The sequence below is a fragment of the Erinaceus europaeus genome, chromosome 9 (assembly GCF_950295315.1).
Source record: "Erinaceus europaeus chromosome 9, mEriEur2.1, whole genome shotgun sequence".
NCBI classification, from domain to species: Eukaryota; Metazoa; Chordata; class Mammalia; order Eulipotyphla; family Erinaceidae; genus Erinaceus; species Erinaceus europaeus.
Window position 1 is genome coordinate 82970769 of NC_080170.1, and position 72089 is coordinate 83042857.

The following is a 72089-nucleotide window of genomic DNA, read 5'->3' on the forward strand; positions in this document are numbered from 1 at the left end:
TCCTATTCTTTAACCCTCCGGGAGTATGGACCCAAGGTCAATGTGGGGTGCAGAAGGTGGAAGGTCTGGCTTCTGTAATTGCTTCTCTGCTGAACATGGGCATTGATAGGTTGATCCATACTCCCAGCCTGACTCTCTCTTTCCCTAGTGGGGTGGGGTTCTGGGGAATTGGAGCTCCAGGACACATTGGTGGGGTCATCGATCCAGGGAAGTCTGGTTGGCATCATGCTAGCATCTGGAACCTGGTGGTTGACAAGAGAGTTAATATATAGAGCCAAACAAGTTGTTGAGTAATCATGAACCTAAAGCCTGGAATAGTGCAGATGAAGAGTTGGGGGGGGGTCTCCATTTTGTACATAGCTAGTAGTCATATTTTAGTTATATTCCAAAGGGCCTGTGGCTGTACTAGTGTTTTTGTTTGTTTGTTTTTCCCCTGAACCTGAAATCAGATATGCAGGTGGATCCAAATTATTGTCTGGGGAGATGATGTCACGGCTGCAAAAAGGACCAGAAAGCTGGATCAGGGAAGAGAGTAGATCCCTAATATTGTTGACTGTAAACCCCATCAATTTAATGTGATCTGGGGCCCATATTCAGCTTAGAAGCCTATGTGAACTCTGCATCCCTGTAGAAATGAGCTCACATTCTGTGGTCATGAGTAGGAACATTCCAAGCTGCCCCAATATCAGGACCCATCTTCCTTAGGTATAGCATAGAGTATGTTGTCCATCTTCCTAAGGGAGGATGGACCATTCTCTACTGTTGTTGATCCAAGTTGAGGGCAGGTCCTATGGGGGCCTACAAAGGGGTCTCTTTTGTTGTTCCTGATAGAGATGACCAGTAACAATGGAGAGAGGGATTTATTTGAGGTCTAGGCCCATCATGTCTGTTTGGGAATCTCAGGACTCCCTGACTAGGGCCCCAGCTGATGGGGTGGCCTGATAATGACTAAAGAGTCATCATTAAAGTATGCCAGTCTCTTACACTTATTCAGCTTTTGTAGTCCTTGCTTTGATAAAGATAGCTTGGGAGTGAGTGAGGGAAGTATAATAGGAAAAATGTGAGGAATATCTAAGTCTAAGTAGACACTATTTAATTATGAACTTTATACTGACTCACTGCAGACTATTGTGTACTTTTGCTTTCAGGTATATATTTTGTCCTAATTTATGGATACATGTGAACATATGCTCTATCTCACAGGACTTGGTCTGTATCTAGGTTTTGGGACTTTGTTAGGAACTGAACCACCTAGAATGGAACTAGAGAAAGCTTATATTTCTTACCAAGTGGCCTGAACTTCTCTGAGTGACAACTACTGGATGGCTTCATTTTTATGTGGAATATAAAGAATTTAAACACATGAACTTGTAAAAAAAAAAAAAAAACGTAGCCAAACTGTAAGACTCTGTTAAAACTATGGTTATCCTGGGGGAGAGGGTAGGAACCAGGGCACAGAACTATAGTGGTAGGTGCAATGTGGCATTATACCCTGTAATCTTACAAACTATTATGAAATTACTAATGAGTTAAAAATTCAAAAAAAAAGTTATTTATAAAAATACTGGAAACATATTTTTTTCTAGACAATCTTCCAAGTCAAGTAATTTCTGTGTGATTTCTTTTTGTAGAGATTTAATTTTATGAAGTTAGAGTAATACGACTTGGCTTTTACCAAAGATGAACATAAATGCCTGTCTTTACTAAGTGAAGGAAATCTGAAAATAATTTTTGCTATTATGACACACTGCATAAAGCAAAAATAACATTCAGTGTTTGCTTTGCAGTAATCATTTTAAAAGTAGAGTGTACCCTTAGCAGAAAATGGCACTGCCAGACTCCTTCCTGAGATTGCTTTTTTCAGGCTGAGTATTTATCTTTTCATTCCAGTTTTTATTGTATGTTACTGTTATTTTAGGCTTGGTATTTTATTTACATGATTTGGCAGATGACTTTTGGGTCTGGAAATGCTTAAACATGTTAACATATGAATCAATTGGTAACTGGTTTTCACTTCCACCATTTTTTAAAAAGGTTTTTTTTTTTCATGAGAGAGATAGGAGGAGAGACATGGGTGGGGGGGAGAACCAGAATATTACTCTGGTACATGTGCTGTGGGGGTTGAACTTGGGACATCATGCTTGAGAATCCAATGCTTTATCTACTGTGCCACCTCCCAGACCACACTTTCAGCCATTTCATTTGGGAAAAGTTCATAGGAATTGTTTAGTGATTTCATTGAATGATTTGGTAATTACTAATGCGGTTTCTTGTGTAAATGACTAAAATGGTTTGTAAACATTAGCCACCAGGTTCCAGATGCTAGTATGATGCCAACCAGACGTCCCTGGACAGACAACCCCAGCAATGTGTCCTGGAGCTCTGATTCCCCAGAACCCTGCCCCACTAGGGAAAGAGAGAGTCAGGCTGGAAGTATGGATCAACCTGTCAATGCCCAAGTTCAGCGGAGAAGCAATTACTGAAGCCAGACCTTCCACATTTTGCAACCCATAATGTCCTTCGGTCCATACTCCCAGAGGGCTAAAGAATAGGAAAGCTATCAAGGGAGGGGTGGAATACAGAGTTCTGGTGGTGGTAACTGTGTGGAGTTGTACCACTCTTATCCTATGGTTTTATCAGTGTTTCCTTTTTTTTTTTTTTTGCCTCCAGCGTTATTGCCAGGGCTCAGGCACCACAATTCCACTGCTCCTGGAGACCATTTTCCCCCTTTTTTGTTGTTTTATCATTGTTGTGATTATTATTATTGTTGTTGTTGTTGCTGTCTTTGGATAGGACAGAGAGAATTCGAGAGAGGAGGGGAGACAGAGGGGGAGGAGAGAAAGACAGACACCTGCAGACCTGCTTCACTGCCTGTGAAGCGACTCCCCTGCAGGTGGGGAGCCAGGGGTTCAAACCGGGATCCCCACGACGGTCCTTGCGCTTCGCTCCACGTTTGCTTAACCCGCTGCTCTACCGCCCAACTCCCAAGTGTTTCCTTTTTATAAATAAAAAATAAAAATAAAGGAAGAGTCCTTTGCTACCTATCACCCATTCTTTTCCCCTGTATATTCCCACCTGAGACTGGGACACTCTGAGGCTCTTCTCAGAAAATGGCATTCGGTTTTCTTCCTTTTGTAGATCTTTATCATAGTTTAATAGAGCTTGAGGACTGTTATTATTTTTTATTTATTTATTTTTTGGATTGTTTTTATTTTAAAAATAAAAGTGTCACCAAAAATATGCATTCCATTCATAATCTGACATTTACTTTGTTTCCACTTTTCACTTGTATCCCTGCTGGTATGAGCACTTGTGTACAAGTTCTTATTTGGTCATATATTTTCGTATACCTTTGTGTGAAATTGCTCTTATATGACAGCACAACATTTGACTCTTTGTATTCAAAGAGAATACAAAGAGAAAACTGCTTTTCAAAGTGGCTGCATTAGTTACATACCCACTGGTTGTGTCCATTTGCTCAAATTTCTCCACATACTTCCCAAAACTCAATAGTGACTTTCTTTTGGATTATGGTTACTCTAATTTCTATGGAGTGATATCTCACTTAATGACACTGAATTGAAAACTCTGACTTTAAGCAAATTGATGTGTCATGAAAGCAGGTCCTCAAACATATTGTTTTGTTTGATGTTGGCCAGAATTTTGTTTTTTCTCATCAATGTTTTTTTTTTTTTCTTCTCATTAATGTTATAACAGAATAACATTAAATGAAACAATGTTGAGTATTGTATCTCATTGTGGTTTTGATTTAGGTTACACTAGTAACCAATGTCTAATGATATGGCTTTTGTTCTTTAAATGAAGCTGGAGAGGAGATATGTTCACTAGAACTACTCTAGTGGATAGGGACAGAGTGAGAGAATTAATCAGAATTATTCTGGTTGCCTTTAATGTCTATTCTGTTGGAACAACTATCACTACCAGCTAATAGTTCCTGGCATTGTTGTACCTGAGAAACATACACCCCTCATATATGTAAAATTAGCATATCTGCTGGAGACTTACACAGGAGATCATGACTTTTTGGACTTTGATTTTTTTGTGTGTGTGTGGGTGTTTTTTAAGCTTTTACTCCGCATTAAATTTTAATTTCACGAGGACATTTTTGTCCTCTTGTCAGCTTTACACTTTCAATTTTGAAACTTCTGTTTAACTGCCATTTTCATTTAGATTGACACCATTAGTGTTTACTACTGACCTAGCACTACTGTTTATCATTTAGGGACTGAGACCTGAATATACTTTACTGGCTGATCTATTACCCTAAACAGCCCTTCTAGTGAAAGATCTTCACTGAAAGTGAAGTTTGATCTCCATCTTCCCCTTTTCTTCCTTCAGTTAAACGTGTTCGAGTAGGATCCTTGGGTCATGCCAACCCCATCACCTCTGGTCCACTATCTTATGAAAATTATAGGTAACAGTAATGAAATATATCATGGAGTTCAAATGTATCATGGAAAAAAAATGAAGTGGTTGTGTGATTTTTCTTTTTGATGTTTTCTTTAAGAAATGTATTACAATTCTTCAGTTTAGGGTTGAAAAACCAGTTAACTTGCAAAACTTCATTTCAGATGTAAAATGCACATTTTAAAATACTACTACTAATATCACTGGCCCTACAATCTTTGGGTTATTTTGATCAAACAGTGGATTAATTATAACCTTAGTCACATCACACAAACTTTTCCCCATAGGTTTACTGCAAGTTTTCAGCTTTCACCTGATTTTGGTAACCCACAACAAACAGAAAACTGCTTATCTGAGTAGATGGATGTTTGTTGAAATTGACTGAATATGTTTTGTGAATCACTGAAAGAAAAATTAAACATGCTTTTTATATTACAGATTTTTTATATAACTATTAGAAGTGAGATTCAGCTATAGGAAAGCAGATTTATGCATGATGATTCAAACAGAAGTTAAATTCTTGGTGAAACAATTACAGTGTCACCTACAAAGCCACCAATCAAACAGTATAAGGAATCCATCCTGAGTTAATATTCAGTTAGCAATTAAATGAAAGGTTCAGTTCACAAAAGTAGCATCAGATGATCATCTCAGTTTTGATTTCTGGGCAGATACTCTCATACCAGACAGACTTTGTTATGGCTTTTTGCTTTTATTTAAATACCAGCTTGACTGGTTACATATTCCAGATGATGATAATCTTAGGTGGTGTTAAAGGTCATGAGGAAGTGACATTCTGTCTCTCCTACAGGTGTGTATGGAGTGACAGACCACATTTGAATTTTACTATAAGTCAATCAGAAGATAGCTATTCCTAGGACTAGCTTTAAGTCATTCCCGTTAGTAACAGAACATTAAAGGGAAGGGGGAAGGATAAAACAAAAGTAGGGATATACTGAAGAAATTAGGAAAAAAAGAAGAGATAACAATAATCTTTCATGAAGACAAGAAATATTGCAAGTGATATGCCATAATTTTTTAACTGAAGATTTTAGAAACAGCTTGAATACATTCCCTATTCGTATGCTTTATGAGGAGTTCATATGTTGCTAATATTCTTAATCCTCTTTGAGATTTATAAACTTCCCTTGTGAGCTTGTTTAATGCTTTGAAGGGAAGAGTATTGAAATATGAATACATGGATAAGAATAGCATGAGTACATTTCTATATAGTTAGCTAGAGGTATCTGTAACTGTTACATGGATTTTATAAAGATACCCTATAGATTTTTGTTTAAAATTTAGGGCATATTTAGGTGGAGTCACTGCCAACAACCATTCAAAAATTATTTTTTCAGAGTGGAAAACAGAACATTGTGTTGACACCGATGGTCGTAAGCAATGTTGAGTTGAGATTCATTCTTTGTAGTTTTCATGAGTCTCTTTTTCTTATCATTTGCTGTATCTGAGGAGAGTGAAAAAAGATTTTTTTCCACTTGCAGTTTTGTTCTACTTGGAATTACTATCTTTTGGGGTTAAATTGTGTAGGAATTTAAAGCACAGAAGTTCTTGTACTGACATAATACAAATAACTTAGACTTTGATAAATCAAGAACACGTTATAACCTTGGGAGGAACCATCATTATCATACTAAAGGTTTATTAGTGCAGTGGTTCTATTCCGTGTGATACTGTAATTTGAGATATACACCACATATATTGTTAAACCAATAAAATGTACAAAATAAAAAGAACCATAACATAAGCCACAGACTTTAGTTAATATTAATGTATTAATGTTGACTAATCAAAACAAACACATGTAGTACATTACTGTTAGCAAGATGTTAACAACAGGAAAAAAATCAGGGGCAAGAAGTTAGAGCAAAAGGAAGGACATAAATTGAAACTCATTATCTTCTTTGCTCAATTTTTCTAAACTACATTCAGTTTAATCTAAAACTATATTAAGCAGTAATATCTGTTAACTGTTAAAAAGATACCCCAGTCTGAAACAAGTAAAAATTGAGTATATACCTTCTAAGTTAAGAGAAAAAATAGATAAAAAGAGGTAAAAAGTAGAGGAAATGGAAAAGAACTGGTAAAGCAAATAGCAAATGGTAGGGGAATAGATTTAAACCAAAGTATAACTTTTGTTTTTGTTATTCCAAGAGAGAAAGAGATTAGAACACTTTTCTGTTGCTTCACATGGTGATGTGATCAAACCCAGGGCTTCATGCATTCAAGGCCCGTGTTCTATTACTGAGTCACCCAGCCCCCAAAGATGTCTCTAATTACATCAAACATAAAAGCCTGCTAGATTTGATAATAATGATAACAATTATAACATATGCTTAAAAAGATATAATAAGGGGGCCGGGAGGTAGCGCAGCAAGTCAAGCGCACATGGTGCAAAGCACAAGGACCCGTAAGGATCCCAGTTTGAGCCCCTGGCTCCCCACCTGCATGGGGGTTGCTTCACAGGCAGTGAAGCAGGTCTGCAGGTGTCAATCTTTCTCTCCCTCTCTCTGTCTTTCTGTCCTCTCTCTATTTCTCTCTGTCTTATCCAACAAAAATGACAATAACAATAAAAATAACAACAATAAACAACTAGGGCAACAAAAAGGGAAAAATATAGCCTACAGGAGCAATGGATTTGTAGTGCAAGCAAAGAGCTCCAGCAATAACCCTGGAGGCAATAAATAAATAAAAAGATATAATGAAACTGAAGGATAGTATAATAAATGTAATACAGGTGGAAATACTGCTTAGAGACTGACAAAATAAAGTTGCTATAGTCACAGCAATATTAAACAGAGTAGTTAGAGTTTATTATAGCGGTTAATGACAAAATGTCATTTTCTAGGGGCTTTGAGATAGTTCACCTGGTAGAGTGCACACTTTACCATGCTCAAGGCCTAGGTTTGAATCCTTGCCATCATATGGAAGCGCCACGCAAAGGAGTAGCTTCACAAGTTGGGGAGCGGTGGTGTGTTGTCTTCTTTTTTCCCTGTCTCTCTCTCTTCCTCTCTGTCTCACTTTCCATCTAGTGAAAAAGTCTACTAAGAGTTGTAGAATTTTATAGTCCATTTTCTAAGACAATATAAAAATTCTAAATCCATGTAAACTTGGCTATATAGTCTTTCTCTATACATGTACATTACATATACACAACATAGATTGACAGAATTATAAGATAGATAAGTTCACAATTATATTGAAAGACTTGAACTTTATGTTACACAAACTTGAAATAATGGATATATTTAGAATACTTAGAGTAATTACAGAATAGATTTTTTTCAGGCCCCACTAGGTTCCTCACAACTAACCATATGCTGTGTGTCATAAAACAAGTCAACAAATACCAAAAAATTGAAACCTTGTTTTACCAATTTAGAAACCATTACCCAGAAAGAAAAAAAAGAAATCATTACCCAAAAGTCAATTTGAAAATCCAATATAATTAGTAGAATAATGACCAAAACCCTTAAACTGAAGAACTGCTAAGAAAAGTGATAAACTATTTTGATAAAAACATTAATCCCCCAATAAAGATATTAAAAAATAATTATGAATACTATGCAGCATCTGTAATTCTCCTTTTAGAAAGAGGAGAAGGAGGAGGGAAGGAGAGGGAAGGGAAGGAGGAGAGAGAGAGGGAGGGAAAGGAGGAGGGAAAATGGGAGGAGGAAGGAGAGGGGAGGGGAGGAGGAGGAAGAAGGGAAGGGGAAGGAGGAGGAACAGAAGAAACTGAACTGAAACAAAAAACTCCACAAGTACCTCAAGATTCTGAAACTATGGAGTAGCCAAGTTTTGAAGGGGAATGTAAACATGGAATAAATACCCAGCATGGAAAGATTTCTTAGCTTTTTATAACTTTGTCTTAATAGCAGCTACAGTTATACCTATACCCATGTCCATACCTGTGAATGCACAGGATTGTCTAAAACTCTGAAGAAAGTCTGCTGCCTTTCACAGTAATACGAATCTGTGGAAGTAGTCTGGTCAAGTATGGTCTGATGCTACATACAGTGTGATCAAAAACCCTGGAAGAGGGAAGGACGTTCTCCAACCCTATATATGAACCTGAGGCAAGGTTTATGCATAGCCTCAGGCTAACCATTGAATTAAACCTCACAACAAAGATTCAAAGTATTGCATCAAAGCTCAAGAATTGATCTGGAGGCTAGGGAGGTGGCTCAGTGATACAGTGTTTGCCTTACATATGTGAGGCTCTGGATTCAATTTCTATTACCATACAAAATGCAGAGTGGTGTTCTCACCGCCAACCCCCACTCCTACCCCTTTCCTACCTTTAAACACAAGTGAAATTGACTTGAGCTGTGGTCCATTCACCACTGAAGGCAAGAGAGAATTTACAGTTTGAATCTCAGCATTAAAACCATCAATGGACATCAGAGGAGTGTAATATAATTCAGTCTATGGAACATAATTTCCAGGATACAATCTAAAATTATCTTACAGAAAATCTAGAAATTCAAGCCATTTTAAATAGACACCTAAAGAGATTTAATAGGGGCAGTTGAGTGCACACATTACCATAGGAATCTGGTTTGAGCTCCTACTTCCCTCCTGCAGGGGGATGCTTCAGGAGCAGTGAAGCAGATCTGCATGTATCTCTCCTCCTTTCTCTCTATGTCCTCCTCCCCTCTAAGGAACAAAGAAATAAAGAGAAGAAGAAAGAAAGGAAGAAAGAGAGAAAGAAAGAAAGAAAGGAAGAAAGGAATTGACCCTGGAAGTGGTGAATTTGCAGTGCTGGCATTGGCTCCAGCAATAACCCTGGTGGGAAAAAAGAGAAAAAAATGACCTCACCCTTATGAGAATGTCGTAAATCAAAAATGACAGCAGCATCAAATACTGGAGAGGTTGTGGGGACAAAGGAATCTTTTTTGCTTTGTGGGAATGTAAATTGGTCCAATCTCTGTGGAGAACTGTTAGTATGCTTCTAATTCTGCTTCTAAAACCCCTTGTTTCATTGGTTTAATCCCCCCTGCTTAACACTGTATTCTATTTACATAACGACTGTTAACTAAGCACCGCCCTGCCTACAGGGCATTGGTTTAATCCCCACTGGTTCATGATGTCTTTTTGCTCTGCCCCCTCTCCTAGTACACCCTGATTTCCACCAGTCTTTTTTTGCTCCACCCTCTCTATGTCACATCCTGTTTCCACCCTACTTGGCGAGTATATATAAGGACAGGATTGTGATTAGAGATAGCTTAGATTGCGCTGCGTTCCACATGAATAAAGAGATCCTGCTTCCCAGCTCAGCCATGAGTCCCTGGTCGTCTGTCTCCCACCTGCGAAGCCAGCCCAGCATAATGGTGCCCGAACAGGGACTGGCATATGGCGCCATGAGTCCCTGGTCATCTGTTTCTCGCCCGTGAAGCTAGCCTGGCAGAGAAGAGTCTGGAGAACCCTCACAAGGCTAGAAATAGACCTTCCATATGACCCAGTAATTTCTCTCTTAGGGATATATCCTAAGGACTGCAACCAAAAAGATATATGTAAAATTATATTCTTAGTAGCAGCACACTTCGTAATAGCTAAAACCTGAAATCAAACCAAGTACCCAACAACAGCTGAATGGCTGAGAAAGCTGTGGTATATACACACAATGGAATACTATGCAGCTATTAAAAACAATGAACCCACCTTCTCTGATCCATCTTGGATGGAGCTAGAAGGAATTATGTTAAGTGAGCTAAGTCAGAAAGACAAAGATGAGTATGGGATGATCCCATTCATAAACAGAAGTTGAGAAAGAAGAACAGAAAGGGAAACACAAAGCAGAATCTAAGATTGGAGTATGGCACCAAAGTAAAAGTCTCTGGATGGAGGGTGAGAGTAGATGCTCAGCTCCACTGGGAGAGGTGGGTGGGGGGAGGGACACAACTCCTTTGGTGGTGGGAATAATATTAATATACACTCCTATTAACTTACAGTCTGATAAATCACTATTTAATTAATATAAGAGGGGAAAATGTAGCAAATGTCTCAAACTTTTTGATGCATAGACCATAGCTCTGAGTATATGTTTCTTCAATCTAAGCACTTAAAACTTCAAATTGGTAATGAGATTGAATTTTAACAGTGGGCTCAAATTGCTAATACATTTCTAATAATGACATGTTCTTTGAAATATTAAATCTTCTAAAAGCTTAGACTAGGGAGAACATGTTTATGTTAACTGGTTGTGTTCCTTTATAAGATACAGCTATATGTAAATAGCATTAAAGGACATAAATTATGGTGAAGTCTTGTATGATACAGCAAATGCTAACAAAGAGTGCACAATAGTTTACAGTGAGGCAATAAATGAAGCAAGTAGAAAGACCTAAAAAGACCTTAAAGTACCTAACGAAATAGTTTCTACTTAGACCTAGATGCCCTCCTTACCTACCTCCTATTACACATTTCTTAATCACTCCAAAGCTAACTCTGTCAGACAAAGTAAGGACTACAAAAGCTGAATAGGGGCAAGAGGCTGGCAGGCATATATATATATATATATATATATATATATATATATATATATATATTTTTTTTTTAAAATTTTATTTATTTATTTATTCCTTTTGTTGCCCTTGTTGTTTTGTTGTTGTAGTTATTATTGATGTCATTGTTGTTGGATAGGACAGAGAGAAATGGAGAGAGGAGGGGAAGACAGAGAGGGGGAGAGAAAGACAGACACCTGCAGACCTGCTTCACCGCCTATGAAGTGACTCCCCGCAGGTAGGGAGCCGGGGGCTCGAACCGGGATCCTTCCGCTGGTCCTTGTGCTTAGCGCCACCTGTGCTTAACCCGCTGCGCTACCGCCCGACTCCCGAGGCTGGCATATTTTAATGATGACTCTTTAGGCTCTATCAGGCTACCCCATCACCTGCGGCCCTACTCAGGGAGTCCTGGGATTCCCACACAGACATGATGGGTCTAGATCTCCAATAGATCCCTCTCTCCATTATCACTGGTTATCAGCATCAGGAACAACATAATGTACCCCTTTGGGGGTCCCCATAGGACCTTGCCTGCCCTCAATGTGGATCAAAAATGGTAGGGATTGTCCCATTCTCTGAAGGGAGGTTGGACAACATACTCTGCCTACCATCCAAGGAAGATGGGCCCTGAAATTAGTGCAGCCTGGAATGTTCTTAGCTGTGACCACAGAATGCGAGCTCAGACCTACAGGGATGCAGAGATTACACAAGCTCCTGTGCTTAATATGGGCCCCAGATCAAATCAATGGGGTTTACAGTTTACAATATTTATATACTTTTCCCATATTTGGGAGCTACTTTCTTTCCTGATCCAGTTTTTTTTTTTTTTTTTTTTAGCGCTTTTTGTAACTATGACATCATCTCCTCAGACAATACTTCTTGGGTCCACCTACATGTTAGCTGTCCGACTCAGGCAAAAACTAGTAAAGTCATGGGCCCTTTGCTGTGTACCTAAAATAGACCTACTAGCTTTTTCCAAAATGTGGGTCTGATGTGTGCTTGAGCATGGATGGCTGACCCCTCAGGAAGCTTGGCAAGTAGCCTTGTGGTGCAGCGAGATGTGGCAAGAATACAGGGGGAATTCCTATCAGCCTTGCACATCTTCCCCCCCCCCCTTTCTGGTGGGCTTCGCCTTCCTTATATTTCTATTTCCTTGTTCCTGCATCACCATCCATACCCTCTCATTGTCTTGCTCTCTTTTCCCTTATAAGGAGATATTGACCTCATTGGCCAGCTGGCTACTTCCCCTGCACAGCTAACCCTTAACAAACCTGTAACTGTGTCAATAAAGTTGTTCCATTCCCAGCAACGGGACCCTAAGGAAATCTGTGTATTGTCTGCTGCCACGGTATGCTGGAAGATCTCTTTAGCGAACTCGCTCCTGCCTTGTTCCCCCTGAGGAACCATGACACCAAAATGGAGACCCCAATCATCATCTGCAATATTATTGACTTAGGTTCATGATTAGTCAACAATTTGTTCTGCTCTATATCTTTTTTTTAATTTTTAAAATTTATTTCTTTATTGGGGAATTAATGTTTTACATTCAACAGTAAATTCAATAGTTTGTACATGCATAACATCTGCTTTATATGTTGAGAGCTTGTTTGGAGGTTCTAGCAGGGGAGTGCAGCTACTCGTAGACCCTCAACCGAAGACTGGTCTGTCTCTATTTGGGAAAGGCCATCCTCTTTTACCGAGCACACAGCTTTGGGAGGGATGTACATGGAGGGCTGAGGGAGGAAGGGGACACCTGCCTAGCCAGCCAGATCAGCTGAATCAACCCTGGTGATCAATGGGTGACAGATGTCGCAGCCAGATCACCCTCACATCCTGTTCTGCTTTATATCTTAACTCTTTTTCAGCCATCAGGTTCCAGATGCTACCATGATGCCAACCTGACTTCCCTGGGCAGATGACCACCATATGTCCTGGAGCCCTTCTTCCCCAGAGCCCTGCCTGACTAGGGAAAGAGAGAGACAAGCTGGGAATATGAATTAACCTGCCAGTGCCCATGTTCAGTGGAGAAGCAATTACAGAAGCCAGACCTTTCACCTTCTACATCCCATAATGACCCTGGATCCATACTCCCAGAGAGATAAAGAATAGGGAAGCTATAAAGGGAGGGCATTGGATGTGGGGTTCTGGTGTGGTATAGGTTTCAGATTGTTCTCCTGGTAAATTAGGAAAAATAATGAAAAGTAACCTGAAAACTCAATAAAATACAACCAGGATTTCTTCAGAAATTCACTAAGCCACAGGTGAGTACAGATACGTGTGGTCAGTGGGTGGGAAAGGGATATGGAAGAGATTTTTGGAACTCAAGAAGTCATACTTGGTTACAACTGGCTCCCAGCTGGAAGTGAAGCAGCTGAATACTTTAGGGGTGTGAGAAAAATTAGGATAGCATTCTGGTTCCTCATTGGAGATCATCTCTCTAAGACCACTGGCTACTAATCTTCTCCAAAGGAGAGATCCAAAGGGCCAACAGACATATGAAAAAAATTCTCAAAGTCATTGATCATTAAGGATATGTGAATAAAAATAACTATGAGGTACCACCTTATGTTTGTGAGAATGTCACATATTAGAAAAGACCGAAACATCAACTGTTGGAGAGCCTATAGGGGGAAAGAGACTCTCCTACATTGCTGGTAAGAATGCATATTGCTTTCCCACCTACACCTCAAGGACATCTTTGATGAATCAAACCCAATTGCAAGGAAGACTAAAGCAGAAACAAACCAATGGGATTACATCAAATTGAAAAGCTTCTGCACAGCCAAAGAAACTACTAAACAAAGAGACCCCTCACAGAATGGGAGAAGATCTTCACATGCCATACATCAGACAAGAAACTAATCACCAAAATATATAAAGAGCTCAGCAAACTTAGCACCAAAAAAGCAAATGACCCCATCCAAAAATGGGCAGAGGATATAAACAAAACATTCACCTCAGAGGAGATCCAAAAGGCTAACAAATATATGAAAAACTGCTCTAGGTCACTGATTGTCAGAGAAATGCAAATTAAGACAACACTGAGATACCACCTCACTCCTGTAAGGATGGCATACATCAAAAAGGACAGCAGCAACAAATGCTGGAGAGGATGTGGGGACAGAGGAATCCTTTTACATTGCTGGTGGGAATGTAAATTGGTCCAGCCTCTGTGGAGAATAGTCTGGAAAACTCTCACAAGGCTAGACATGGACCTTCCATATGATCCAGTAATTCCTCTCCTGGGGTTATACCCCAAGGACTCCATAACACCCAACCAAAAAGAGGTGTGTACTCCTATGTTCATAGCAGCACAATTCATAATAGCTAAAACCTGGAAGCAACCCAGGTGTCCAACAACAGATGAGTGGCTGAGAAAGCTGTGCTATATATACACAATGGAATACTATGCAGCTATCAAGAACAATGAACCCACCTTCTCTGACCCATCTTGGACACAGCTAGAAGGAATTATGTTAAGTGAGCTAAGTCATAAAGATAAAGATGAGTATGGGATGATCCCACTCATCAACAGAAGTTGAGAAAGGAGATCTGAAAGGGATACTAAAAGCAGGACCTGATCAAATTGTAAGTAGGGCATCAAAATAAAAACCCTGTGGTGAGGGGTAGACATGCAGCTTCCTGGGACAGTGGGGGGTGGGAGTGGGTGGGAGGGATGGGTCACAGTCTTTTGGTGGTGGGAATGGTGTTTATGTACACTCCTAGCAAAATGTAGACATATAAATCACTAGTTAATTAATACGAGAGGGGGAAAATTAATTGTATGTCTCGAAGTTTTTCAAAATACAAACTGAATCTTTTCAATATATAGGCTGTGTAATTGATATGCAGGCTCTCTCAAAAGCCTAGACCAAGTAGATCAGAAGCAACCAATAGCACAGCTATATACAAAATACTGGGTACTGCACAGCAGACCCTAACAAAAGGACATTTCAAAGTTAACCCAATTAACAAATAATGTGATGATAACAGTAACTATCCATTGTCTTTTTGAACTCTAAGACAGCAGGAACCTCACATCTCCACTATAGAGCTTCTACTTCCCCCAGTCCTGGAACCCTTGGATAGGGCCCACTTTCCCGTATGCCTCTCCCAATCCATATCAAATAATATTGCATCTGCCGATCACAACCTAACCAACGCAACGATTGCCACCTCAACATGCTTCACTTCAGACTGTGTCCAGAGACTTCACGTGTGGAATGACAACCCTTCAGCTTCATTATTTGGGTGAGACCTTTCCTTTCATAGTATACTCTAATTCCATCTCAGGTGGTTCATTTTCTAACAAAGTCCCAAAACGTAGATATACACCAGGTTCTGTGAGAGAGAGCATATGTTCACACGTATCCGTAAACTACTGCAAAATATATACCTGAAAGCAGAAGTACACTAGAGTTTGCAGTGAGTACCCCCCTAACACTTCCTCTCCACTATTCCAACCTTTGGGTCCATGATTGCTCAACAATTTGTTTGGCTTCGTATGTTAACTCTCTTTTCAGTCACCAGGTTCCAGATGTCATGAGGATGCCGGCCAGGCTTCCCTAGACTGAAGACCCCACCAATGTGTCCTGGAGCTCCGCTTCCCCAGAGACCCACCCTACTAGGGAAAGAGAGAGGCAGACTGGGAGTATGGACCGACCAGTCAACGCCCATGTTCAGCGGGGAAGCAATTACAGAAGCCAGACCTTCTACCTTCTGCAACCCACAATGACCCTGGGTCCATGCTCCCAGAGGGATAGAGAATGGGAAAGCTATCAGGGGAGGGGATGGGATATGGAGATTGGGTGGTGGGAATTGTGTAGAATTGTACCCCTCCTACCCTATGGTTTTGTTAATTAATCCTTTCTTAAATAAAAAATAAAAAAATAATGCATATTGCTCCAACTCCTATGGAAAATAGTTTGGAGATACATCAAAACTCTAGAAACAGATTTACCTTATGTCCAGAATCCCTCTCTTAGAGATGGGGAAAAGAAAACCATCTATCTGAAAAGACCTACACACACAAATGTTCATAGTAGCACAATTTGTAATAGCCCACACTTGGAAGCCACCCATATATCCAATGACAGATGAATGGCTAAGGTAGTTGTGTTACATATACATAGTAGAGTACTACACAGTTGTCAAAATAATAGCATGGTCAGAATTCAAAGGAATCACATTGAGTGAGACAAGCCAAAAAGAGAAAGACAACTATTAAATAATCTCATTTATAAGTGAAATTTAAGAAAAAGGAACAGTAAGGGAAAACATGAGATGAAACTTGGACTGGGACTGGCATATTGTACCAATACAAAGGACTCTAGGGAAGGAGGGAAAGGGGCAGGATGAAGGGACATTGGGATCTTGGCATGTCTTCTAGAGGAGAAGCTGTGCCTATGTGTTACAGACTATATGACTATACTGTAAACCACTACCCCCTACTCTCCCCAATAAAATAATTTTTAAAAGGGAGCATTTCCCCTTTTTATATTTTGGAAACATTTCAGAAGAGTTGCTATTAGGCAAGGTCTTCTTTAAAGATATAGTAGAACTTAATTATAAAGCTGTTTGATCCTGAGATTTTGTTTTTTGGGAAAACTTTTGTTTACTATTTTAATTTCATAACTTGCTGATCTGGTCAACTTTTATAGAGAGGAAGAAAAAAAGATACTTGCAACACTGCTTCACCACTTATGAAGCTTTCCCACGGAAGATGGGAACAGGGGCTTGAACTTCTATCCTTTCACACTGTAATGTGTGTGATAACCAGGTGCACCAACACTCAGGCCCTCAAATTTCCTATTTCCTCTTCATTCAGTGTAGGGAGGATGTATGAATTTGTCCATTTCTTCTAGATTCTCCGACTTAGCGATGTAAAGTTGTTCATGGTAACCTTATACTTTGCATAGTTTGTATCAATTAAATTTCTCCTCTTTCATTTCTGATCCTATTTACTAGTTTTTTCTTTTTGTATTAGTGAGTCTCATTAAGGTGTTTGCAAATTTTGTTTACCTTTCTAAATAACCAGTTATTGTTTGTACTGATATATTGTACCATATTTTCCTTTTTATTTCAGTTCTGCTTTTTTATTATTTTCCTCCTGCTGATTTTAGATTTTAGATTTCATTTGTCCTTTTTCTAGCTCCTTGAGTTGTGAAGTTAAGATAGTTTATTCCATTTGTCTTGCCTCCTGACATGAACTTGGATTGCTATGAACTTCTGTCTTTGTTCTACTTTTTAAGTTGTCTCATAGGTTCTGATAACTCATCTCATTTTAATTTATTACAGGAACCTTTCTATTTCCTCTTTTATTCAAGTTATTTAATAATGTGTTGTTTAGTTTCCACATTTGAATTTTTTCCAGATTTGTCTTTTTTGGTTGTTTTCTAATTTTATCTCACTATAATCTATAAAATATGCTAATGATTTCACTCTTCCTGGATTGACAGTTGTTTTAAGATCAATATGTGGTCTACCTATGAGAACGTTTTGTGAGCACTTGAGAAGAATGGCTATTCAAATTTTATTGGAGGTGGGGTGTGCTTGGCAGTGTCCTATAAATGTCAAGTAGCTCCAAACTAGTGAAAATCTTCATTTAAGGCTGTTGTTGCCTTTTTAAAAATTCTCTGGTTAAGATTACCTACTGTTATTGCATTGTTATCACTCTCTCTCTGCATTTCAGTTAAAGGTTATTTTATATATTTTGATGCTCCTTCATTTGGTGCATATATGTTATGAGATATATTAATAAGTTATGTTAACTATTAATACATCTCTTGATGTATTAATCCCTTCATCATTTCTGTCATAACCTTTTTTATTATTTATTTATTTATTTATTTTATTTTTATTTATTCCCTTTTGTTGCCCTTGTTGTTTTATTGTTGTAGTTATTATTATTGTTGTTGTCGTCGCTGTTGGATAGGACAGAGAGAAATGGAGAGAGGAGGGGAAGACAGAGAGGAGGAGAGAAAGACAGACACCTGCAGATCTGCTTCACTGCCTGTGAAGTGACTCCCCTGCAGGTGGGGAGCCGGGGCTCGAACCGGGATCCTTATGCTGGTCCTTGTGCTTTGTGCCACCTGCACTTAACCCGCTGCGCTACAGCCTGACTCCCGTCTTATAACCTTTTTAGCTTGAAATTTATTTACTCTGATATAAGAATGGCTGTTCTTGAAAGGGAAACTCAAAGCAGGATCTGACTGAGTTGGAGTAGGGCACCAAAGTAAAAATCTCTGGGTGGAGGGTGAGGGTGGATGCTTAGCTTCCCTGGGGTGGTGGTGGGAGGATGGGATAGGACATAGTCTTTTGGTGGTGGAAATGGTGTTTATGTACATTCCCATTAACTTGTAATAATATAAATCACTATTTAATTAATATGAGAGGGGAAAATTGATTTAATTTCTCAAACTTTTTAATGCATGGAAAATAGGCTGTCTTTGAAATGATGACTCCCTTAAAAGATTAGACCAAGAGAGCAGAAGCAACTGGTGGCATTACTTTATAAGATACAGATATATATATAAATAACATCTAAGGACAAATCATGGTGAGGTCATGTATGATACAGCAAATACCTACAATGGAAATTTCAAAGTCAACCCAATTTACAAATAATTTGATTAAAGCAATAACTATCCATTGCCTTCTTAAACCTTAAGACAACAGGAAACTTCCCCTTTCAGAAATGCCCATATTTCTCCCAGTCCTGGAACCTCTAGGGTGGGGCTCATTTGCCTGCATGCTTCTCTCAATTCATACCAACTGATGGTGCATCTGCTGATCCCAGCCTAGTCAATGCTATGAATACCACCTTGGCATGCTTCACTTCGGAATGTGTCCAAAGACGTCAGGTGTGGCACATCAACCTTTCAGCATCATTACTTGGGTGAGACCTTTCCTAGCTCATAGGACTCCTTAATTCCATATTGGGTGGTCCACTTCCTAGCAAAGTCTCAAAACCCAGATATAGACCAGGTCCCATGAGATAGGGCATATCATATTATGTACCCATAAATTAGGGCAACATATATACCTGAAATCAAGAGTGTACAATAGTTTGCAGCGATTCAGTAAATGAAGCAAGCAAGTAGAAAGACCTAAAAAGACACCTTAAAGTACCTAATGAAATAGTTTCTACTTAGACCTAGATACCCTCCTCACATTCCTATTACACTTCCCTCAGTCACTCTAAAGCTAACCTCATCAAAATAAGGACTACATCCCTCACAGAATGGGAGAAGATCTTTACATGCCATACATCAGACAAGAGGTTAATAACCAACATATATAAAAAGCCTGCCAAACTCAACAACAAGACAACAAATAACCCCATCCAAAAATGGGGGGAGGACATGGACAGAATATTCACCACAGAAGAGATCCAATAGGCTGAGAAACACATAAAAAATGTTCCAAGTCTCTGACTGTCAGAGAAATGCAAATAAAGACAACAACAAGATACCACTTCACTCCTGTGAGAATGTCATATATCAGAAAAGGTAACAGCAGCAAATGCTGGAGAGGGTGTGGGGTCAAAGGAACCCTCCTGCACTGCTGGTGGGAATGTAAATTGGTCCAACCTCTGTGGAGAACAGTCTGGAGAACTTCCATACCTACCCTATGATCCTGCAATTCCTCTCCTGGGGATATATCCTAAGGAACACAACACATCCATACAAAAAGATCTGTGTACACATATGTTCTTGGCAGCACAATTTGTAATAGCCAAAACCTGGAAGCAACCCAGGTGTCCAACAACAGATGAGTGGCTGAGCAAGTTGTGGTATATATACACAATGGAATACTACTCAGCTGTAAAAAATGGTGACTTTACCGTTTTCAGCCAGTCTTGGATGGACCTTGAAAAAATCATGTTGAGTGAAATAAGTCAGAAACAGAAGGATGAATATGGGATGATCTTACTCTCAGGCAGAAGTTGAAAAACAAGAGCAGAAAAGAAAACACAAGTAGAACCTGAAATGGAATTGACATATTGCACCAAAGTAAAAGACTCTGGGGTGGGTGGGTGGGGAGAATACAAGTCCAGGAAGGATTCAGAGGAACTAGTGGGGGTTGTATCGTTATATGGGAAACTGGGGAATGTTATGCATGTACAAACTATTGTACTTACTGTTGAATGTAAAACATTAATTCCCCAATTAAAAAAAATAAAACAATTAAAAAAAGAAAAGAAAAAAAGAAAAAAAATAAGGACTACAAAAGCTGAATAGGGGCAAGAGACTGGCATACTTTAATGATGACTCTTTAGGCACTATCTGGTTACCTCATCAGCTGCGGCCCTAGTTAGGAAGTCCTGGGATTTCCACACAAACACAATGAGCCTAGATCTCCAGTAGATCCCTCTCTCCGTTATCACCATCAGGATCAACATAATAGACCCCTTTGGGGGCCCCCATAAGACCTTGCCCTCAATGTGGATCAATAATGGTAGAGAATGTTCCATCCTGTGATGGGGGGTTGGTCAACATACCCTATCTACCACCTGAAGAAGATGGGTCCTGAAATTAGTGCAACTCAGAATGTTTCTACTGATGACCACAGAATGCAAGTTCAGACCTACAGGGAAGTAGAGGTTACATAAGCTCCTATGCTGAATATGGGCCCCAGATCAAATGGATGGGGTTTGCGGTCAACAAAATTTATACACTTTTCCAGTATTTGGGAGCTACCCTGATCCAGTTTTCTAGCACTTTTTGCAGCCATGACATCATTTCCCCAGACAGTAACTTGGGTCCACCTACATATCAGATGTCAGGCTTAGGCAAAAACTAATAAAGTCATGGGCCCTTTGGAATATACCTAAAATAGAACTACTAGCTATTTCCAAAACGGAGACCCCAAATCTTCATCTGCAATATTCCAGTCTTTAGGTTCATGATTGGTCAACAATTTTTTTTTTATTTAAGAAAGGAGACATTAACAAAACTGTAGGATAGGAGGGGTACAACTCCACACAATTCCCACCACCAGATCTCCATGTCCCATCCCCTCCCCTGATAACTTTCACATTCTCTATCCCTCTGGGAGTATGGACCCAGGGTCATTGTGGGTTGCAGTAGGTGGAAAGTCTGGCTTCTGTAATTGCTTCCCTGCTGAAGAACAGAAAGGGAAACTAAAAGCAGGATCTGGTCAACAATTTGTATGGCTTTATATGTTAACTCTTTTTCAGCCACCAGGTTCCAGATGCTAGCAAGATGCCAACCAGACTTTCCTGGACAGACAATCCCACCAATGTGTTCTGGAGCTCTGCTTCCCGAGAGCCCCACCAGACTAGGGAAAGAGAGAGGCAGGCTGGGAGTATGGATCGACCTGTCAATGCCCATGTTCAGCAGAGGATCAACTACAGAAGCCAGACCTTCCACCTTCTGCATCCCACAATGACCTTGGGCCCATACTCTCAGAGGGTTAAAGAATAGGAAAGCTATCAGGGGATGAATGGAATACAGAATTCTGGTGGTGGGAAGTGTGTAAAGTTGTACCCTTCTTATCCTATGGTTTTGTCAATATTTCCTTTTTATAAATAAAAAAGAAAGAAATTGAGAGGGAAAGGGTTGATAGAGAGAAGACATAGAGACACCTCCAGCACCTTCACCACTTATAGAACTTCTTCCCAGCTATGAATCTGAACACAGTTACTTATACATGGTGACATGTGCACTCTACCAGGTGTGTCACCATCCAGCTCCAATACAAGATTAAAAATCATTTTTTAAATGAGAGATATGGATGTAGATAGGTATATAGGTAGGTAGGTAGATAGATATAGTGATCCCCTTTATCAGTAAATAAATAAATAAATTTAAATATCATCAGATAAAAAGAGAAAAGTAGACTAGAATGTTCCTAGCTGTCACCATGGACTTTGAGCTCAGACTGACAGGAACTTTGAGGTTACACAGCCTCTTGTGCTATGATTCCATACTGACTTCCTTGGGCAGATGACCTCACCAAATGTGTCCTGGAACCTCACATCTGCAGAACCCTACCCACTATGGAAAAATAGAAACAGGCTGGGGCTATGGATTGACTTGCCAAACACCCAAATCCATTGGACAAGCAATTACAGAAGTGCAAACTCCCACCTTCTGCAGCCTCCAAAAGAATTGTGGTCTATACTCCCAGAGGGAGGAGAAATGTTAAGGGAAGATAACTAGAGAACTTTGACTTCCAATTCCATCAGGACATATAGAGAGAAAAATAAAAAAGGAAGGACATTTGGAATTAGTAACAAGTGTAGGTGTGACTTAGAAAGGAAGAACTAATAGATAGTTATAGAAATAATATTCAACACATATTTGTGACCTTGGGAGAACTACTGCAGTTTCCAGTGGGGGAACAGGACACAGAACTATGGTGGTAGAAACAGTGTATCCCTGTTATCTAATAATTTTGCAAATCAATATTAAATTACTAATAAAAAATTTAAAAAGGTAAAAAAAGAAAAAGAAAGGTAGAGTGGGAAAGATACACAGAACAGTTACCAAAGAGTTCATAATAAAAATAAAAACTATTGTATATATTTTTTAAAAAGACAAATGATAGAAAAAAGAGATACTTGTAAATGGCCAATAAAAACATAAAAATGTATACATACCTTAATAATTGGAAAAAAGCAAACTTAAACTGTAATGACATTATCATTCACTCATTCAAAGGGTGATATTAAGAAGACTGAGAGCTTACAAACAGATGTGGTGAAGATATTACAGGAGAAGGTTAAGGAGATAGCATAACAGTTATGGAAAAAAAGACTTTCATGCCTGAGGTGCTGAGGTCCCAGTTTCAATCTCCAGTACCACCACAAATCAGAGTTATACAGTTCTCTCCCTCCTTCCCTCTCTCTATCTCTGTCTCTTTCCCTGTCTCTTTAAGAAAATAAATTAAAATACTTTTAAAAGAACTTTAAAAAGGGGAGAGCAGAAACATAAAAGAAGACTGATAATAAAGGGGTTGGATGTATGTGACAAGTATGTGAACAACTAAAACTCTAAAATACACTGCTGGTGGGAGTATAAATTGACAAGAGTCTCTTTGGAAAACTGCTTGAGATAATCTTCTAGAATCGAGGGTACTTTATGATCCAACAGCTGCTTCTCTGGGTATATAATTTAGGGAAGTATGTCTATGTGCACCAAGAGACATAAACATGACAATTAATATGGACCATTTTTGTTAGAGCTCCAAGTTGGAAACAACTTGAATGTCCATATTCATCAGAGAACAACAGATTATGGTGCTTTATACAATAAATGCTACACAGAATTGAAAAAGGATGGATTACATACAAAACATACATACAAAATGGATTACTTATACAAAACTGCATAGGTTAATCTCACAGACATAATTTTGAGTAAGGAAACCAGCTACAGTAACCCTCTACCTTTGTGGTTTTCTTTAAAGTTTAAAAGGTTGAGAAATGCAAACAAAAATGTTTCGTAATTCACATTTTGTGGTCAGTTTCTAAAGAAATGTGAGGAAGTTATTATAAAATTTAGGCTAGTTGTCCCTTTGTGGGGACTACTGGCTATGAAGGAAAGATATGTTCATGATAATTCACTCAGTTGTGCATGTTTTGTTTTCTGTAGGTGTATGTGTGTTATCATTTACACTAAACAAAATAAGAAGAGTTGTCTTTTTCTCCTGTTTCATACCTGGCTCAGCATAAATCTAAGAGGGTCCTCTGGCCTTTCATAGACTAAGTTTTCAGTGATCTGCTGAGAGAAAACACAAGGCATGCCGTTATGGTTCTGAGCTAAAGTTAAGTCAGACTGTCTCTGAGATAGCTTTTTTTAAAATTTTTTATTGAGATAGCATTTTACACTAACCTAACACTATAGCATATTAAAGAAATTAGCATAACTATACAATGTGATCAGCTACTTTCTCATTACAGATAAAGTTAAGCAAATTAAGGTGCAATTTAGAGGAACGAGAGTCTAGTAATAATAATGGATACTTTTTGAGTTTCCAGAATCAATAAGGTAGTAAGAATGCTTTAGAGGAAGTTCTTGTTCAGAAAATTGTGATTTGAGAAGTGAGTATATTGAGAAATATATGAATACATTGTTTTGATAGATCAAATAAAAATTCTAAAAACACCATGCAGTGAAGTAGCTCATTTGGGTAGCATGCTTTTTCTCCTTCTTCTTCTTTTTTTTTTTTTTTTTTGGCCTCCAGGGTTATTGCTGGGGCACCGGTCCTTGTTCTCAGCATTATGTGCGTTTAACCTGGTGTGCTACTGTCCCCCAAGCATGCTTCTTTATCATATATGAAACCAAGGTTTGAGCTAGGCTCCCACCGCACTGAAGGAAGCTTCTTGTACTATAGTGCACCTTCTCCACCTCTCGCCCCTTCTTTATTGCTATCTCAAGAAAGTTCTAAAAATGGTGTTTTTATGACTACCAAATAAAAAGCTTCTTTCAGTAAAACTTTTTTTGATATTTAGTTTCCCTTTTGTTGCCCCCCTTTTTATTGTTTTAGTTACTATTGTTGTTATCGTTGTCGTCGTTGTTAGATAGGACAGAGAGAAATGGAGAGAGGAGGGGAACACAGAGAGGGGGAGAGAGAAAGAGAGACACCTGCAGACCTGCTTCACCGCTTGTGAAGTGACGCCCCTGCAGATGGGAATCCTTATGCTGGTCCTTGTGCTTGGAGCCAAGTGCGCTTAACCCGCTGCGCTACCACCAGACACCCTCTTTCAGTAAAACTTGAACTGTTTTGGTGTATTGAACCAAAGCAAAGGATTCTGGGGAAGGAGGGTAAGGTGAGGACGAGGCAGAGGGAAGGCATTGGGGTCCTGGCAAATGATGGTGGCAAAGGACCTAAGTTGGGGGTGAGAGTGTTTTGCAGACACTTATCACGGTGAGGTGAGAAATTCTATCCACATGCCAACAACTGTACTCTAAACCATTAACCTCCCAATAGAAACAATACAAATAAAAATACTAAAAATAAAATAATAAAAAGACTTATATAGACACTTTCTTCTGAGGAATTTGGTTTTAAAAGGTGAAAATGGGGAGTTGGGCATTAGCAGCAGGTTAAATGCACATGGCACCAAGCCCAAGGACCGGCACAAGTATCCCAGTTCAAGCCATAGGCTCCCCACTTGCGGTGGGGGGGGGGTTGTCACTTCACAAGCAGTGAAGCAGGTCTACAGGTGTCTGTCTTTCTCTCCCCCTCTTTGTCTTCCCATCCTCTCTCTATTTCTCTCTGTCCTATTCATTCAACAACAACTGACAACAACAATAATAACAACAAGGGCAATAAAAATAGGAAAAATGGCCTCCAGGAGCAGTGGATTTGTAGTGCAGGCACAAAGCCTCAGCAACAACCCTGGAGGCAAAAAAAAAAAAAAAGTGAAAATGTTTAGTGTTTACTGTAATGAGAAAGTATATATAAAACTTCATAGATTAACTTTGTATGTCTTTCTTGTTAAACAACCTAAGAAATTATAATAAAGTGAGTGATTCTCATTATCAGGGAGTAATAAAAGGGAAAATTTCAGGTTAAAATATTTAGGTCTGTTTAAACTCTCTCACATTGATATGTATTCTTGTATGTATATATAGTTTTTCTATAAAACTAATATTTTTAAATTTTCTTATAACAATATTGCACATACAATCATTATTTTCATAATTATTTACATAATTATTAGAAATATTTCATATTTTATTTTGTTAATTTGTGATTCTGATTAGAGTCAGAAAACATAGTCATCAACATTCATCTGCAAAAAGGCGTCTTAGGGAGGAAAAGTCATGAAACAGGGTTAATAAAATAATTATCACTTACTCTAAGTTCTCATAAGGAAATGGAGATTCACTGAAACTAAGAAATTTTCTCAGTATCATAAAGAAGTGGCAAAATTATGATTGTAGTCATGGGCAATAGACTGTAAAATCTGCTTTCTTTATGCTATACTCTATTAAGTGTAAATTTTTCCAGTTTTTTTTTTGAGTTGGGTCATTCATGCCTCATACTTTTCATATATATATATATATATGTATATATATATATATACACACATATGCATACACATATACATTTATAAAAATAAATGTCAGGTAAGCAAACACAAAGCAGTCCTCTAAACATTTTAGTAAATGTTATGGTTTCTTTCTTGTAGTTCTATATTGACCAAAAGTGTCATATTAAAAATTTCTGGTCAGTCCTAGTGGGGGTTGTATTGCTATGTGGAAAAATGAGAAATGGTATGCATGTACAAACTATTGTATTTGTTGTCAACTGTAAAACATTAATCCCCCAATAAAGAAATAAAAAATAAAAAGGATACAATAATAAACTATTAACCATGAAAAAAAATTCTCTGGTAAGCAAGAAAGCTCACCTGAGAAATTCCTTATTTTACCATGCAGATTTCAGCCCCTAGGGTATTGGAGGAAGATTTGGTGCTGTAGTATCTCACCCTTTCTCTCAGTCTCTGTCTTTCCCTTTCTATTTGAAGAAGTTGGCCCAGAGTAATGAAACCCTAGTAATTATTTTTTTTTAAAAAAAAAGATAGGTGTTTTCATTGTGTTGTATAATTTTAAGAATTAGACTCAAATTTTGACTATTTTCCCCTTTAAAGAATGTGGCTTGTTAGATGTTTACAAGGCTGATCATTTTTTTTTTTGAACGTGCACAGTCCTTTTTTTTTTTTTTCTTTTTCAATTGCCAGAATTTTTTCCCTTCTTTTGTCATGTGGCTCAAACTTAAACACTTGATAAAGTTTTCATATATATATATATATATATGAAATATATATGAAATATATATATATTTCCTCTTTGAAGAACTTATGTCATTCAGTCACTGTTTACCATACAACTTCTCGCTGATATATCTTAATGATACATTACTTTCTGACTTTTTGATGAGATTATATTCCTTTTATGACAAAGCTCCTTTCTTAAATCTCAGGGAAAAATTATTTTCTACATTTCAATTATTGTAAAACTCACAATTAAAAGGATTCAGAGGTTTACCTGGAATACTTGCAAAATATGGTGTTTTTCCATATAGAGCAATGCAACTTGATAAGGATCTTGATGCACTATAGGAGGTAATAGCCTCCTAGAAGAATGACTGTAATTCCGAGGAGTTGGTTTTTGTTGGGATGTTATCTTATCATCCTGAAATAAAAATACCCCAAGAGTCTTTTTTTAGTAACAAAAAAGTTTTAGGTAATGAAAGAGAGACCAGAACATTGCTCAGTCGCATGAGGCTCTTGGGTTTATAAAGCATGTACTCTACTTCTAAGTCACCACGACCCCTAAAAACCACCATCCTCTTTAATAATAAATCAAAAACTCCCAGGAAATTTTGTTATTATTGTTACTGTTACTAGTGGATTTGATGATGAGATCTCAACAGGAGTTGGAGAAAAAGCATGTTAGTATTGAGATATTTGGCTGATCCTCTGGTAATATATTATGTACCCCAAGTCTGGGGAGGTACTTTGGGCATCTTCAGTCTACTTCAAATACATTTTCTTTTACAGAGATCTCCAACTGACTCCAAATTCCTCTGATAAAGCCCAGCAAGGGAAACTGACAACATTATGGTGTCAGCAGCAGAACCAGGACTTGAAACCCAGGTCTCTTGAGTGACTTCAGCAAGCTAGAGAAGGCAATACACCTTTTTATGTCCCACTCTTTCACTGCCCTTCATGAATCCTCTGGGTCAAACATAACACATAGCATGTGGGTTTAAACCTCATCCTTGGCCCAAAGTGTGTGCCCTTACCCCAAATGCCTCACCCCCTTTCCATCATCATAATAAGCCCCTGATTTGTGTCCCAGCTTCCTACGTAGTTACTGAAATGCCCCTTGAACCTACAGAATTGGCTTCATTTCTTCCTTCACTGTGTAAATAATTTGATTTGCTTGGGATGGAGGGGAATAAATTGGGTAAGTTTTGATCATTTGTTTGGAAATTACTAGAGAGTCTGGTCTCAAATGTGTTGAATCCTTCCGTATCAGATACACTTTCAGCATCACTTTCATTGAAGTCAGAAACCTTGTGACCTGGGAGGTTTGTCTTACTAGTTTCAAATGTGCAGGATTCTATAGGCAATGTAGGGGAGTCAAATATTTTGTCTAGCTCTATGTTCTGAAAGCGGTTATTTGATCTGCTTTCGAACCAGTCAGATGTTCCAGCGTCAAACTGGTATTGTAAATTTTCCCAGGCTTCCTTTTGGTAGTCCTTTGCTGCAGATGCATCATAGTTAAGCTTGTCCATTGTCATGAAATCCGCACTGCTAAAAGGCTGGTCAGCACTCTGGAATGCAGACAGCTCAGGCATTTGGGAGTTAGTCTTTCCAGAAAGTCCTTGGTTGATTTGGTCATAAAATTTCTGGCCAGGAGTTTTTGGTTCCAGTAAGCCTGACAATCCACTGCCCATCTGCTCAGAAGTCTGACCAGCCTGGTGGGTCATTTTGTCCTCCGACTGTTCAGTCTCTCTTTGGTCATTCTGGACAAATGAACTAAGCTCGTTCTGCTCATCTTCTTTCTCTGTTTGTCTGGACAGTTTCTCAGGCTGCTCAGATATTATTTCACCTTGAATAGACGTTTTTCTGTTGGTCTGTTCCATCTCCTCATAACTAACTTCGTCCCTCTGTTGAGTCTGATCAGATTTTCTTTGATTAGCAGCAGCATGACTGTATGCACCCACTTCAGTCTGATCATATGTTCTGCCCCAAGTGTCTTCAGGAACTTTGCGCTCAGTTGGAACATTTATTTTGGGCTTGGCCTGGCTACCAGTGCCATGATCAATCAAATTATCTGCCTCCGTTCCCTCCTGGTCTTGCTCCTCGTCTTCCTGGTTGTATGTGTGATTGTTAGTTGGAAGTTTGTCTGTTCTTTCTGGTCTCCAGGATTTCTTGGGAGTCTTTTCTGGAGGCTCTTCCATTCTCTTCCTGGTCCTTGACTGATCTAGGTTGCCAGGCGCTGTGGGTGGGGCAAGACTGGGTTGTCTAGGTGACATTGACGGAACTAGCACGTGGCGCCTATGAGCTAGCTTTGTTCGATCTGATCTGGGCGCACCTGACTTTTTAGAGCTATGGGCCTGGGGGGACTCTGGCGGCACCCTATTCCCCAAAGCTTTGCCTCTGGCTCTAAGCGCTTATTGGAGAGAGTAGGGTCGTGGGACTCCAGAGTAGACATCTTGTCTGTCCTCAGGAGTATGTGTTTGGGTTTGTTGAGTTGGTGCTTTCAAATAGTTCCTTCTTCTTCCCCTTGCGGAGAGTCACCGAGATATGTGTGTGCATGTGCGTGTGCGTGCGGACTTAGTTGGTTCAGGCACCACTCTCTCCATAACCACCCCCCAGATATTAGCTGCTAAAATGTCTTGCAACCACTTGAGGGCGACACTCTTGAGCAGAGGTGTGCTCCTGTTTCCTACAAATCAAATGCATACTGCCTCCACTACAACTACTGTCTATTAATAATGGTGCTGCACAGTGCTAAACATTCCTACTAGGTGGTGTTCTGCAGTAGACTCCATCAGTACTGTGGTTATTTTTGGTACTGTGATGACCTGGACAAATGTTTTGTTGTTTCACAACCAGAGTATAATCTTGTCTTTACAACCTAGTGCTGGTACTGTTTTCAGTGGTGCCAGAAAGACTGTAGTCTTCTTAAACTTCTAGTCTTGGAGAGATCCTAAGTCATCCAGATCTTTCTTCACAATGAATGTGAACAGAGAGCAGAGCTTTCATGTAAAAGCCCAACCTCCCCCACTCTCCCCCCCCCCTCCACATAGCTGTTTTCCATCCTCTTTGGAAACTAGTACTGGTTGTGGAAATTCAAACTCCATCGTGTTTTGTTTTGCTGAATTAGACATATGACTGGAGGACTAGTAGGAAGAGAGGAGATTTAGTGAAGAAGAGATTACAGCATCCACTGTATTTTGCTTTTATTTTTTATTTTTCCCTTTTGTTGCCCTTGTTTATCGTTATTATTATTGTTGTTGTTGTCATTGCTGTCTTTATTGTTGCATAGGACAGAGAGAAATCCAGAGAGAAAGGAAAGACAGAGAGGGGAAAAGAAAGATAGACATCTGCAGACCTGCTTCACCGCCTGTGAAGCAACCCCCCCCCCCACAGGTGGGGAGCCGGGGGCTCGAACCGAGATCCTTAAGCCGATCTTTGCACTTTGCCGCCATGTGAGTATAACCCGCTGCGCTACTGCCCTGCCCTCTTATTATTATATTTTTTAATGCAATGGTAGGAAATGAAGCCAGGATTTCAACATACTTGATAGTACTAAACTACTAAACCCTTTTCCATCCACCCATTTTCTTTCTTCCTTCCTTTCTTTCTTCCTTCCTTCCTTCCTTCCTTCCTTCCTTCCCTCCCTCCCTCCCTCCCTTCTTTCTTTCTTTCTTTCTTTCTTTCTTTCTTTCTTTCTTTCTTTCTTTCTTTCTTTCTTTTTTCTTTTCCTTCTTTCCTTCCTTCCTTCCTTCCTTCCTTCCTTTCCTTCTTCCCTTCCTTCTTTTTCTGTTTCTTTTTTGTCATCAAGGGGCTTCACTGGTCTGGAAAAGTGAAACTAGACTACCACTTAAAACCATGCACCAGGGGTGGTGGCGTACCTGTAGAGTGCACAAGGACCAGGTTCAAACCCCTGGTCCCCACCTGCATGGGGGATGGCCATTACACGAGGTCGAGCTCTCCATTTTTGAAATAAGCTTTTATGACTGTCTTTAGGGCCATCAGACCTCCTGCTTTCAGAAGGGCAGTACAGAAATGGTGAAGGATGAGATAGTTCATTTTCACACCCCCAAGTCTAAAATCACAGAGGTAAATCAGTAGTTCATGGTTCAACATCAGATATTCCTTTATTATTTATTTATTTATTGCCTCCAGGGTTATCGCTGGGGCTCAATGCCTGCCATACAAATCTATTGTTCCCAGGGAATATTTTCCCCATTTTTTTGTTGCCCTTGTTATTGCTGTTGTTGTTGGATAGGACAGAGAGAAATGGAGAGAGAGGGGAAGACAGAGAGGGGGAGAGAAAGATAGATACCTGAAGAACTGCTTCACTGCTTGTGAAGTGACTACTCCTACAAATAGGCAGCCAGGGCTTAGAATTTACTTATTCTGGTCTTTGCACCATGTGCACTTAACCATCAGTGCTACCGCCCAGCCCCCTTTTCTTTATTTATTGGATAGAGAAAAACAGAAATTGAGAGAGAAGGGGAGATAGAGAGGGAGAGAGATGGAGAGAGACACCTGCAGCCCTACTTCAGCATTCACAGTGCTTTCCCTCTGCAGGTGGGGGCTGGAGGCTTGAACCTGGGTCCTTGTGCATTGCAACATGTGTGCTTAACCAGGTGTGCTACCACCTAGTACATCAGATATTCCTTTAAAAGAATTTTTATTGCATCTGGAGATGTTTTAATGCCAAGATGCAAATAATTGTTATCAAGGTGATTGGGAGAGTAGGTCTGCTTGGTGCTGTACCTACGAGCAGAAAGGAAAATCTAAAAAACACTGAAGTAAAAACATTTGTGAAACTTCCTAGAATGTAATAGGTGCTCAAAATATGTTTGCTGAGCATAACTGTATGAGTAATCTGCCTTATTCATTTATTTTAATTTAATTTTTAAAAGTATTTTTATTTATTTATTATTGGATAGAGACAGAGATAAATTGAGAAAGATGGGGAAAGTAGAGAGAGAGAACAGACAGACAGACACCTGCAGCCCTGCTTTACCACTCGTGAAGCTTTTCCCCGCAGGTGGGGACTAAGGGCTTGAACTTGGGTCCTTGTGCACTGTAATGTGAGCACTTAACCAGGTGCGCCACTGCCTGACCCCTTATTCATTTATTTTAACATGTACAATGCAAGTGGATCTGTCCTTGGGTGAAATAGGTTGCAGCTTATATAGTCTGCCACTTCAAAGGGTCATTTGCTTTAATTTTCTATTTGTAAGTTAAATGAAATTCTTGTGGAAAGATCAGAAACTAAGCATTGAGAAAAAAATCCCCCAAACACTGAGTTTATAATTATTACTAACATTTTGATGTAAGCCCACTGAGAATTTTCCCATGCAAATCACTAAATCTATTGATAATATCACCAGGAATATGTGTATTTTACAAATGGAATCTAACTTTTAAAATATTCCATAAACTGCATTTTTGTTCAACACTATGGTACATTCTTTTTTGTCAATGGATATAATATAAATTAAAGAACACTGGCTTTTGGAGTAAAACAAAATTTGTTCTAATGCTGTATATGACACTTATTAGATGGTTGAGAAAATTATTTGAGCTTGGGGGAAAATCTCATTATTTCCATGAACCTTAATTTTATCAGCTGTAAATGAAAATGGAATAATATAATAGCGTCAGAGTCCTTGTGACAGCTAAATGGGATAATATGTGTAATTAGTTCATATATGAATCATAAAGTGTAGCTATTTTATTTTATTTATTTATTTATTTTTAATTTTTTATTTAACAAAGGATTAATGAACAAAAACAGGGTAAGAGGGGTACAAATCCACACAATTCCCACCACCCAATCCCCATAACCCACCACCTCCCATGATAGCTTTCCCATTCTCTAGCCCTCTGGGAGCATGGACCCAGGGTCGTTGAGGGTTGCAGAAGGTAGAAGGTCTGGCTTCTGTAATTGCTTCCGCGCTGAACATGGGCGTTGACTAGTCGGTCCATACTCCCAGTCTGCCTCTCTCTTTCCCTAGTAGGGTGTGTCTCTGGGGAAGCTGAGCTCCAGGACACATTGGTGGGGTCTTCAATCCAGGGAAGCCTGGCCAGCATCCTGGTGGCATCTGGAACCTGGTGATTGAAAAGAGAGTTAACATATGAAGCCAAACAATTTGTTGAGCCATCATGGATCCCAAGCTAGGAATAGTGGAGAGGAAGTGTTGGGGAGGTACTCACTGCAAACTCTAGTGTAATCCTGCTTTCAGGTATATATTTTGCAGTAGTTTATGGATACGTGTGCACATAAGCTCTCTCTCACAGAAACTGGTGTATATCTAGGTTATGGGACTTTGTTAGAAAGTGAACTACCTGAGATGAAATTAGAGTGTACTATTAAAGGAAAGGTCTCACCCGAGTAATGAAGCTGAAGGGTTGTCATTCCACACGTGAAGTCTCTGGATACAGTCTGAGGTGAAGCATGTTGAGGTGGCAATCGTTGCTTTGGTTAGGTTGTGATCGGCGGATGCAATATTATTTGGTTTGGATTGGGAGATGTATACGGGAAAGTGGGCCCTATCCAAGGGTTCCAGGACTGGGGGAAGTAGGGGCTCTATAGTGAAGATGTGAGGTTCCTGCTGTCTTAGGGTTCAAAAAGACAGTCAATAGTTAATATTATCATCACATTATTTGTTAATTGGGTTAACTTTGAAAAGTCCCTTTGTTATGGTTTGCTGTACAGTATCCAGTATCTTGTATATAGCTGTGCTATTGGATGCTTCTAATCTACTTGGTCTAGGCTTTTAAGAGAGTCCACATATCAAATACATAGCCTAATATATTAAAAAGATTCAGTTTGTCTTTTGAGAAACTTTGAGACATACAATTGATTTCCCCCCTCTCATATTAATTAACTACTGATTTATGTCGTATGCTTTACATTGGTTTGTTCTAGCCCTCCCCCACCAAGAGAATTAGATCAGTCCTGTTAATTTCTCGGGCCCGCTTGGCCCCGGCCCAAGGAACCCCGAGAGAGGATTTCTGAGTTCCAGAGTGACAGAGTTTCTGAGTTCCTGAGTTCGAGAGTAAGAGAGAGCGCTTGTGCCGCCGCAAAGAGACAGCAGAGTTCTGTTTGGTGATTAGTTTATCTTAGTTTATGAATCGTTGTTCCTGAATAAAGAAATACAGCTTCCCGGCCCAGCCATTGTCTCCGCGTCTCTGTTACCCGCCCAGCAAGAGCCTTCCAAATTTTAACAACAGATTTATATGTCTACATTTTGCTAGGAGTGTACATAAACACCATTCCCACCACCAAAGGACTGTAACCCATCCCTCCCGCCCACTCCCACCCCCCACTGGGCCAGGAAGCTGCATGTCTACCCCTCACCACTGGGTTTTTACTTTGGTGCCCTACATACAATTTGATCAGGTCCTGCTTTTAGTTTCCCTTTCAGATCTTCTTAGTCAGCTTCTGTTGATGATTGGGATCATCCCATACTCATCATTATCTTTCTGAATTAGCTCACTTAACATAATTCCTTCTAGCTCTGTCCAAGATGGGTCAGAGAAGGTGGGTTCATTGTTTTTGATAGCTGCATAGTATTCCATTGTGTATATATAGCACAGCTTTCTCAGCCACTCATCTGTTGTTGGGCACCTGGGTTGCTTCCAGGTTTTAGCTATTATGAATTGTGCTGCTATGAACATAGGAGTACACACCTCTTTTTGGTTGGGTGTTATGGAGTCCTTGGGGTATAACCCCAGGAGAGGAATTACTGGATCATATGGAAGGTCCATGTCTAGCCTTCTGAGAGTTTTCCAGACTGCTCTCCACAGAGGCTGTACCAATTTACATTCCCACCAGCAATGTAAAAGGGTTCCTCTGTCCCCACATCCTCTCCAGCATTTGTTGCTGCTGTCCTTTTTGATGTATGCCATTCTTACAGGAGTGAGGTGGTATCTCAGTGTTGTCTTAATTTGCATTTCTCTGACAATCAGTGACCTAGAGCAATTTTTCATATGTTTGTTAGCCTTTTGGATCTCCTCTGAGGTGAATGTTTTGTTCATTTCCTCTGCCCATATTTGGATGGGGTCATTTGTTTTTTTGCGGCTAAGTTTGCTGAGCTCTTTATATATTTTGGTGATTAGTTTCTTGTCTGATGTATGGCATGTGAAGATCTTCTCCCATTCTGTGAGGGGTCTCTCTGTTTGTTTAGTAGTTTCTTTGGATGTGCAGAAGCTTTTCAATTTGATGTAGTCCCATTGGTTTGTTTCTGCTTTAGTCTTCCTTGCAATTGGGTTTGATTCATCAAAGATGTCCTTGAGGTGTAGGTGGGAAAGTGTTTTACCAATGTTTTCCTCTAAGTATTTGATTGTTTCTGGTCTGACATCTAGGTCTTTGATCCATTTGGAGTTGATTTTTGTTTCTGGTGAGATAAAGTGGTTCAATTTCATTCTTCTGCATGTTTCAACCCAGTTTTCCCAGCACCATTTATTGAAGAGAGCCTCCTTTTTCCATTTAATCCTTTGGGCCCCCTTATCAAAGATTAGATGCCCATAGGTGTTGGGATTTACTTCTGGGCTTTCAATTCTGTTCCATTGGTCTGTGTGCCTATTTTTATTCCAGTACCATGCTGTTTTGATGATGATGGCTTTATAATATAGTTTAAGGTCTGGGAATGTGATGCCTCCATTTCTGTTTCTTTTCCTTAAGATGGTTTTGGCAATTCTAGGTGTTTTCAGGTTCAGATAAATGATTGTAGTGTTTGTTCTATTCTTTTAAAGAAGCTTGGTGGGACTTTGATGGGTATTGCATTAAATTTGTATATGGCTCTGGGGAGAATATTCATTTTGATGATATTTATTCTTCCAATCCATGAGCATGGGATATCTTTCCATTTCTTGGTATCAGTTTCTATCTCCTTGAGTAGTGACTCATAGTTTTCAGTATACAAGTCTTTCACTTCTTTGGTCAACTTTATTCCTAGGTATTTGATTGATTTTGCTGAAACAGTAAATGGGAGTGATTTCTGTATGTCTTCTTCTTCAGATTTAGTGTTTGCATAAAGAAATGCCACTGATTTTTGTACATTGATTTTGTACCCTGATACCCTGCTATATTGCCTAATAACTTCCAGTAATTTTCTACTGGATTCTTTTTTTTTTTTAATTTTTTATTTAAGAAAGGATTAGTGAACAAAAGCATAAGGTAGGAGGGGTACAACTCCACACAATTACCACCACCCAATCCCCATAACCCACTCCTTCCCATGGTAGCTTTCCCATTCTCTATCCCTCTGGGAGCATGGACCCAGGGTCATTGAGGGTTGCAGAAGGTAGAAGGTCTGGCTTCTGTAGTTGCTTCCCCGCTGAACATGGGCGTTGACTGGTCGATCCATACCCCCAGTCTGCCTCTCTCTTTCCCTAGTAGGGTGTGTCTCTGGGGAAGCTGAGCTCCAGGACACATTGGTGGGGTCTTCAATCCAGGGAAGCCTAGCCAGCATCCTGGTGGCATCTGGAACCTGGTGATTGAAAAGAGAGTTAACATATGAAGCCAAACAATTTGTTGAGCAATCATGGATCCCAAGCTTGGAATAGTGGAGAGGAAGTCTTAGGGAGGTACTCACTGCAAACTCTAGTGTAATCCTGCTTTCAGGTATATATTTTGCAGTAGTTTATGGATACGTGTGCACATAAGCTCTCTCTCACAGAAACTGGTGTATATCTAGGTTATGGGACTTTGTTAGAAAGTGAACTACCTGAGATGAAATTAGAGTGTACTATTAAAGGAAAGGTCTCACCCGAGTAATGAAGCTGAAGGGTTGTCATTCCACACGTGAAGTCTCTGGATACAGTCTGAGGTGAAGCATGTTGAGGTGGCAATCGTTGCTTTGGTTAGGTTGTGATCGGCGGATGCAATATTATTTGGTTTGGATTGGGAGATGTATACGGGAAAGTGGGCCCTATCCAAGGGTTCCAGGACTGGGGGAAGTAGGGGCTCTATAGTGAAGATGTGAGGTTCCTGCTGTCTTAGGGTTCAAAAAGACAATCAATAGTTAATATTATCATCACATTATTTGTTAATTGGGTTAACTTTGAAAAGTCCCTTTGTTATGGTTTGCTGTACAGAACCCAGTATCTTGTATATAGCTGTGCTATTGGAAGCTTCTAATCTACTTGGTCTAGGCTTTTAAGAGAGTCCGTATATCAAATACATAGCCTATATATTAAAAAGATTCAGTTTGTGTTTTGAGAAACTTTGAGACATACAATTGATTTCCCCCTCTCATATTAATTAACTACTGATTTATATGTCTACATTTTGCTAGGAGTGTACATAAACACCATTCCCACCACCAAAGGACTGTGACCCATCCCTCCTGCCCACTCCCACCCCCCACTGGCCCAGGAAGCTACATGTCTACCCCTCAACACTGGGTTTTTACTTTGTTGCCCTACTTACAATTTGATCAGGTCCTGCTTTTAGTTTCCCTTTCAGATCTTCTAAGTCAGCTTCTGTTGATGAGTGGGATCATCCCATACTCATCTTTATCTTTCTGACTTAGTTCACTTAACATAATTCCTTCTAGCTCTGTCCAAGATGGGTCAGAGAAGGTGGGTTCATTGTTCTTGATAGCTGCATAGTATTCCATTGTGTATATATACCACAGCTTTCTCAGCCACTCATCTGGTGTTGGGCACCTGGGTTGCTTCCAGGTTTTAGCTATTATGAATTGTGCTGCTATGAACATAGGAGTACACACCTCTTTTTGGTTGGGTGTTATGGAGTCCTTGGGGTATAACCCCAGGAGAGGAATTACTGGATCATATGGAAGGTCCATGTCTAGCCTTCTGAGAGTTTTCCAGACTGCTCTCCACAGAGGCTGTACCAATTTACATTCCCACCAGCAATGTAAAAGGGTTCCTCTGTCCCCACATCCTCTCCAGCATTTGTTGCTGCTGTCCTTTTTGATGTATGCCATTCTTACAGGAGTGAGGTGGTATCTCAGTGTTGTCTTAATTTGCATTTCTCTGACAATCAGTGACCTAGAGCAATTTTTCATATGTTTGTTAGCCTTTTGGATCTCCTCTGAGGTGAATGTTTTGTTCATTTCCTCTGCCCATATTTGGATGGGGTCATTTGTTTTTTTGCGGCTAAGTTTGCTGAGCTCTTTATATATTTTGGTGATTAGTTTCTTGTCTGATGTATGGCATGTGAAGATCTTCTCCCATTCTGTGAGGGGTCTCTCTGTTTGTTTAGTAGTTTCTTTGGATGTGCAGAAGCTTTTCAATTTGATGTAGTCCCATTGGTTTGTTTCTGCTTTAGTCTTCCTTGCAATTGGGTTTGATTCATCAAAGATGTCCTTGAGGTGTAGGTGGGAAAGTGTTTTACCAATGTTTTCCTCTAAGTATTTGATTGTTTCTGGTCTGACATCTAGGTCTTTGATCCATTTGGAGTTGATTTTTGTTTCTGGTGAGATAAAGTGGTTCAATTTCATTCTTCTGCATGTTTCAACCCAGTTTTCCCAGCACCATTTATTGAAGAGAGCCTCCTTTTTCCATTTAATCCTTTGGGCCCCCTTATCAAAGATTAGATGCCCATAGGTGTTGGGATTTACTTCTGGGCTTTCAATTCTGTTCCATTGGTCTGTGTGCCTATTTTTATTCCAGTACCATGCTGTTTTGATGATGATGGCTTTATAATATAGTTTAAGGTCTGGGAATGTGATGCCTCCATTTCTGTTTCTTTTCCTTAAGATGGTTTTGGCAATTCTAGGTGTTTTCAGGTTCAGATAAATGATTGTAGTGTTTGTTCTATTCTTTTAAAGAAGCTTGGTGGGACTTTGATGGGTATTGCATTAAATTTGTATATGGCTCTGGGGAGAATATTCATTTTGATGATATTTATTCTTCCAATCCATGAGCATGGGATATCTTTCCATTTCTTGGTATCAGTTTCTATCTCCTTGAGTAGTGACTCATAGTTTTCAGTATACAAGTCTTTCACTTCTTTGGTCAACTTTATTCCTAGGTATTTGATTGATTTTGCTGAAACAGTAAATGGGAGTGATTTCTGTATGTCTTCTTCTTCAGATTTAGTGTTTGCATAAAGAAATGCCACTGATTTTTGTACATTGATTTTGTACCCTGATACCCTGCTATATTGCCTAATAACTTCCAGTAATTTTCTACTGGATTCTTTTTTTTTTTTAATTTTTTATTTAAGAAAGGATTAGTGAACAAAAGCATAAGGTAGGAGGGGTACAACTCCACACAATTACCACCACCCAATCCCCATAACCCACTCCTTCCCATGGTAGCTTTCCCATTCTCTATCCCTCTGGGAGCATGGACCCAGGGTCATTGAGGGTTGCAGAAGGTAGAAGGTCTGGCTTCTGTAGTTGCTTCCCCGCTGAACATGGGCGTTGACTGGTCGATCCATACCCCCAGTCTGCCTCTCTCTTTCCCTAGTAGGGTGTGTCTCTGGGGAAGCTGAGCTCCAGGACACATTGGTGGGGTCTTCAATCCAGGGAAGCCTAGCCAGCATCCTGGTGGCATCTGGAACCTGGTGATTGAAAAGAGAGTTAACATATGAAGCCAAACAATTTGTTGAGCAATCATGGATCCCAAGCTTGGAATAGTGGAGAGGAAGTCTTAGGGAGGTACTCACTGCAAACTCTAGTGTAATCCTGCTTTCAGGTATATATTTTGCAGTAGTTTATGGATACGTGTGCACATAAGCTCTCTCTCACAGAAACTGGTGTATATCTAGGTTATGGGACTTTGTTAGAAAGTGAACTACCTGAGATGAAATTAGAGTGTACTATTAAAGGAAAGGTCTCACCCGAGTAATGAAGCTGAAGGGTTGTCATTCCACACGTGAAGTCTCTGGATACAGTCTGAGGTGAAGCATGTTGAGGTGGCAATCGTTGCTTTGGTTAGGTTGTGATCGGCGGATGCAATATTATTTGGTTTGGATTGGGAGATGTATACGGGAAAGTGGGCCCTATCCAAGGGTTCCAGGACTGGGGGAAGTAGGGGCTCTATAGTGAAGATGTGAGGTTCCTGCTGTCTTAGGGTTCAAAAAGACAATCAATAGTTAATATTATCATCACATTATTTGTTAATTGGGTTAACTTTGAAAAGTCCCTTTGTTATGGTTTGCTGTACAGAACCCAGTATCTTGTATATAGCTGTGCTATTGGAAGCTTCTAATCTACTTGGTCTAGGCTTTTAAGAGAGTCCGTATATCAAATACATAGCCTATATATTAAAAAGATTCAGTTTGTGTTTTGAGAAACTTTGAGACATACAATTGATTTCCCCCTCTCATATTAATTAACTACTGATTTATATGTCTACATTTTGCTAGGAGTGTACATAAACACCATTCCCACCACCAAAGGACTGTGACCCATCCCTCCTGCCCACTCCCACCCCCCACTGGCCCAGGAAGCTACATGTCTACCCCTCAACACTGGGTTTTTACTTTGTTGCCCTACTTACAATTTGATCAGGTCCTGCTTTTAGTTTCCCTTTCAGATCTTCTAAGTCAGCTTCTGTTGATGAGTGGGATCATCCCATACTCATCTTTATCTTTCTGACTTAGCTCACCTGACATAATTCCTTCTAGCTCTGTCCAAGATGGGTCAGAGAAGGTGGGTTCATTGTTCTTGATAGCTGCATAGTATTCCATTGTGTATATATACCACAGCTTTCTCAGCCACTCATCTGGTGTTGGGCACCTGGGTTGCTTCCAGGTTTTAGCTATTATGAATTGTGCTGCTATGAACATAGGAGTACACACCTCTTTTTGGTTGGGTGTTATGGAGTCCTTGGTGTATAACCCCAGGAGAGGAATTATTGGGTCATATGGAAGGTCCATGTCTAGCCTTCTGAGAGTTTTCCAGACTGCTCTCCACAGAGGCTGTACCAATTTACATTCCCACCAGCAATGTAAAAGGGTTCCTCTGTCCCCACATCCTCTCCAGCATTTGTTGCTGCTGTCCTTTTTGATGTATGCCATTCTTACAGGAGTGAGGTGGTATCTTAGTGTTGTCTTAATTTGCATTTCTCTGACAATCAGTGACCTAGAGCAGTTTTTCATATGTTTGTTAGCCTTTTGGATCTCCTCTGTGGTGAATGTTTTGTTCATTTCCTCTGCCCATTTTTGGATGGGGTCATTTGTTTTTTTGCGGCTAAGTTTGCTGAGCTCTTTATATATTTTGGTGATTAGTTTCTTGTCTGATGTCTGGCATGTGAAGATCTTCTCCCATTCTGTGAGGGGTCTCTCTGTTTGTTTAATAGTTTCTTTGGATGTGCAGAAGCTTTTCAATTTGATGTAGTCCCATTGGTTTGTTTCTGCTTTGGTCTTCCTTGCAATTGGGTTTGATTCATCAAAGATGTCCTTGAGGTGTAGGTGGGAAAGTGTTTTACCAATGTTTTCCTCTAGGTATTTGATTGTTTCTGGTCTGACATCTAGGTCTTTGATCCATTTGGAGTTGATTTTTGTTTCTGGTGAGATAAAGTGGTTCAATTTCATTCTTCTGCATGTTTCAACCCAGTTTTCCCAGCACCATTTATTGAAGAGAGCCTCCTTTTTCCATTTAATCCTTTGGGCCCCCTTATCAAAGATTAGATGCCCATGGGTGTTGGGATTTACTTCTGGGCTTTCAATTCTGTTCCATTGGTCTGTGTGCCTATTTTTGTTCCAGTACCATGCTGTTTTGATGATGATGGCTTTATAATATAGTTTAAGGTCTGGGAGTGTGATGCCTCCATTTCTGTTTCTTTTCCTTAAGATGGTTTTGGCAATTCTAGGTGTTTTCAGGTTCAGATAAATGATTGTAGTGTTTGTTCTATTCTCTTAAAGAAGCTTGGTGGGACTTTGATGGGTATTGCATTAAATTTGTATATGGCTCTGGGGAGAATATTCATTTTGATGATATTTATTCTTCCAATCCATGAGCATGGGATATCTTTCCATTTCTTGGTATCAGTTTCTATCTCCTTGAGTAGCGACTCATAGTTTTCAGTATACAAGTCTTTCACTTCTTTGGTCAACTTTATTCCTAGGTATTTGATTGATTTTGCTGAAACAGTAAATGGGAGTGATTTCTGTATGTCTTCTTCTTCAGATTTAGTGTTTGAATAAAGAAATGCCACTGATTTTTGTACATTGATTTTGTAGCCTGATACCTTGCTATATTGCCTAACAACTTCCAGTAATTTTCTACTGGATTCTTTAGGTCTTTCTATGTATACTATCATATCATCTGCAAATAGTGAGAGCTTGACTTCTTCCCTTCCAATCTGTATCCCTTTGATTTCTTTCTCTTGCCTGATTGCTATGGCAAGAACTTCCAATACTATGTTGAAGAGTAACGGAGACAGTGGACAGCCCTGTCTAGTCCCCGATCTGAGGGGGAATGCTTTCAGCTTCTGTCCATTGAGTATGATGTTGGCTGTAGGTTTGCTATAGATAGACTCCACTATCTTGAGGAATTTCCCATCTATTCCCATTATTTGTAGAGTTTTGAGCATGAATGGGTGTTGGATTTTGTCAAAGGCTTTCTCTGCATCTATTGAGATAATCATGTGGTTTTTGGCTTTGCTTTTATTGATGTGATGAATGACATTGATTGATTTACGGATGTTGAACCAGCCTTGCATTCCTGGGATGAATCCCACTTGGTCATGATGAACAATCTTTTTGATATGTTGCTGTATCCGGTTGGCCAAGATCTTATTTAATATTTTGACATCTATGTTCATCAGAGATATTAGTCTGTAGTTTTCCTTTTTTGTTCTGTCCCTATCAGCTTTTGGTATCATGTTGATGTTGGCTTCATAAAAGGTGGAAGGGAGTATTCCTGTTTCTTAAATCTTATGGAATAGCTTAAGAAGTATGTGTATTAACTGTTTCCTGAAAGTTTTGTAGAATTCATTTGTGAAGACATCTGGTCCAGGACTTTTGTTGTTGGGGAGATTCTTAATAACAGTTTCAATTTCTTTGTCTGTGATTGGTGCATTTAGATTTTGTAGTCTTCTTGGTTCAGTTTTGGAAGTGCATAGGTTTCTAGGAATTGTTCCATTTCTTCCAGATTCTCTAGCTGGGTGGCATATAGTTCTTTATAGAAGTTTCGCAGGATTCTCTGGATTTCTGTGGTGTCAGTTGTGATATCTCCTGCATCGTTTACAATTCTATTAATTTGAGTCTTCTCTCTTTTTTGTTTGGTGAATCTGGCTAGGGGTTTGTCAATTTTGTTTAATCTTTCAAAGAAGCAACATTTGGCCTCATTGATCTTTTGTATGGTTCTTTTATTTTCGATGTTGTTTATTTCTGCTCTAACTTTAGTGATTTCTGTCCTACTGGTTGCTTTAGGGTTCCCTTGTTTCTCTTCCTCTAAGTCCTTGAGGTGTGCAGTAAGGTTGTTCATTTGGGCTTCTTCTTGGTGTTTTATATGTGATTGTATGGCTATAAGTTTCCCTCTCAGTACTGCTTTAGCTGTGTCCCAAATATTTTGATAGGTTGTGTCTTCATTTTCATTAATTTCCAGGAACATTTGAATTTCCTGTTTGAGTGAGTCTCTGACCCAGTGGTTCTTAAGGAGCATGTTGTTTAGTTTCCAAATTCTATGTCTTTTAATAATTTTCCGTTTGTTGTTAAATGTTAGTTTTACTCCACTGTGGTCTGAGAAGATACTTGGGATTATTTCAATGCTCTTGAATTTATTGATGCTGTCTTTGTGGCCTAACATGTGGTCTATCCTTGAGTATGTGTTATGTGGATTTGAAAAGAAGGTGTATTCCAGTTTTTTGGGGTGGAGGAGTCTGAAAATGTCCAAGAGGTCTAGTCTGTCAATCTCTTCATTCAATTCTCTTGTATCTTTATTGGTTCTCTGCTTTGTTGATCTGTCTAAGTGTGAGAGTGGGGTATTGAAGTCTCCCACTATTATTGTATTACTATTGATGTATTTTTGAAATTCTTTCAGTAGATGCTTAATGTATTTAGATGGTCCCTCGTTGGGTGCATAGATGTTAATAATCGTTAAGTCTTCTTGGCTGATTGATCCTCTAATCATTATGTAATGTCCTTGCTTATATTTTATTACTTTATTTAATTTAAAATCTATCGTGTCTGAGATGAGAATGGCTGTTCCTGCCCTTTTTTGTGGACTGTTAGTCTGTATGATAGTTTTCCATCCTTTCACTTTAAGTCTGTGTTTATCTTCTTGTGACAGATGGGATTCTTGCAAGCAGCATATGGTTGGGTTATGTTTTCTGATCCATCCCCCCACCCTGTGCCTTTTGATGGGTGAGTTTAAGCCATTGACATTTATTGATATTATGGATTTAATGTATTGTAGTGCCATTGTTCTAAAAAATTTGTTTACTCTGATATATTGCAAGTATTATAGTGATGTTCTTGTTTCTAAGAGGTCTTTTAGTACCTCTTTCAGGGCCGGCTTGGTGATGGTTGCCTCCTTTAACTGTTGTTTGTCTAAGAAGGTTTTGATTCCTCCATCTAGCTTGAATGAAAGTCTAGCAGGATATATTATCCTTGGTTGAAACCCTTTTTCATTCAGGGCTTGATAGATATCTTGCCACTCCCTTCTGGCTTTTAGAGTTTGAGTTGAGAAATCTGCAGATAGTCTTATGGGTTTTCCCTTGTATGTGACTTTTTGTTTCTCTCTTGCAGCCTTTAGGATCCTTTCTTTATCCTTACTTCTTCTCATTATGACTATGATGTGTCTTGGTATCTTCAGGTCTGGGTTGATTCTGTTTGGTACTCTCTGGGCCTCTTGAACCTTGATATCCTTTCTGTTATTCAGGTCTGGGAAGTTTTCTTTTATTATTTCCTCTAGAATGTTTGCTTCCCCTTCCTCTCTTTCTTCCTCTGGCAGGCCAATTATACTAATGTTACTTCTTTTTATATCATCCTATATGTCTCTGTTGTTGTTTTCAGTGTCTCTCAATCTCTTTTTAAGCTCTTTCACCTCTTTCTTAGTTTTCTCTAACTCATCCTCTGTCTGACTAATTCTGTTTTCTGCTTCTGTTAGTCTGCTTTCCCTTGCCTCAGCTTCTTTCTTCATTACAGCTATTTCAGCTTTCAGTTCTCTAATTGCCTCAAGATAATCAGTATTTTCCTTGGGGGTCTCAACTGTTGTTTCCCTAATACTGCCATTCCTTTCCTCCAATGTTGTTTTCATTTCTGTGATTAATAAGTTTATTATTGCTTGCATACTTTTCTTATCTATGGTTACTTCTGGCTGATTTGTAGTTTCTTCTGGGCTCTTGTCTTCATTCATTGGAGTAGCAGTTTTATTTGTTTTTAATCTACCCATTTTTTTAATTTATGTGTTTTTTTTTTATGCTCTGTTGTTCCTCAGTTGTTGTGTCTTGAGTACAAGTAACACTGTACTAAATACCTTTATGACAATTGCACTCACCAACCTCCGGAATTACAGTAGCAACTGAAGTAAGTATTGAAGTAGTTTAATCGTTACCAGTTAGCCAAACAATTTCTCCAGTCCGTGAAAAAATAGTAACCAAATCCCAGTGAAGAAAGAGAAAAGAAAGAGAGGATAGCAAGAATAGACAGTTATGCAAATCTACTATCCAGTGTATATTCTAGGGGTAACAAGAGTGTAAAGGGAACTAGAGCAGAGATACACACATAGAGAGTCCACTCTGAGTCCGATTTCTTCCCAAAAATAATTCACAAATTCAGAAAGGCAAAGAAGAAGAAGTGTATGACAAGATTAAAAAAAAAAGAGAGTGAGAGAGAGATAGACAAGAGAGAGAAAAGGGAGAAGATAAGAAAAAGAGTTGTAATTAAAGAGCAGTGCAAGGAACTTCCCTAATGTGTATCAGTGAATTAAAAAAAAACACCCTGTTAGGTGGTATGGGGTATTCTGCTAGGAGCTGGTCCCCAGGGACTGCTTATGGGGAGGGGGGGCGGGAAGGATGTATGCTTGAAAATTAAAAGGAAGAAAAAAGAATTTTTTTCCCTACTCTAATTCTTAACCCAAATTAAGTTATAGTCATCTCTTCGTCACCGCTATGACACCTTATTGGCTGGCCTGCTAAAGGCAGAAAATCCTATTGTTTCCAGGGAGTGTGTTTGGAGCTCAGAGGCTAGCGGCTTCTCCGCCTGCCCTCTTTCGGGAAACCCCCCCTCCAGACTTTTTTAAAGGATTTCTCGAAAATGAAAACTAGCTCCAAGTCCTTTGATCCAATGAGGGCTATACTCAAGAAGTCTTTGGATCCGCCCTCAGGGTCGTGGTGGTCCCTGGAGACTCCCAAGAGAAAGCCCCCGAGCTAAAGCGCTCTCTCCGGGTCCTCTGCCCGCCGCCCAGCAACGCTCTGCAACTGGTGGAGGAGCCGCCTTCCTGGGCGGAGGACAATGCCCGGCGCACTCGCCTTGTCCAGCGCCGCCTGGGAAGTCTGGAGCCCCGCTAGTCCGTGTCACCTTTACTCTAATTTTTAACCCAAATTAAATTATAATCACCTCTTTAGTGTCACCCCTTATTGACAGGCCTACTAAAGGCAGAAAATCCTACCATTTCCAGAAGATGTGATCAGAGAACACGCTGTTAGAAGCTTCTCAGTCCGCCATCTTCCAAAGTGTAGCTATTTTAAAACTTATGTGTAATATATTATATGAATTTATTTTGTTGCTTTTTGCAGTGCTGAATTGACCATCATTGTAAAAGCATTTTACAAGCTGTCATATCTCCTTAAGATAAAATTTTAGTTATTGAGTTGGTTAAGAAAATGCACTTATTCTGACCTTTTAAAAATGTTATATTTAAAAATGTCTCACCACAAAGTTGAGACAGTATGTAGCTCCACCAGTAAGTTTCTCATCTTGCTTCAATATAGAAGTTTATATTTCATATTTTTATGAAATTAACTTCATTTTTCTCTTGTAGTTTTTTCTTTATAAAGTCGTAGTTAAGAATACCTTCCCGGGAGTCGGGCTGTAGCACAGCGGTTTAAGCGCAGGTGGCGCTAAGCTCAAGGACCGGCGTCAGGATCCCGGTTCGAGCCTCCAGCTCCCCACCTGCAGGCAGGTCCCTTCACAGGCGGTGAGGCAGGTCTGCAAGTGTCTGTCTTTCTCTCCCCCTTTCTGTCTTCCTCTCCTCTCTCCATTTCTCTCTGTCCTATCCCACAACAACAACATCAATAATAACTACAACAATAAAACAACAAGGGCAACAAAAGGGAATAAATAAATAAAAAAAAAAAGAATACCTTCCCTACTAGAAAATATGAACAGGTCAATCATAGCCAAAGAAATTGAAGCAGTCATAAAGACCCTTCCCAATAATAAATGTCCTGAACCAGATGGTTTTACAGATGAATTCAATAAAGCCACCAATGTTAATACCTCTACTCTTAAAGCTCTTCCAAAATATTAAAGATACAGGAATATTCCCTTCCACCTTATATGAAGTCAACATCACTCTGATACCAAAAGCAGAGAGGGACACACACAAAAAGAGAACTATAGACCAATATCTCTGATGAACATAGATGCTAAAACATTGAAAAAAAATTCTAGTCAACTGAATATATCAGTATATTCAAAATTGTACATCAAATCAAGTGGGATTTATTCCAGGGATGGAAAGCTGGTTAAATATATGTAAGCCAATCAATTTGATTCACTACATCAATACAAGAAAAAACAAAAACTATAGGATTATCTCAAATAGACACAGAGAAAGCTTTTGACAAATTCCAACATCCCTTCATAATCAAAACACTACAAAAAAAGGAAAATAGATGGAAAATTTCTTAACCTAATGGAGTCCATATATTTCAGACATACAGTCAACATCATACTAATGGTGAGGAATAGAGCATTCCCCCTCAGATCAGGGCCTACAGAGGGCTGCCCACTATCACCATTACTCTTCAACATAGTACTGGAAGTTCTTGCCATAGCAATCTGGCAAGAGCAAGGAGTTAAAGGATTATGGATTGGAAGAAAAGAAGTCAAACTCTCACTATTTGTAGATGATATGATAGCATACACAGAAAAACCTGAAGAATCCAGCAGGAAGCTCCTAAATATTATTAAGCAATATAGTGTCAGAATATGAAGTTCACATACAAAAATCAGTGGTGTTCTTTTATGTAAACACTAAGTCAGAAGAAGAAGAAATCTAGAAATCAATCCCATTTACTATAACAACAAAAACAATAAAATATCTCGGAATAAGCCTAGATGTTTTAATAAGAAAAGAGGTGAAAGACTTGTATACTGGAAATTATGAGTAACTATTTAAGTAAATAGAAAAAGTCATAAAGAAGTGGAAAGATATAGCATGTTCATGGATTGGAAAATTGACAGTATCAAATAAATATACTACCCAGAGCCATATGCAAATTTAATGCAATCCCGATCAAGGTTCCAACATTTTTTTTTTTTTTTAGGAGAATAGAAAGAAAGCTACAAATGTTTATCTGAAACTGGAAAATACCTAAAATTGCTAAAATAATCTTATGAAATAAAGAGAATAGAACTTGAGGTACCACACTACCAGATTTCAAACTATATTATAGGGTCATTGTAATCAAAACTATCTGGTAATGGAACAAAAATAGACACACTGACCAGTGAAATAGAATTGAAAGCTGAGAAATAAGCCCCCACATATATGGACATCTAATCTTCAACAAAGCTATCCAGATTATTAAATGGGGAGAAGAGAGTCTCTTTGACAAATGGTGCTACAAAAACTGGGTTAAAATATGCACAAGAATGAAACTGAACTACTACATTTCACCACACACAAAAGTAGGTTGCAAATGGATAAAGGACCTAGATATTAGACATAAAATTATCAAATACTTAGGAAAATATTGGAAGAACTCCGTTCCATTTAAATTTTATAGGTATCTTCAGTGATATGAATCCAATTGCATTAAGATTAAAACAAAAATAAACCAGTGGGAGGACCGGGTGGTGGTGCACCTGACTGAGCACACATGTTACAATGTGCAAGGACCCAGGTTTGATCCCCCAGACTCCACCTACAGGGGGAAAGTTTCACAAATAGTTAAGCAGGGGAGAGGATATGAACAGAATATTCACCAAAGAAGAGTTCCAAAAGGTCAATAAACATGAAAAAAAAAAAAAGCTCCAAGTCATTGCTTGTCAAATGTAAATGAAAACAACAATGAGATATCACTTCACTGCTGTGACAATGTTATATCAGAAAAGGTAGCAATGTCAAATCCTGGAGATGTTGTAGGGGGCATAGGAACCCTCTTGTACTGCTATTGGAAATGTAAATTGATCCAACCCCTGTGGAGAGCAGTCTGGAGAACTCTCAGAAGGTTAGAAGTGGACCTTCCTTATGTCCTGGCAATTCCTCTCCTGGGGATATATCCTAAGGAACTGAGCACACCCATCCCAAAAGATTTATGTGTACTTATGTTTACAGCAGCACAATTTGTAGTAGCCCAAACCTGGAAGCAGCCTAGGTGTCCAAGAACAGATGAGTGGTTGAGAAAGTTGTGTTTTTTTATATGCACAATAGAATACGACAGCGGTTAAAAATGGTGAAACCTTCTTCACATCATTTTGAATGGAACTTGAAGGAATCATGTTAAGTGAGATAAGCCAGGAAGAGAAAGATAAATGTGGGATGATTCTACTCATTGACAGAAGTTGAAAAATAAGAAGAAAAGAAAAAACACAAAGCAGAACTTTGACTGGATTTGGTGTATTGCATCAAAGTAAAGGACCTGGAGTGTTGGGGGTGTGTGTTCAGGTCCTGGAACATAACAGAAGTGGTGAATCTGGGGGGTAGTGGTGGTGCTTAGAGTGTTATGTGGAAAACTGAGAAATGTTTCACATGTAGCAATTACTTATTGTAAATCATTGATCACTTCCATAAAGAAAAAAAGACATTCCCTGTCTCAAAATATTATTCTTTTTAAATACTACTAGTGTTTTAATACTGATGGTCTAGTTAAAGGAAGATTTACTTATACTGACTTCTTACACTCTCCTACTTAAAAAATTATTTTCTGTAAGAATCTGGCTCAAATCCCTATTCCCACCTGCAGGGTGAAATCTGATAAGCAGTGAAATAGTGCTGAAGGCTTCTCTTCCATCTCCTCTCTTTTTAAAAATATTTTTATTTATTTATAATTGGATAGAGACAGAGAGATATTGAGTGGGGAGGGGGAGATAGAGATGGAAAGAGACAGAGATACCTGCATCCCTGCTTCACTACTTGTGAAGCTTTCCCCCTGCAGGTGGAGACCAGAGGCTTTTGAACCCAGGCCCTTGCGTACAGTAATGTGTGTGCTTAATCAGGTGCACCAATGCCTGGCCCCTCTCTCCTTCTCAATCTCCTTCTACCTTCTCAATTTCTCCCTGTCTCTGTTCAAGAAAGAAAGAGGAAATAAAGGGGATATGTGGATTGATCATGCAGGTACCAAGTCCCATAGATAGCTTTGGTAGTAACAAAAATAAATAAATAAATAAATAAATAAATAAATAAATAAATGGATCAAGTGGTAGTACAGTGGGTTAAGCACACATGGCACCAGAGCAAGGACCTGCACAAAGATTCTGGTTTGATTCCCCGGCTTCCCACCTGCAAGACCCCCTTCACAAGTGGTGAAGCAGGTCTGCAGGTGTCTATCTTTCTCTCACACTGTCTGTCTTCCCCTCCTCTCTTGATTTCTCTCTGTCCTATCCAACAACAACAGCAATAACAATGGCAACAAGGGGAAAAATGGCGGGAAAATGATCTCCAGGAGCAGTAGATTTGTAGTGTAGCCACTGAGCCCCAGTGATAAACCTCGAGGCCAGAGAAAAAAAGTAAATAGATAAATAATCTTCCACTTCTTAATCCTGGGGAAAATAATTCCTATTTCAAGAATTTTTATTGTCACTCATTTTGCACCATAGGAGGTGAATGAAATAGAGATGAAAGCATGATTATTTTTAACTTCTATTCTTGAAAGAATATTTTATAAGAAAACAAGAAATTGTAATACATTATGATGGATGAAATACAAATAGCTGTTGATTTATATAGGTGAACAACTCACTCAAACTCTCTGCATGAGGAGAAGTGATATAAAAGTACTGTACCATAACATTGTTGTAGAACTTTCTCAGTACTGGACTCTAACTGTAGCTCCAGAGTCTACTAGTTCTAATACTTTTGATAAATTTCTTTAAAATTTCCACCTTCATTCAGTCTTTTCATATTAAAAATGAAGCCAATAATACACAATGGAATACTACTCAGCTATTCAAAATGGTGAATTCACCTTCTCCACTCTATCTTGGATGGAGCTTGAAAGAATCAAATTAGGTGAGATAAGTCAGAAACAAAAGAGTGAATATGGGATGATCTCACTCATAGGCAGAAGTTGAAAAACAAGATCAGAAGGGAAAACTCTAAGCAAAACTTAGACTGGAGTTAGAGTACTGCACCAAAGTAAAAGACTGTGGGGTGGGGGCATCATTCAGGTCCGGGAACATGATGGCAGAGGAGGATCCAGTGAGGGTTGTACTGTTATGTGGAAATATTATGCATGTACAAACTATTGTATTTTACAGTTGACTGTAAACCATTAATCTCCCAATAAAGAAATTTTTTTAAAATGGAGCCAATAATATACTCATGCTATTGGTTTTCCTTGAAAATAAAAGTATGCAGAGCCATCAAAATGTTGACACAGGATACTGAAAAGGCCTGATTTGTACTTAATTCATTTTGGTTGCAATTGAAAACAATAATTCGAAGGAGAAGGCCAAGCTCATAAAGACTTTTATTATATATATATATTTTTAAAATAATTTTATTAGTAATTTAATATTGATTTACAAAATTACATGTCATCAGGGGTATAAATTCCACACTGTTCCCACCACCAGAGTTCTGAATCCTCAGTCTCCTACTGCAAACCACTGCAGTTCTCCTAAGGTTGGAGACATGGGCCAGCCATCATCTTTACAACTATCTGTCTACATTTGTATATATTTTTCCCCTTTTTCTGCCTGACACCTTACTATATTGCCTGATATTTTTCAAGAATTTCCGGCTGGATTCTTTAGGTTTTTCTATGTATACTATCATATCATCTACAAATAGTGAGAGTTTGACTTCTTCGTTTCCAATTAGTATTTCTTTCTTGTCAGCCATGTCACGGGGGAGAGAGAAGAGACCAGGAACTCGTGGTGGAGCGGGAACGCAAATCTTTATTCATGTGGCATCTCCAGAATTGGGTGTGAGCACAGCGGTTTAGGCCACATGGAGCTAGCAAAATGGCAGCCTCCCACTATGTCCACCAGTCCTTCTCCCAACACCTCCCCCTTTCCTTTTATCTAATGGCCATAGTGTACAGAATTTAGAGTGGAACAGGCTTAATGTTTTTTAAGGAATGCCAGGCTCCGGTGGGAAGATGTAGGATGTTTCTGTGAGGGAGGGAAACTTACATAGCCGCCAATCTTGTGAGATTTTTGTGTCCTCCCCCCCCCCATGCTCAACCCCTCTGTAGAGAGAGAGACTTACCTGGAGGGACTCATCTCATAGGTTAAGCTCTGCCAGGCTTTCTTTTGCCTGATTGTTATGGCATGAACTTCCAATACTGTGTTGAAGAGTAATTGTGATTAGGGACATCCCTGTCTAATCCCTGATCTGTGGGGCAATGCTTTCAGTTTCTCCCTGTTGAGTATGGTGCTGGCTATAGGTTTGAAATATATGGACTCCACTAGGCTAAGGAATTTTCTATTCCCATTTTTTGTAGTGTTTTATCATGAAGGGATGTTGGATTTTGTCAAAGGCTTTCTCTGTATCTATTGAGATAATCATGGGGTTTTTGGCTTTGTTTTTATTGATGTGAATCCCATTGCTTGGTTTAAATATATTGAACCAGCCTTGCATTTCTGGGATAAATCCCACTTGGTCAGAATGAACAAAATTTAAAATTTATTGTTGTATCCACTTGGCTAGAATTTTGTTCAGTATTTAAACAAAATTTAGAGATTTTGATTTAGAGATATTGATCTGTAGTTTTCATTTTTTTTGTGTGTATCCCTATCTACTTTTGGTGTCAGAGTAATGTTGGCTTCATAGAAGGTGGACAGGAATATTCCTGTGTCTTTGATCTTTTGAAAGAGCTTTAAAAGTGGAGGTATTAACTGTATCCTCAAGGTTTTGTAGAATTCATTTGTAAAACCATCTGTTCCGTAACTTCTATTGTTGGGAAGGTTCTTAATAACTTTTTCAATTTCTTTGTCTGTGATTGGTCCATTTAGGTTTTGTAGTTCTTCCTGGTTCAGTTTTGGAAGGGTAAATGTTTCTAGGAATTCTTTCATTTCTTCAAGATTCTCTAACCTGTTGCATTTAGTTGTTCATAGAAGCTTCACATGATATTTTGGATTTCTTTAGTATCTGTTGTGATATCTAAGATTTCTATCATTTACAATTCTATTTATTTGAGTCTGGCTAAGGGGTTATCAACTTTATTTTTTTGAAGAATGAACATTTGACTTCATTGATATTTTGCATGGTTCTCTTATTTTCAAGATTACTTATTTCTGCCATAATTTTAGTTATTTCAGTCCTTCTCATTGCTTTAGGGTTTCTTTGTTCTTCTTCTTCTAAGTCTTTAAGGAATGCATCCTGGCTGTTTACTTTAGCTCTTTCTTATTCCCTAATGTGTGCTTGTATGGCTATGAGTTTCCCCTCTAAGTACTGCTTTCACTGTGTCCAAAATCCTTTGATAGCTCATGTTTTTATGTTCATTTTCATTTGATTCTAGGGACATCTGAATTTCTCCCTTGAGTTCCTCTTTGACCCAGTGGTTTTTAAGCAGTGTGTTGTTGAGTTTCTATATTTTGGGACTTTTACTAAGTTTCTGTTTGTTGTTAAATGTTAGTTTAATTCTACAGTGATTTGAGAAGATGCTTAGGATGATTTCAGTGCTCTTGAATTTGGTGCTACTATCTTTGTGGCCTAATGTGTCATCTATCCTTGAGGATGTTCCATGTGGATTTGAAAAGAATGTGTATTCCAGTTTCTTGAGGTGTATAATTCTGAAATGTCCAGAAAATCTAGTCTATCCATCTCTTCAATTCATTCTCTTATTTTTTTGTTTATTCTCTGCCTAAATGACCTAAGTGTGTGTGAGAGTGGGGTGTTGAAGTATCCTACTATTACTATATTTTTGTAGCTCTTTCAGTAAGTGTTTGATGTATTTAGATGGGCCCTCAGTGGGTGCATATATATTGACAATTGTTAAATCTTCCTGGTTGATTATCCTCTGATTACTATGTAATGTTCATGACTATCTTTTATTACTTTATTTATTGTTAAAGTCTATTGTGTCAGAGATGAGAATAACTATTCCTGCCTTTTTTGTGGTCCATTAGCTTGTGTGATAGTGTTCCATTCTTTCGCTTTGAGTCTGTGTTTAGTCTTGTTGAGTCAAGTGGGATTCCTGCAAACAACATATGGTTGAGTTGTGTTTTCTGATCAATCTTCCTACTCTGTGCCTTTTAATGGGTGAATTTAGTCCATTGACATTTACTGATATGGATTTGAGGTATTGCAGTATTCAATACTTTTTTTGATATATGATGAATATTTTTTGTGATATTGTTAATATTTATAGGAGGCCTTTTAGAACCTTTTTTTAGGTCAGGCTTGGTGATAGTTACCTCCTTTAACCATGGCTTGTCTGAGAAGATTTTTATCCCTCTATCTAGTCTGATGACAGCCTATCAGGATATTCTTGGTCGAAACCCTTTTTCATTTAGAGCTCCATAAATATCTTGCCATTCTCTTCTGGCTTTTAGAGTTTGTGTGGAGAAGTCTGCTGGTAGTCTTATGGGTTTTCCTCTGTATGTGACTTTTTATTTTTCTCTTGCAGCCTTCAGGATCCTTTCTTTATCCATGCTTCTTTCTATTGTAACAATGATATGTCTTTGTGACTTTATGTATGCGGTGATTCTTTTTGGGACTCTCTGGGCATCTTGAATCTTAATGTTCTTTCTATTGTTTATGGTGGGGAAGTTTTCATCTGTTATCTCCTCTAGGATTTTTTCCCCTTTCCTCTCTTTCTTCCTCTGGTAGGCCAATTATGTATATATTACATTTTTTGAGGTCATTTCATACATCTCTATTGTTTTCAGTGTCTCTCAATATCTTTTAAAAAGCTCTTTCATTTCTTTCTTAGTTTTCTCTAATTCATCCCTGATCTGGCAAATTGTGTTTTCTCTTTCTGTTATTCTGCTTTCACGTCCCTCAGCTCTCTAAATCTTGTTCAGTTACATTATTAGCTTGTCCTGCTAATTGAGCTTTTAGCTCAGCCATTTCAGTTTTTAGTTATCTCATTAACTCAAGATAGCTTGTGTTTTTTTTTTTTTCGGGGTTTCAATGGTTATTTCCTTATTTCTGATAGCATTTTCTTAAAAAACTTTCCTCACTCCTGAGATTAATGCATCAATTTTTGTTTGGATATTTTCCTCAGTTTTAGTTACTTGGAATTTCTTCTGGGCTTCTGTTCTGACTCACTGCTGTAGTGATTTAACCATTTTTTGGATGTGTTTTATAGTTTTGTGTCCTGGAATTTATGTTCTGTGAGGGAAAGCCATACCAAACCAAAGTCCTTTCACAAATGAAATCACAGACCTCAGCAAATATAACAAAAGCAACAGAAGTGAAGATTAATTAAACCAGAGAAGGAAAAAAAAACAAGATAAAAAGGGAGAAAAGAAGAAACAGAAAAAGAAACAAAACAAAACCCCCCAGCCAGACCAAACCAAACCAAACCCTTCGCACAGAAGAGAACACAGTCCACCACCAACCAATAAAACAACAACTATAAAAGCAAACACAAAGGCTTCATCAAGCCAGAGAGAAGGAAGAAGGAAAAAAGAAAAATAAGGAGGAGGAGGAGGAGGAGGAGGAGAAAAAGGAGGCAAAGCCACACAAACTAGACTCCTCTTACAAATGAAATCACAAACAAACCTTAGCAAATACAACAATAATAACAACAACAAAATCAAGGATTGGTCAAACCAGAGAGACAAAACAAACAAGCAAAGAACCAAAATAGCAAAACAAAACTAAACACACCTCCCCAAATGAGAACCAAATCAACCACCATCTGATATAACAACAACAACAAAAGTGAAAGGAAAAATTGATTAAACCAGAGAGAAAGAAGAAAGAAAAAGAAAAAAAAAAGGGGGGGGGGACAAAACCACAATAACACAAATGCTTCCCACAGGTGAAATCACAAAGAACCCTCAGCCAACAACCAGCTAACAACAAACTAACAAAATAACAAACAGTAAGCCTCTAAGTCATGTCAAACTTAAACACCTCATCCTATCTAAACTGTGGCTTGGTACTATCTTTCACAGAAATCCAGTGAGGCTGTTTTAGATGACTGCCCACTGAGTTCTGACAAAAGGTTCAGCTTTGAGAATCTTAACTTGGTGAGTTTAATTCCACAGGTGGGCATTTTTGTCTCTGACCTATCTCCCCAAATAGGCCAGCTCTGGCCTGGAGGATGGGTGTTGGGGGGCTGGGGTACTCACAGTTTGTTTTTCCTTTGTCCTTTTCAACTCCTTTTTGCTGGTTTATAGATGAGTTATAATATTTCACGTTGGTTCTTCTTTGTCCCCTCTATAGTTTATCTTCTACAGGCCTGGAAATATTTTTCCCACTTAGAATTCCCAAGATTTATACTATGTGTGCTTAAACCTGTGCACTACCACCCAGGCCAATTCCCAGGATTTGAATTAGGTTTTTTGGGAGAATCTGTCTGGTTGCTACCTTAATGTCACCATCTTGACTCCTACCCCTACTACAACTTCCTTAGCTACTCATCTGTCACTGGATATCTGAGCAGCTCTTAAATTTGGATTATTACACATTGTGCTGCTATGAATATAGGGGTACATAGATCTCTTTTGATGGGAATATTTGCTTTCTTTAGATATATCTCCAAGAGAGGAATTGTCAGGTAATAGGGTAGGTCCATTGCCAGTATTCTGAGAAGATTGCTTTTCACAGGGATTGGACCAATTAACGTAAGAAACAAGGACCAAAAAGGAAAAACACAAAATGAAACTTGGACTGGGTTTGGTGCATTACACAAAAGCAAATGACTCTGGGGAAGAAGGGAGAGAGAGAAGACTAGGGGCAGGGGGCTTTGGAGATCTTGTGCTTGATGGTAGAAAAGGACATGAGTTGGGAGTGAGACACCTGTTTTGGGAGCCGGGTGGTGGCGTAGCAGGTTAAGTACATATGGCGGAAAGCACAGACACCTGTTTTGCAGACACCTATATAGGGAGATGAGAGATTATATTCATGTGTTAACAACTGTATTGCAATCCATTAAACCTCTAATAAAGAAAGGAAAAAATATTTTTCTTGATAGGATCATAGCAGTGACCTTCAAACTTATTTCCTTGACTTAGCTTTCTTTCTTCCTTTAGTTTATTTCCTGAATTACAGCAAATATTTATTAAAGATAGAGAGAGAAACAGAGAGAGAGAGAGAAACCTGTGCATCATATTGTGACATCTTGTATAATTTTTCAATAGTTGTTCAAGGAAGAGAGTTCAAAGTCCAGATTTCTTGGATGGCATTCAAGGCTAGTTCCATGATTTGTCCTTGAATTATTTCTGAGTAGACCTGTCACTTAGCCATACCTAACTTGTCATCTCTTACAGAATTCTATCTGTAATTTTTCATTTATGTCTGCTAGTTCACTTTCCCCTTCTGTCTTTAGTTAAATCCTCCCTTTACCTTTCTGTTGTTGATTTCTTTCTCTCTCCCTTTTTAAATTTTATTTCTTTATCTTTAAAGAGCCCATTCACTTACCACCTACTTTGGGATGTTTTCCTGGATCAAACCCTACTTCCACTTACTTGTCTTTGAGTGTGATCTACCCACAAGTAGTGTCTATTTTCCTTGTTACTTACTGGTACATGTATTTTTCTCTTCATGAGAAGAATTTTTTTTTTCATTTTGGCATGTCCCACCAACCTTTTCTTTCACAAATTTTACACATTGTAAGTTGTCAGATTTTTTTAACTTTAATTAAGTAAATACATTTCACAACATCAGTGATCTGAAAACATTGTAAACTGGGCTTAGAAACTAGAATGATGGAAGTTTTCTTATACTTAATGTTCCTTTAAGGCACAGATTTGGAATGAAAATACATTTGTTTCCTGGGATATAGATAAAATATTTAAAACATTTTTTAATGTATGAGAATATTTGAAAAAAAATTTTTGAGTAATAAAACATTTTTGAGAACACATTTACTTTTCAAGTAAGTGCATTACATAATTTCTGCCATGAGAGGGCACCAATGATTCATGGTTGTATAAGACAGCTGTGACTGAAATTGCTTTAAGATTATACCTAGGGTGTAGTTTCTAATGCAAAATTAGACAAATGCATTAATATTAATATAAAAAGTATATATTTTGTTGACTTTCTTCCCAAGTGGAAATTAATCCTTAGTTAAGTTTAGTAAACCAAATTATGTTTTTGAGTCATGACAATACTCTTTTTCCCCCAAAATATTTATTTATTCCCTTTTGTTGCCCTTGTTGTCTTATTGTAGTAGTTACTATTGTCTTCGTTGTTGGATAGGACAAAGAGAAATAGAGAGAGGAGGGGAAGACAGAGAGGGGAGAAAAACACCTGCAGACCTGCTTGTGAAGTGACCCGCTGCAGGTGGAGGTGGGGGGCCTGGAACCGGGATCCTTACGCTGGTCCTTGCACTTCCCACCATGTGAGCTTAACCTGCTGTGCTACCACCTGACTCCTGAGGCATGACAATACTCTTAACCTTTCATTTCAACTTCATTTCTTGTTTTGTTTATTCACACTACAAATACATCTTAAACTTTTTGCTGTGCTAAGCCTGATGCTGTTTCTGAGAATAAAAAAATTGTTAAGATACCATCCCTGCTGTAGAGAATCCTGTAGTGTTTTTTTTATTTGAATATGTCTATACTAACTGTAATAGAGGTTTCAGAAATGTATTATGGCACACAACAAATGCATATAATATGCTAGGGGCTGTTTAAGTACATTAGTTTTATTGTCTTAGTTATTTCTCACAACAGCTCGTAAGAAGTAGGATTTCACATGTACACATGTATCCATAAATTAGGGAAAAATATATACCTGAAAGCAAGAGTGCACAATAGTTTGCAATGAGTCAATAAATGAAGCAAGCAAGTACAAAGACAGAAAAATACCTAATAAAAAATATCTAATGGAATAGTTTCTACTTAGACCTAAATACCCTTCTTACCTACTCCTATTACACTTCCCTCAGTCACTCTAAAGCTAACCTTATCAAAATAAGGACTGCAAAAGCTGAATAAGGGCAAGAGACTGGCATACTTTAATGATGACTCTTTAGTCACTATCAGGCCACCCCATCAGCTGGGGCTCTAGTCGGGGAATTCTGGGATTCCCACACAAACCTTGAACAGATCCCTCTCTCCATTATCAGTGGTCATCCCCATCAAGAACAACATAATGGACCCCTTTGGGGGTCCCCATATGACCTTGCCCTCAATGTGGATCAACAATAGTAGAGAATGTTCCATCCTCTGAAGGGGGTGGGGGGGTTGTATAACATATTTTATCTGAGGAAGATTGGTCCTGAAATTGGTGCACTTTGGAATGTTCCTACTCATGACCACAGAATGCGAGTTCAGACCTACAGGTATGCAGAGGTTACATAGGCTCCTATGCCCCAGATCAAATTTATGGGGTTTACAGTTAACAATATTTATATACTTTTTCCATATTTGGGAACTGCTCTCTTCCCTGATCCAACCCTTTCTGAAGCCATGACATTATCTCCTCAGACAATAACTGGTCCACCTGCATATCAGATGCCAGGCTCAGGCAAAAACTAATAAAGTCATGGGCTCTTTGGAATATACCTAAAATAGACCTACTAGTTATTTCCAAAACGGAGATCCCAAATCTTCATCTGCAATATTCCAGCCTTTAGGCTCATGATTATTCAACAATTTATATGGCTTTATATGTTAGCTCTTTTTCAGCCAACAGGTTCCAGATGCTAGCAGGATGCCAACCAGACTTCCCTGGGCAGAGGACTCCAACAATTGTGTCCTGGAGCTCTGCTTCCCCAGATCCCTACCTCACTAGGGAAAGAGAGAGACAGACTGGGCATATGGATAGATCTGTCAATGCCCATGTTCAATGGGGAAGCAGTTAAAGAAACCATACCTTCCACCTTCTGTACTCCATAATGTCCCTTGGTCCATACTCCCAGAAGGTTAAAGAATAGGAAAGCTATCAGGGGAGGAGATAGGATATGGAGTTCTGGTGGTGGCAATTGTGTGGAATTGTACCCCTCTTATCCTATGGTCTTGTCAGCATTTCCATTTTATAAATAAATAAATAAATAAATTTTAAAAAGTAGGATTTAAGGCCAGGGAGATAACATAGCAGTTTATGTAACTGACTCTCATTCCTGATACACCAAAGTCCCCAGGTTCAATCCCCAGTGCCATTATAAGTCATTTTGAGCAATGCTCTAGTCAAAGAACAATTTTTAAAAATAAATAGCAACTAGTCTTACCACTTTTATGGGGAGCATGTAGACACAAAAACCCTAAGTACCTTGCCAAGTGCTGCATAACATTTGAGTGGTAGAGCCAGCATTTGAATCTAGGCAATCCTAATGCTTAGCCTCTGCATTTCACATTACTGTGCTACTGTTCTAATTTCCACATAAACTCTGTTCTTTGGAAAATGGAGACATCCTAGACAAACACATAACATCACAAGAGTTAAGTATGCCCTCATGTTGTCTAGGGTGGAATATTAATGAAGGTATTCTCTTTCACCCAGATTTGGAGCAGCTTGATGAGGAAAAAGACTGGGAAGATGATCAGGAACAACATCATAAACCCTCTTGTGGGCCTCTACCAGGCCTTGCCCTCAATGTAGAACAACACCTGCCCCACTCTCCGAAGGGAGGCTGGGTCAACATATTCTGCCACTTGAGGAAGACTGATCCTGAAATGAGTGCAGCTTAGAATGTTCCTAGCTGTGACCATGGAATGTGGGTTCAGACAGGTGAGGATGCAGAGGTTGCATAGGCTCTTGTCCTAAATATGGATAGATGTGGTCCCTAGGTCAGATCAATGGGGTTTACAGTTAATGGTATTTATATACTTTTCCCATATTTGGGAGCTACTCTCTGCCCTGATCCAGCTTTTTAGTCCTATTTCCAACTCATATTATTGACATCATATTACTAGATAATACTTTCAGCCCACCTGCATGTCAGCTATTGGGCTCAGGCAAAAATTAGTAAAGTGATAGGCCCCTGGAATATAACAAATAAACTTCCTAGCTTCTTCCAACATGAAGATCCTAAGTCTCATTTATTTTCTTAACTTTAGGTTCCTGATTATTAAAAAGTTTGTTCTGCTTTATATTTTAATGCTTTTCAGCCACCTAGTTGCAGATGCTACCATGAAGCCAATCTGACTTCTCTGGGCAAATGACCTCACCAAATGTATCTGAAACCCCACCTCCCCGGAGCCCTACTCCACTAGGGAAAGATAGAAATAGGCTGGGGGTATGGATCGACCTGTCAACATCCTTGTCCAGCAGAGAAGCAATTAAAGAAGCCAGACCTCCTACCTTCTCCACCACATAAAGATCTTTGATCCATACTCCCAGATGGATAAAGAATAGGGAAGCTTCCAATGGAGGGATGGGATATGGCACTCTGGTGGTGGGAATTATGTGGAATTGTATGGAATTGTGCCCCTCAGATCCCATAATCTTGTTGATCATTATTAAATCACTAAAAAAAAAAAAAAAAGATTGGGAAGATGGGTGGCCATAATACCATCTGTATTATTGACAGTTGTCAAATTGAAGAATTTGTCACTGTATATTTTAATACAGTGGACTTGTTGATACTAAGCTGAAGCACTAGCAGGCTCTTCTTAGCACCTGTGAATGGAAAGGCAGACTTAGGGCAAACCTCACCCCCAATCCTCCATCCAGTACTTGTTCTTTGCAGGGGCAGAGTCCCTGGAGAAGCAGTGAGATGGCTTTTGCCTGAAAGCACCTCACACCCTAAAGGTTCTGAGCTACGCATATCCAAATTATTCTTCCCAAATCAATCAATCAATCAAGTAAATAGCTCCATTTCTTCTGAGTAAAGAGAAGTCAGCAATTACAGGTGTTGTGCTTTCTGGGAAGCTCATTAAGTAGTATTAAGCAATAATTAGTAGAAATCCATACTTTTCTGTATCTTATGGCTATGTATATATATTTTTTAAGATTTATTTTTATTTATTCCCTTTTGTTGCCCTTGTTTTATTGTTGCTGTTACTGATGTCATCATTGTTGGATAGGACAGAGAGAAATGGAGAGAGGAGGGCAAGACAGAGAAGGGAAAGAAAGATAGACACCTGCAGACCTGCTTAACTCCCCTGCAGGTGAGGAGCCGGGGGCTTGAACAGGGATCCTTAACGCCAGTCCTTGCACTTCGTGCCATGTGTGCTTAACCTGCTGCGCTACCTCCAGTCTCCCTACCAGCTATATTTTTATACTTGTTAATTTTTTTTGACAATGTTATTGTGTTAGAGTTTCAACTAAATATGTATATGCTCAAATTCCTCCATCCTGAGAATATGAAGTTGTACAATACAGGAGAATTAGGTTGCAAATGGAATTGCTTGCTTATCACCTGACTTTGTTATGTGCGCTCATTTGAGTGTGTCACCACCCAGCCTTGCATCAGTTGACTTTAAATGGAAGATTGAAGCATGTTAATTGAAATTCGTCAGAAAGAAAAGGTCAAACACAGGATGACGCCATTCATCTGATAGGTAAAAAGAAAAAAAATTTTTTTCTGAACATGTAGGTTGTGATGTATATGTTTTTATTTCGGAGATGATCTTCTATCTGATAGCACAAATTTGGTGCCTTGTTTTCTGTCCCGCCCCCCCCCCCCATCTTATTTTGGTCTAGATCTGCTTGTTCCTTTCCCTCCTAGCCTGCTCACTTTCTACTGTACTCTTGTCATTTTCTCCACAATGTTATGTCCTTCCTGAGCACTCCTGTCAATACCTGCATCTGCTTCCTAGAAAACCTTAATTGATAAAGCGGTTCTATTGGATTATTGCTACTTTACATTTCCCAGGATGCCGACACGAGTAATGCGGAAGTTGTTTAACTGTGCCCACTTGTGTGTTGTGTTTTATAAGCCCACCATGTCATTTTCTAAATAAACACTCTGTGGGTCGTAACTTTCCTTCCTAGTTGCTGTCCCTGTCTTTTGTGAGGATTTGGAAAATTATGCCACCACCATCTCCAACTTCCTGAGATACATCTTAAGTTTTCAATCAATGACGACTATTAATATCATTAGCTTAACCAGGGCATTTTTTACCACATACTTAGCTCCCGAGGTAATTTACAAGGATGATCCATTTGTGTGATAATTCACCTTAAAATGTCTTAAGATTATTTTTCCCTATTATGTCTTGGCTATCTTCTGGCCTTGGTTTAATTTCTCCCTTGGAAGTGATCATGTTGATTAGCTGAGATGAATAAATACCCTTGGTTGTTCTGTTTTTTTATGATAAATTATTTGCATATTCAATTCAGGTTAAGCCCTATTTTAGGCCTACTATTTGTACCAGACACTAAAAATTAGATACAAAAGACACAGAAATAAGGAAGACATAGACTTTACATAGAAGGAGCTCAGAGTAAGATCCGTTTGCTGATATAAGGGCTTTGTTCTATCTCAGGTGATATTAGGCCTCTAGTAACAATCCTTAATGAGGTGAAGTAATGTGAGTATCAAGACATTATAAAAATAACTAGTAACATTTATAGGACTTGAAACTGAAATTGTTTTGGAACTCCAAAGTAATATGTAGGATAAGACTTTGCCTTGAATATTTTTTAAATATATATTTTCATTTATTTTGGATAGAGTTAGAGAGAAATTGAGATGGGGAGATAGAGAGAATGAAAGACAGACAGACACCTGCAACTCTACTTCACCACTCGTGAAGCTTTCCCTCTGCAGGTGGGAACCAGAGACTTAAACCCGGCTCCTTCTGTACTGTAATGTGAGCACTTACCCAGGTGCACCACCACCTGGCCCTGCCTTGGATATTGATTATAAATATTCCCAGTGTTATTGATTTGTTATATTTATAGGTGGGGAAAATAATTTAATGACCAAAGTTCTTTTCTCTCTTTCCATTTCTCTCCTTTTCTTTCCTTCTTCCTTCCTTCCTTCCTCCCTCCTTCTCTCTCTCTCTCTCGCTTTCTTTTCTTTCTTTCTTATTTTTCCCCTCAAAAAACTATCCAATTCTGGTTATTGGTGGCGCCTTGGATTAATCCTGAGACCTCATGTGTGGAAAATCCAGTACACTGCTATTGCAATATCCCCCTGCCCAACCTGAGGTGACCTGTATTTTATAAGACAGTGAGTCAATCAGAGTAATTTTAATAGTTAAGTGAAAAAAGTCCTCAGGAGTGCAACTATATATGGATGGCCACAGTAGAGTATTTGTGTAGATCTGAATTCATATAATGACAAGTTGCCAGTCTAGTGCAATCCCTAAAAGGTATTCAAAAGTACAGTGCTAATTGACTGAAGGTGAAATAGATAACTGTTCATGTTGCTTTTTTCATTGCCTATGAAGAAAATCAGAGATATAATGGGTGATCCATAATAAATGTAGAAGATATTAGGGTTAGATTATCTACCCTCACACATCATCATACTTTTACTTAGCCATTATTTTATTTTTGAGGTTTTTAAAAATTTTCTCCCATATAAATTTATTGGGGAAATAATAATTTAAGAGGTAGTTGGCATGTAGATGCAATTTCTTATCTCCCTGTGAAATGTGTCTGTATATCTTTCCCACCACCAACCCAAGTCTCTCTTCACTGTCCTGTACTGGGTACTTCACACTATGCCCTAGTTCCCATTTTCCCCTAGTTCTGATTCCTTTGATGTTTTGTACTATACTTCACCTAGTATAAGTTTCACCTTGTTTTCCTTTGCTTGTCTTGCTTTAAAAAAATTAATTAATTTACTGCCACCAGGTTTATTGCCTATACAATAGATCTACTACTCCCAGCAGCTTCCCTCCTGCCTCTATCCCTTCATTCTTTCCCATTGTTTATTTATTTATTTTTTAGTTTGTTTTATTTTTGGATAGAGACAGAGAAATTGAGAGTGAAGGGGGAGGGGAGAGAGAAAAAAGAGATACCTGCAGCACTGCTTCACTGCTCTTGAGGCTTCCTGCCTGCAGGTGGGGCACATAGTAATGTGTGCTCTACTATCTGTGTCACTGCCTGGCCCCCTTTGCACAGAGTTTAAAGTTATTTTTATTGTGTTCTATTAGTTTATATTCTTTGATTATTTATATTCCACATATGAGAGAAACAATCCAGTACTGGCTTTTCACTTTCTGACTTTTTTCTCTTAATAAACCCAGTCATCACTGATGGACAGGTTATGTCTTTTTTTAACAGAACACTTTAGTTCTGGCTTATGGTGGTGGTGGGGATTGAACCTGGGATGTTGGAGTCTCAGGCATGAGAGTCTGTTTGCATAACCATTATGCTATCTACCCTTCGCAGACAGGTTATTTCTATGACTTGATTACTGTGGATAATGCTACCACAAACAGGATCACATTTATCTTTTTGAATTGGTGTTTCCATTTTCTTCAGATAAACAGCTAAACATGAAATTGCCTGCTCATGTGTTACTTCTAGTTTTAATATTACAGGAATCACTACCGTTTTCCATAGAGGCTACTACAATTTAAATTTCTACCAAAGTTTTATGAGAGTTCCTTTTTCTCTACACCTTCCTTGATAGTACTTGTTTCTAGTTAATCATATAGATGCAAGGTTGTAGTTTTGACTTGCATTTCCCTAATAGTGAGGGAAGTTGAACATTTTTTTTTCATATACATGTTGACTCTCTATGTTTTCTTTGAAGACACATTTGTGATTGGGTTGTTTGTTTTACTTTTGAGTTGTATTGTCTCTTTTATATATTTTTAGATATTGGCCCTTTGTTAGATGTATGTAGTACAAATGTCTTCTCCTATTTAGTAGGTTGCTTTTAGTTGGTTGTCTTTTTTGTTGTGGTCTCTTTCTCTGTACAAAAACTTTTTTAGTCCAATGTAGTTCTGTTTGCTTATTTTCGTTTTTTGTTTCCCTGGCAGTTGTATTCAAGTCCCCAAATATATCTATGTGGGCAACTCCTGGAATTAGATAATCTATTTACTTCTGTGTATTTAAGGCTTCAATATCTCTGCCTTTAATCCATTTTTAATTAATTTTTGGCATAGCATTAAGTAATGATATACTTGTGTTTGCTTATTTTGCATGTGACTAGGTTTACCAATACCATTTGTTCAGGAGATTTTCTTTGTTAATTTTATAGCTTAGACCCCTTTGCTATAAACTATCTGAATACGTGTGGATTTATTTCTGTATTTTCAGTTTTGATTCATAGTCAATGTGTGCCTCATTTTGTTGTGATACCATTTTGCTTTAATCACTGTGACTTTGTAGCATAGTTCAAAGTCTTGGAGCATATTGCCTTCATTATTTCTTCTTTAGGAAATAGATATTTTAAGAACTATATGGCAGGGCGAAGTTCTTTATTTATATTTAGTAGTATTTGGTAGAGAAAATATTCTATTAAAGCAGTGCCACATTGGAGCTGACAGGGAACCACTAAGCTTTTGTGGATTCAGTATTAGTCCAGGCTTGATAATCATGATTATGAGGTCAGAAATTGAGCAGAGTATGAGGAAATAAAATGAAAGAAATATAAATGAGAACAAATAATAGTAAATAATGGAACAGAAGTAAAGGGTAAGACTATGTCACAAAACAGAAATAGATGGCAAAGCCAGAGATAAAAGTTGAAGTGAAAAAGTCAGAAGCATGAGACTAAAGATAAGAAAAATGAAAACATGAAAATAGTACTATAAAAAAGAATGTGAAATAGAAAATATATTTAAATAGTAAAGAATAAGGCATGAAATAATGCTCAGTCATGTATTCTAAGTAGCAGGTAGAAGAACATATTATTAAGTAATTAATGTAAAAAAACCCCTAGGTATTCATTTTCCTTTCTAAGTTCTTGGTTGTACCAATATATTGCCCTAAAATGAAAACCAATACAACATTTTTAAACAAAAAGAAAATCTGAAAAAGTAAACCCAAAACTTCTTGGGTAAAATTTAAGTAGGAGGAAATTCATTCATATACTAATAGATTTTGGTTTATAAGGAAGTAATTAAACTTGAATTTAAGAACGGTATCACCCTAGGTATGGTCTATTTTTTGTAAAGATGCAAATTAGGCATGGACTCTCAAATGTTACTTAGGAAAGTTACAATTAACTGCCATAATAATTGTGCTCTTTGCTTCTTGCTTTGTTTCACAGTGGCTTTAATTAAAGGCCTAGTGATGTCGGAAAGTCACATTAATTATTCATCTGCAAACATTTACATAGACTTCCTTATTCCCCTTCAATAAATTATCAACTTCACATCTCCATAATTTAATCAAAATGCCTAAAAATACAACTGCTCCAGCTTCTGCCCCTCCTTTCTGGACTTTGTCTCTTCGATGTTATTTGTTACTGGAGAAGACTCCCAACTGTTAAGAAGAAAGAGGAGAAGAAAAATCTGTCTGCTGAAATTGTGTGGATAGTGCTTACTTTTATCTACAGTGTCATATTGATTGGTATAAAGCTGTGGTTTGCAAATGTCCATAATTTTTGTGGAGAAGCTGAGTGGAATCAAAGAATTATGCTATTACTAAAAGTGAACATGATGATGATACTGAGATTATTAATAGAAGCACAATATTAAAAATAAAGTAACAATTTATCCTCTAGCCCTCAAAGTATGAGGAATCAAAGTTTTAACCACGAAGCAAAGAAGAATCAGAAAAAGAAAAACTTCTAAGGCTGATCACTTCAATATAAGGATAAACATGGTTATAGAAGCAAATATAAAACTAGAAATTAAAAATTAGAATCATAAAATTAAAAACTTCTTAAGGAAAATCTGCAAATTGACCCACTATTTTCATTAAGTCTGTAAGTAGGTCGAACCTCCTGCCTTTTTTTGTAAATGTGACACTACACTTAGTCAAAGGCAGCAATCAACAAATGTGATGATTACAACTGCTATTACTCAAGAAATATACAATTGCCTCTAGTGAGTCTCTATGATTGTGTAGGTATGTTCTGTCTGTTAAACACATAACCCTGATATCCAGGGTGTCATCAAACACTGAAAATAGACCAAGTAATATTTATCCCTAGTCTGCATCTTAGCTCTTCCTATTCTCATAGGACTTCATATCCCTCTCAAAAATGTCCCCCAGTGCTCTAAGGAGCTGCTATGATTCTGATGTTTCACATCTGCACATGTTATTCTACTCATGTTCTGCCCATGTTCTACAAGGAAAGCACCTTTCTTAGTCCTGGCAAAGAACCTTTTTGAGGAGGCTGCTCTTCTGGGCCTTGCTCTACCTACTACTTGTCAGAGTTGCATTCCTTCATGTTGAGTTGGGGAAATATGAGAGTAGTCTCCAATTCTTTTTGCACATGATCTCCTGCATAAAAGAGAGCTCTGTTGTGTTCCAATATTCTTACAGACCTCCATGAAACTATTTCCTTCTGCTCTGCCCTTTATCCAGTACTGTCCTCAGAAGAACTTGAAGTATTCCATGACTACAGTTATGGAGAGAAATGGTAGAGCATCCTGGTCATTATCTTGCAGATATCTCTATTTCCCAGGTACCTTTCTATTTCTCCATCTCCTCTTAGTAAAAAGAAACATCAAAGACAAAAACAAAAACAAAATAAAAAACCCAGTCCTATTCCCCCAGATAAACATAGCCTAAAGCTAGGTAGTAGGATGATTTTGCACATCAGAAAATCAGATTCTTAGCTGTCTGGGTAGGACAAAAAATTTTTTTAAAAAATAATCTTTAAGTAGTTAAGTTATAAACCCACATAAACTATTAACCAGATTAACTAGTTATTATTTATTATCAGTTCAACTCTCATCAATTTATATTTTCTAAGTATTACACATATATGTTAATTCTTATAACTAGATCTATATTATAACATTATTTCAGGCATACTTAGGAATATGAGCAATCCTACATGCTAAGTCCCAGGAAAGAAGATAAACCGTTTCTATTAGTTTGTTTCTGTTCTCAAAAGAGTAAGAAAGACATCTGAAAGTTCTTGCTGAGGATACAAATTAGAATTTTTTTTTTATTTGAAAGAATTGTCAAATAGAGTGCATGTCATAATCTCTAAAGCCAGGAACACCTGAATTCTAGCATCATGACAAATATTCTTAGTCAGGATGTTTCATGAGTCTTGGTTTTCACTATTGTACATTGAAGATCTTTTGCAGAATTCATGCCAGGGCTCAATGAGATGGTGCAAAGTGCCTAGGACCTAGTGGGAGCCCAATAATTTGTTTTTCTCCTACCCAAGTTCCCTTATCCCTGCAGTTGTCTCATACTTTAGTGAATTATTGCTATTTGGAATTTCAGAACTGGGAAGAAATAGAACTCAGTTTGCATTGCCATGACAACAGAATCAAGAGACCTTAAAAACTCCCTCCTCAAACAGTGAGCAACTGCTAACAAAGTAGCACCTTTTTAATTGGTGGCAAGGATGCGATTTCTTTTCTTCTTCCCCTTTGCTTCAGCTAGTTTTCCTAATATGATTTGTTTATTCTGAAATAACCAAAAGGAGTGTGACTGATTTTTCACTTACTGTGAAAATGTTAACAATGATAAATTAGTGCCTTTAAAAAATATCATCTCCTTTCTAACTGCTGCCTGCAGGATACCATGGAAGGTACCTGGGAGTTTATTATTATCTTAAATGAAACCTTCTCATAATCAATAACTGCATTCGTTAGATGTCTTTGAGATACACTTTGGAATTGCAAAGAATTACAGTGGCTGTCTAGTATTTCTTTTACCCTCTTAGTAGGATAAATTCTGGAAGAAATGGTATTTTTTAAAATTTTTATTTATTTTATTTTTCAATTGATAGAAGTGTACATAAACATCATTCCCACCACCAAAAGAATGTGTCCCATTCCCCTGCCCTCCCAGCCCCCCACCCTGTAAAGCTGAACATTCACCCTCACCCTCAACTCAGGGTTTTTACTTTGGTGCCCTACTCCAAATTCAGTCAAATCCTGCTTTCAGTTTCCCTTTCTGTTATTCCTTCTCAAATTCTGTTTATGGGTGGGAACATCATTGTATTTTTTTACATTTTTTTTTATTTAAGAAAGGGTTAATTAACAAAACCATAGGGTAGGAGGGGTACAACTCCACACAATTCCCACCACCCAATCTCCATATCCCACCCCCTCCCCCAATAGCTTTCCCATTCTCTATCCCTCTGGCAGCATGGACCCAGGGCCATTGAGGTTTGCAGAAGGTAGAGGTCTGGCTTCTGTAATTGCTTCCCCGCTGAACATGGGCGTTGACTGGTCAGTCCATGATCCCAATCTGCCTCTCTCTTTCCCTAGTAGGGTGTGTCTCTGGGGAAGCTGAGCTCCAGGACACATTGGTGGGGTCTTCAATCCAGGGAAGCCTGGCTAGCATCCTGATGGCATCTGGAACCCGAGTAATGAAGCTGAAGGGTTGTCATTCCACACGTGAAGTCTCTGGACACAGTCTCAGGTGAAGCATGTTGAGGTGGCAATCATTGCGTTGGTTAGGTTGTGGTCGGTGGATGCAATATTATTTGATATAGATTGGGAGAGGCATACAGGAAAGTGGGCCCTATCCAAGGGTTCCAGGACTGGGGGAAGTAGAGGCTCTATAGTGGAGATGTGAGGTTCCTGCTGTAATTTGGTCAGGTCCTGCTTTTAGTTTCCCTTTCAGATCTTCTTAGTCAACTTCTGTTGATGAGTGGGATCATCCCATACTCATCTTTATCTTTCTGACTTAGCTCACTTAACATAATTCCTTCTAGCTCTGTCCAAGATGGGTCAGAGAAGGTGGGTTCATTGTTTTTGATAGCTGCATAGTATTCCATTGTGTATATATAGCACAGCTTTCTCAGCCACTCATCTGTTGTTGGACACCTGGGTTGCTTCCAGGTTTTAGCTATTATGAATTGTGCTGCTATGAACATAGGAGTACACACCTCTTTTTGGTTGGGTGTTATGGAGTCCTTGGGGTATAACCCCAGGAGAGGAATTACTGGATCATATGGAAGGTCCATGTCTAGCCTTGTGAGAGTTTTCCAGACTGCTCTCCACAGAGGCTGTACCAATTTACATTTCCACCAGCAATGTAAAAGGGTTCCTCTGTCGCCACGTCCTCTCCAGCATTTGTTGCTGCTCTCCTTTTTGATGTATGCCATTCTTACAGGAGTGAGGTGGTATCTTAGTGTTGTCTTAATTTGCATTTCTCTGACAATCAGTGACCTAGAGCAGTTTTTCATATGTTTGTTAGCCTTTTGGATCTTTTCTGTAGTGAATGTTTTGTTCATATCCTCTGCCCATTATTTATTTTTTTTATATATTTTTTTAATTTTATTTATTTATTCCCTTTTGTTGCCCTTTTTTTATTGTTGTAGTTATTATTGTTGTTGTCATCGTTGTTGGATAGGACAGAGAGAAATGGAGAGAGGAGGGGAAGACAGAGAGGAGGAGAGAAAGATAGACACCTGCAGACCTGCTTCACTGCCTGTGAAGCGACTCCCCTGCAGGTGGGGATCCGGGGTTCGAACCGGGATCCTTACGCCGGTCCTTGTGCTTTGCGCCACCTGCGCTTAACCCGCTGCGCTACAGCCCGACTCCCCCTCTGCCCATTTTTGGATGGGGTCATTTGCTTTTTCGGTGCTAAGTCTGCTGAGCTCTTTATATATTTTGGTGATTAGTTTCTTGTCTGATGTATGGCATGTGAAGATCTTCTCCCATTCTGTGAGGGGTCTCTCTGTTTGTTTAGTAGTTTCTTTAGCTGTGCAGAAGCTTTTCAATTTGATGTAGTCCCATTGGTTTGTTTCTGCTTTAGTCTTCCTTGCAATTGGGTTTGATTCATTAAAGATGTCCTTGAGGTGTATGTGGGAAAGTGTTTTACCAATGTTTTCCTCTAAGTATTTGATTGTTTCTGGTCTGACATCAAGGTCTTTGATCCATTTGGTGTTGTATGCTTTACATTGGGTTGTTCTAGCTCTCCTTCTGCCAAGAAAATTGGATCAGTCCTGCTAGTTTGGCGGGCCCGCTTGGCCCCGCCCCAAGGAACCCCGAGAGGGTTCCAGAGTTCCAGAGTTTGAGA

General features: G+C 38.7%; 1 protein-coding gene across 1 annotated transcript; it reads right to left on the minus strand.

Annotated features, from left to right (window-relative positions):
- Positions 1-4776: 4776 nt before the first annotated feature.
- Positions 4777-28973, minus strand: TEX55 (testis expressed 55). The gene is made up of 4 exons (XM_060197112.1): positions 27828-28973; positions 26975-27121; positions 23636-23698; positions 4777-5893 (listed from the first exon to the last, which is right to left on the minus strand). The coding sequence occupies exons 1-4, from the start codon at positions 28971-28973 to the stop codon at positions 5861-5863; spliced, it is 1389 nt and encodes a 462-aa protein (XP_060053095.1). The 3' UTR covers positions 4777-5860.
- Positions 28974-72089: the final 43116 nt, after the last annotated feature.

Bases quoted from the DNA above. Each gene is read 5' to 3' on its own strand.
- TEX55 (XM_060197112.1), bottom strand. From the start codon at position 28,973: ATGTCACCTAGACAACCCAGTCTTGCCCCACCCACAGCGCCTGGCAAC. The intron at 27,122-27,827 runs GTAGGTTCAAGG...TTTTTATTTCAG, and splicing joins GAAGAAATGAAGCCAATTCT to GATGATAAGATAACATCCCA. The intron at 5,894-23,635 runs GTATGAAACAGG...CACTCTCCTCAG, and splicing joins TTAGATTTATGCTGAGCCAG to ATACAGCAAATGATAAGAAA.